The 72,089-nt window shown below is 44.5% G+C and overlaps 1 protein-coding gene across 5 annotated transcripts; it reads left to right on the top strand.

The window, feature by feature from the left end:
* Positions 1 to 31,821: 31,821 nt before the first annotated feature.
* Positions 31,822 to 64,995, top strand: APCDD1 (APC down-regulated 1). 5 transcript variants are annotated; one of them, XM_072734872.1, is made up of 5 exons: positions 31,822 to 32,275; positions 46,086 to 46,269; positions 49,143 to 49,674; positions 61,107 to 61,428; positions 62,895 to 64,995. In XM_072734872.1, exons 2-5 carry the CDS (start codon positions 46,190 to 46,192, stop codon positions 63,344 to 63,346), a joined length of 1,386 nt encoding a protein of 461 aa, XP_072590973.1. In that variant the 5' UTR covers positions 31,822 to 32,275; positions 46,086 to 46,189; the 3' UTR covers positions 63,347 to 64,995. The 5 variants fall into 5 exon arrangements, with proteins under 5 accessions (XP_072590973.1, XP_072590971.1, XP_072590972.1 ...); XM_072734870.1 differs by lacking the exon at positions 31,822 to 32,275 and adding an exon at positions 33,190 to 33,387; XM_072734871.1 differs by lacking the exon at positions 31,822 to 32,275 and adding an exon at positions 33,737 to 34,001.
* The last annotated feature ends 7,094 nt before the right edge of the window (positions 64,996 to 72,089 follow it).

Genomic DNA, 72,089 nt, shown 5'->3' with positions numbered 1-72,089 from the left:
GTGGCTACTTTTTCTCAAATTAAGAGCTATGACGTTAGCCAGGAATGGTGATCTGAACAATAAAGAACACGGAGAGGTGGTGCCTGGAGCCCACGAAGCACATTCATTCACAGACAATAATCCAGCAAATTATTATTCTCTCCATTATTCTCAATCATTATTGATAAATCACTATACCTCTTATGGACCCATGAATTTTGTAATACATATTTATTTTTTTTAATATTTTATTTATTTATTCATGGGGGTGGGGCAGAGACATAGGCAGAGGAAGAAGCAGGCTCCCTGTGGGATGCCTGAAGCCGATGAAGTGGAACTCCACCCCAGTCACACCCTGAGCCAAAGGTAGACGCTCAATCAGTGATCCACCCAGGTGCTCCTGTAATACATATTTAAATAAAGTTGTACAAATAGGGACCTCATGAAAAATGTTGGCCCAGAGCCCTTCAAACCCTGAAACCAGCCCTAGTGAAAAGGGTGGCTGTCCGATCTTGGCCTTGATCTTATATTTAATCCTTTGCCTTGGTGGCCTCCTTCAAATCGTGTCCATAGTGCCCGCATGGTGCTAGACCTAGAGGCAGTCCTCAATAAATATGTTCTGGAAAAAAAGAGAGTTGGTAACACTGGTTATGCCCCCAGTGTTTCATTTCTGACTTTTGCAAAAGCAGGGTATGATAGGGAATTGCCCTAAACAGTGAAATAATAAAAGTACTTTCAGACAGTGAATGTGAAGGTCAGATTATAGGCAGACTCCAGATAGAAGTTCAGTTTCAGATAAAAGTAAGGTTCTCAGCATAGAGCCTCTCAGAGAGGCCACCACGAGGCAGAGGGCGTGGGGGCCGGGTGTGGGCAGTGGGACACGGGAGCTCTGTCTTTGACCTCTGCCGGGTGGCCGACTCTACTACAGATTAGCAAACATGCAGGAAACCACAGGGGCAGCCACTTCGGCTAAGAAGGGTCACGCTCTCAAATGGTAAACCCACAAATGAACGTACAAGTTCAGAATTCATAAGTGTTCCAGAAAGACAGCACAGTTTAAAAGCAGTATGCATTTCATTATGAAGCAAGTTTACTGATTTGTTTCAGTTTTATGCCACTGGAAGGATATATCTTGGCGGGATTTCCATGTCCAGATCACTCCCTCATGCTGCTTTTGAGTTTTTCCTTCCTTAGTTATGACCTCTATCAGAACCCTTGACACCGAGCTGAGATGTTCTCCAACATGCTGCAAATGCCAAGCCAAGGCACTTAATCAAACAATTGCACTTGAAATTTCTGATCTCTTTTGTTTTTGAAATTTGGGTTAGAAGTGAGGTTTGAGGGCAAAGTATTCTTTTTAAGTAGGGGCCTAACCAGCACCAACTTAAATTGCTGAAATGGCTGTTCTGCCTAAAAATCTGCATTTATAAACATGTGTGGTAGGTAACAAAAACACAACTAGACCTACTGTCACATTCCTCCTTACAGCCCAACTGTATTTCTGATGATCCCGTCTCCCTTCATCTCCCCTCATCTCAAATCCTGGGGAACACTTAGCTTCTCAGAATTAAAGGATTGAATATCTCCTGTTAGACACAGTTTCTTCCCAACTTAGGAAAATGGTGATGCAGACTATTGCCTTTACCAGACTGGGAAATGGCAGCAAAAGCATCCCCAGTGTTTGTCAGCCCCAGTGCCCACAGCCACCTTGAGCCCTGCTCATTGAGGCCACAAATATTCACTGTGCCTGGCCCCATAAGCAGGCACCATTCTGGGTGTCTATGCTCACCATGATGGTTGTAATCGATATTCCTGCATCCCTGAGGGCTTCCTCTGCATTGACCAAGGAGGTGAGCATGAGCCTTTTTGTTGGATGAATTAATACATGCACGAAGGCTGCAATAAGCAATTCTCTGCTCCCTGGGGGACAGCCTCTTTGAACATGACCCAGTAGGTACACTCAGAACAGAGGTGGAGTGGGTGAAGAAGCCCCATGCATAAGGAAGAGCAAACTGCAGCAGCCTTGACTTTCAGAGATTCCTGGGGGTAGAGCTTACTCCTCTGACCCTGTCCTTACTCCTCCATGTGAGGCCACTAAGATACATGTTCCCAATTCTCTTCTTTGGTTTTCATAAGAGGCAGCAAAATGTCCTTTGAAGTAGGAGTGCCAGAGGGTTATTTTCCCCCCAAAGAAAGTCACCCACTGGTGTTGAAGAGTCGTGGTGATAACGAGGCAAGAGGCAGACATAGCAACACAAGTATCCCAAGTGAGTGGGACAAAAAGGGAGTAATTCTGGAGCCCAGTAATATTTCAGTTCTGCCTGGGAACTGTGGCTTTGTACAAGGTCAAGAATCACGGAATCTTGGAGCTGGAAGAGATTTTTAGATCATCTACTCCAACATTCAGGCAATCCAGGAATTTCTCTCTAAAATATCCCTGGCAAGATGTACAAAACCTTTGCAAGTATGAGGGATTTTCCAAATGAAGAGGTATCAAGGGCATGACCCTAAAGAGGCTTTACAAAACTAGTAGCTTCCCTCTGAGGGCACATGAGGTGTCACACAGCATGCTAAGTGTCTCACATACATATTCTGTTAGTCTTCATAACAATCTTGCTAGGGACAAACTCCAATGTCCCCATTTTGTTGATGAGGAAACTGGAGTTAGACATGCTCATTAACTTGCCCTTGGTCACACAACTGATAGCTGGCATAGCCAAGATTCAATAACAGGTCTGGTTGATATCAGAGCTAAACAGGTGACATAAACTGTCCTTTCTCTGTGGCTTCCTATGTCATTTAACAAAATGCCAACTTCCTCTTGAGGTCAAGTGGAGCCTTTAAAGGCTGAGAGAACAAAGATATATCTGTTTCCCAAATATGCTTCAAAATAGCAAGAAATTTGCCCAGAATGGGCTACTCAGAACTGTCTGCCATCCTACATATATGGTATCCCCTGGAACTATGACTTTTTTTGTCTAAGAAATACTCATAAGGTAACTCTTGAATAACTTGGTGTTGAGTTTTGCCGTCAACCTTTCTCCCTTCTTTTGAAAGTTGGGGCCAATGAACATCTCTAAATTTTCAGCACTTCTCATATGTTTTTGTAAGATATTGCTAGTAACATTACTAGTGATGATTTCAAAATCCTACCTTCAAGTCTTATATTTTGTGTCATTAGAATCATGAGGGAAGACAAGTTCCAGGGATGGATTTTCCTATCAGTCATTTAAGACTTTCCTAGTAGATTTTAAACCAACTTCCCATTGTGCCGATAAATAAGGGTAAAATCGCACTCATGAGTGGACCATTTCTTTTTAGTTAAGTATTTGAAAACATATTTTACTGAAAATTTTATTCAGGAAATGTGTTGTAAACCAACTTCATTTTGGGCAGCTTGGTTTAACGAGGACTTGAGTGGGACACTTACATTTAAGTGGAGACCATGGTAATGGAACCCACAGTTTCTGTTCGAGGGCACTCCCCTCATCCATACCAATTGGCTTCCCTCTTACCTGCAGGATTCTGCAGAGCAGAATGGTTGATATTTTGAAGATTACTAATAATCCTCAGGAATCCGAACTTCTTTACAATTTGTAGTATACATAGAACCTCAGCAAACATCAGATATAATTAATAGGGCCACCCAAACTAGCTCAGGTGATAAAAGCCCCATATGGTAAGTAGGAGGAGCCCAGGAGAATTTTAGGGCAGGGAGACTATTCTGTGTAATACTGTAATGGTAGATACATTTGTCCAAATCCATAGAGTGTACAACACAAAGAGAGAACCCTGATGTAAATCAGAGACTTTGGTTACTAATAATGTATCAATATCGGCCAATCAGTTGTAGCAAATGCAGCATACACCAGTGCAAGATATTAATAATGGGAAATTGGGGCACAGAGTGAGCAGGGATGTGGGAACTCTGTACTTCCCCTTAATTTTCCCTATAAACTTAAAACTGATTTTAGGGCCACCTGGGTGGCTAAGTTGGTTAAGTGTCTGCCTTTGGCTCAGGTCATGATCTCAGGGTCCTGGGATCAAGCCCCACAGCGGGCTCCTACTCTGCTTCTCCCTCTCGCTCTGCCCCTCTCCCTTCTTCTTCTCCTTCTCCTTCTCTTTCCTCTCTCTTTCTCTCTCTTACCTCACAAATAAATAAAATCTTTTCAATAAAAAAATCCAATTTTTTAAAGAAGTATTTTAATTAAGAAATCCTCCTTTTAGTATACAAGTCTGCTGCAACAAGGTAATAAGAAGAGAGAAGAGAGAAAGGGAGAAGAAAAAGAGAGAGGAGGGAGGAGGAAGGAAAGAAGCATTACATGACAAAGAGCCCAATCAGGAAAAACACATAACTTAAGAAATGGAAGAAATTTAAATATAACTTAAAGGAAAAGAAGAAATTCCTCAGGTGCTTTACACTATGGGAATTTTGAAAACATACTGTGAACAAATGACTAAAGAATGGCGATGATCTAACCAAAAAGAAAGAAAGAAAGGAAGAAAAAAAGAAAGCCAGCCAGCCAGCCAGAGAATCCAACAAGTCAGTAGAGAGGCAAATTGAATCGATCACGACACAAAAAAAATTGGCAGTAAGTATATGGCAATCTATAAAGAACTTCTTAAACTCAACACCAAAGAAACAAACATCCAATCATGAAATGGGCAAAAGACATGAAGAGAAATCTCACAGAGGAAGACATGGACATGGCCAACAAGCACATGAGGAAATGCTCTGCATCACTTGCCATCAGGGAAATACAGATCAAAACCACAATGAGATACCACCTCACACCAGTGAGAATGGGGAAAATTAACAAGGCAGGAAACCACAAATGTTGGAGAGGATGCGGAGAAAGGGAACCCTCCTGCACTGTTGGGAATGTGAACTGGTGCAGCCACTCTGGAAAACTGTGTGGAGGTTCCTCAAAGAGTTAAAAATAGACCTGCCCTACGACCCAGTAATTGAACTGCTGGGGATTTACCCCAAAGATTCAGATGCAATGAAACGCCGGGACACCTGCACCCCGATGTTTCTAGCAGCAATGTCCACAATAGCCAAACTGTGGAAGGAGCCTCAGTGTCCATCGAAAGATGAATGGATAAAGAAGCTGTGGTCTATGTATACAATGGAATATTCCTCAGCCATTAGAAACGACAAATACCCACCATTTGCTTCAACGTGGATGGAACTGGAGGGTATTATGCTGAGTGAAGTAAGTCAATCGGAGAAGGACAAACAGTGTATGTTCTCATTCATTTGGGGAATATAAATAATAGTGAAAGGGAATATAAAGGAAGGGAGAAGAAATGTGTGGGAAATATCAGGAAGGGAGACAGAACATAAAGACTTCTAACTCTGAGAAACGAACTAGAGGTGGTGGAAGGGGAGGAGGGCGGGGGATGGGGGTGAATGGGTGACGGGCACTGAGGGGGACACTTGACGGGATGAGCACTGGGTGTTTTTCTGTATGTTGGTAAATTGAACACCAATAAAAATTAATTTATTAAAAAAAAAATTGGCAGTAAGGTAAGTGCGGAGCAGAATTCCATTTACTGAGGCAGAGATTACCACTTCACAGACCAGCGGGACTGGACACCAGAACAGTGTGCACAGGAGGCGCTGGCTGTAAATCTGAATTCCACCTAAAAGTGAGGGTTTGGGGTTCTCTGCTAACCCAAAGCCATCAGAGAGGAGGCACACATTCATCTGCGGCTTGGGGCTGCCACTAGCACTCGACCCCCAAGGCGGCTTTGCACAAGTCAGAAGAAGGCAGGAGCAATAGAACAGTTGATGAATAAAGAGAGTGCCCCTCTGGCTGTACAAGTGAGAAAAAGGCAAGGGGCACCTGGCTGGCTCAGTGGGAAGAGCATGGCAACTCTTGATCTTGGGATTTGTGAGTTCAAGCCCCACGTTGGGGGTAGAGATTACTTAAAATTAAAACAAACAAACAAACAGCAACAAGAAAAAGGCAGTTGCCCTGGGCAGAAGGATTAGCGCAGAGGCCCTTCCTCCAACTGGCAGCACACCCTTGCTGAGGCCAGGGCTTAGTGTGCAGGCCAGATTTCAACCCCAGAAGGCTCCCTTAAAGATACCCTGGTGCTGGGCACAGTGCACAATTGTGCCTGCTGCTCTACTTGCATAAATTTACTCTGCAAGTGTACACCCGGTTCCTGCATCCTCACTCGGATTCCTGGTTGAGAAACAACAGCTCCGACCAATGCCTAGAGTTGTCTGATCCTGGAAACCCCGGTCCACCCGAGGAGGCAAAACCACTCCTCTTGGTTGTCTATGGAAATATATCAATACACGGGGCTTTGAAAAATATAAAGCATAGAGATGTAAAAATACAGAGAAAAGTAGAGACACAAAGTATTTCAAATTTATATGATTAGTTTTTGTGTGAAGTTTATAAAAAGAACACTTAGATTTGTGGATTAAACTTGAAGTAGAAATTAGATTTCAATATTTGCAATTAGATCAAATTTTCATATTAATCCAAATAACTCATGAATAATCCTTTCTGTATATAAAGTCAGTTCTTTAACATTAAAAAGAACTCCAGAAAACAATAGGCAAAATAGGATTTGGAAAAAATGCAGACTGAGGTTTATAGAATTGCAGAACTGAAAAAAATAAATTGTGCATGGAAATAATACCATTCCAGAACAAATAAATAGATTAAAAATAGCAAGAAACAAAATAGTTAAAGTCAGAAGTCAATTACTAACATAAAATAGCAGATTCAAATAAACAAAGTAAATGGAGAGGAAAAAGACAAATCGCAGTAAAGAGAATGTAATAGAGATAAAAGTTAGTATCTTACTGGAGGGTATTATGCTGAGTGAAATAGTCCATTGGAGCAGGACAAACATTATATGGTCTCATTCATTTGGGGAATATAAAAAATAATGAAAGGGAATAAAGGGGAAAGGAGAAAAAAATAAGTGGGAAATATCAGAAAGGGAGACAGAACATGAAAGACTCCTAACTCTGGGAAACGAACTAGGGGTGGTAGAAGGGGAGGTGGGCGGGGGGTGAGGGTGACTGGGTGGCGGGCACTGAGGTGGGCACTTGATGGGATGAGCACTGGGTGTTATTCTGTATGTTGACAAATTGAACACCAATAAAAATAAAATTATTTTTAAAATGTTAGTATCTTTAAAGGAAAAAGTCAGCAAATGAAAACTAAAGGTATTCAAAGCAAGAAATGAATTTTCCTGAAATGTAGGATCAAAGGAACCTCCTATTGATGTGGACACATTTTCCAGAAAATCGATACAAAAATTATGACTGTTGGGACGTCTGGGTGGCTCAGCAGTTGAGCGTCTGCCTTCGGCTCAGGTCATGATCCCAGGGTCCTAGGATCAAGTCCCACATTAGGCTCCCTGCATGGAGCCTGCTTCTCCCTCTGCCTGTGTCTCTGCCTCTCTCTCTGTGTCTCTCATGAATAAGTAAATAAAATCTTTTTAAAAAGAATTATGACTGTTGAGACTTATCCTGGTTGTTATTAATCTTCCATGCAAAAATCAAGAATTCTTCAGTCATCCAAATAGAGAAGCTTCTAGAGAATATCTGGCCGGCCTCAGAGTTGTCCACAACAACATTCATAGCCAAATTACATTGGAGCAATCTTATAAGGGAAAGAAGGCATGATCCGGGAATGTTACACCCAAACAAGATGTCATTCAAGTACAAAAAGTCCCAAACATGAAAGAACTCAAGAAATACAGCACCCTGGAGTCCTTCTCAAAAAACTATGTATTGATGAAACCAAGGGAAAAATGGACAAACCAAGGTCCAATGTTTAATGCCAGAAAATAGTGAAGCAATGTTTACAAGATTCTAAAGGAAAGTGATCCAGGAATATGATATCCGGCCAAGTTTTCCTTTCAAGCATTTAAGAATGAAATCCAGCCAATTAAGTGATAAATCAAAGTAAAGAAACAAGGAATAGAATAACCACAGTAAGAGAACTGATGGTAAGGACTCGTTTACAAAGAGAACTATGGTTACAAAATGAAATATCAATGTTAAAAAATTTAAACTCATATAGGATCTAAGAGAGGAGAAGAAGAAGAAAAGTACACAAATACCCTACTTTTCTCAAGAGAGTATCTATCCCATCTAAAAGTGGGATACTTTAAAACAGCCAATGCCTCCTGCCATTTATAGTTTCTTGGTCTTTTTCATCAATCATAGAAGGATCTCTTCAGGAAAGACTCTTTCATGTAGAAAAAATTTGATCCGAATTCCTGAAATCCCTTTTTTTTACATATGTTTCTGCTTCATTTAAGAAAGATGATTTTTATTTTTTTTAAATAGAATGTACACCATGATCTCATGTTTATAAGACAATGTTGTGAGCCTATGTTTTTATTTGTATATGTTCCTAGAAAGACCATTGGAAATTTGCTCACATAATGCTAATAATACTTAATTCTTTTTGAAGAGATTCAGGATATTTTTCCATTTCTTTTTTTTTTTTTTTAAGATTTTATTTATTTATTCATGAGAGACACAGAGAGAGAGAGGCACAGACACAGGCAGAGGGAGAAGCAGGCGCCATGCAGGGAGCTCTACGTGGGACTCTGTCTGGGGTCTCCAGGATCATACCCCGGCCAAAGGTGGCGCTAAACCACTGAGCAACCGGGGCTGCCCATTTTTTTCCATTTCTTTAGGTTTTTCTACATTGCTTAGACTTTTATATCAACTGTGAACCATTTTCATAAGAAATATAAAGAAGTCATTTTTAGAGGAAAATAAATTGGCCTCTGGGGGTGAAAAATTAGCAAATCTGGAGGGAGAGGGCTGTGTACACCAATACCCAGTTTAAAAGGAGCTCCTGCAGGCACAGAATCAACCTTACAGACAAGTAGAGAAGACACTTGCCTATATTGTGTGATTTAAAGGACACAAAAGACACCAGCCCATCAAAAATTATCATCCCTTTGAATTGTCAATTATGGTTACATCCACATGAATTCATTTACCAAATTTCCTATCAGCCGGCTGGTAGGTGAAAGACAAAGATCCAAAGCAATGATAAATATATGCTGGAAGCCTGGACTGAGCTAGGAAAAGCAATAGCCAAAGTCAGCAGCAGATGCCTGGGGGAATGAAGATGCAAGAAAACAGAGCTGGTGGACAAAAGAGAAACTGGCCATAGAACAGGTGTTTGTAAAGCATAGACTCCGAAGGCTGAATATGTCAGAAACAGAGTCAGTTTGAGAACCAAAATCAATGAGGAACTAAGGGACAGATAGGATGGAAGAATAAATCTGAGATGGGGACACTATGAGTAATTTCCTTTGGGCTAGAGTTGTTTGCCAGACCCTTCTTTGGGAGGTCTCTGGCTCACATTATAGGCTCAAGTTGCCGAGTAGGGACCCCAAGGAGTGCAGTCATAAGGCTCAAATATTAGGCATAGTCTGAATTGGCTGACCAGGGCAGGGTCCCACAGAAGCCTCGGAACAGCAGGGGACATTGGAGTCTCCACTGCAAGTGGGGCACAGTGTAGCCTGAAAAAGAGGGGTGTTTATAGAGAAGGACGATATGTAGTCAAGCCCCAAAGAGCAACCTCATAGTCTCCAGGCTTTCCCCTATCTCCAGCTAGCCTTGGCCCTGTTGAAACCATAGGACATGTCCCTCGAAATAAACCAAAACATAAATGCCTAAGAGCTACTAGAAAAAGTCTGTTTAGGTAGCAAGCACTCGTCTCCTTTCGATCAGGGGAAGGGATATATCCGTGCTGGTCACTCTGTACACACAGCCGTTTCCAAGACCTTCACCTGTTTCTGGATTTCAAACTGGTTAACCCTAGCCAAAGGCAAAAAGCCTGCCTGGCCCCTGTTTGCACAGCAGTGGTATAGAAATGGCCCTGAGCTCCTATTAAGCTAGCTGACTCACTCTGAAACTCAGGATTTATTTCCAATTAGCAGGGATGTTAAGTAGAAGGTGCTCCTCAGGCAGCCTTAAAACACTCCCACTGTGTCAACATGGTTCACAAAGGTTGTGTTTGAAAGCATTATTACCCAGTGGGCCAAAATGGAGAAGGGATTAATTCGGAGCAATAGAAATTCATTTAAAAACCAATATTAGTCACTTGAGTGTACACCCAAAAGCTGACAAAGCCTGAGTCTGCATGCTGCCCCACTGATGTGAAACTTGGAACAAAGAGGAGAAGAAACCAGCACGCACAGGGTCACATTAGGAGTAAAAAAGCCATAAATGATGTATGATAAATGATGTTCCCTGAAGGGGCAAGACACCTCCCCTAAATGAAATCGAGGAGCAGAGAGTATTCTGGGCACAGCTGCTGAAACAGCTCCTTACTTCCTCCCCGGCCTGGTACTCCACGAAGAAGGGGCGCTGTGGCCCCCGACAGCGACAGCGAGGAGGACGTCCAAGTCACTGCCTAAATGCTCCTAGTGTGGGATCCCTGGGTGACTCAGCGGTTTGGTGCCTGCCTTGGGCCCAGGGCGTGATCCTGGGGTCCCAGGTTCGAGTCCCACATCAGGCTCCCTGCATGGAGCCTGCTTCTCCCTCTGCCTGTGTCTCTGCCTCTCTCTCACACTGTGTGTGTGTTGCTCATGAATAAATAAATAAAATCTTAAAAAAAAATACTCCTAGTGAACAGTGAGGTGGAGTAGCGTGGTAGCAAATTCATCCTGGGGCGCTGGAGGGGGGTGCGGGTGGTAACTCAGTTCTAGCTCTTTCCCAGGTGCACATGGTAGCAGGGGCCACTCATTTAAGCGTTCACAGTCTCCCATCCCAGCCTGTGAAGTGATGCTCTCAGCTCCCAGCCACATACCTGGGAGCCACCCTCCCATCTTCAGTGCCTGGAAGCCAGGGAGCAGTCCATTGAGCCTGCCTGCTGGCATACTTGGCGTCTTTCCCCTTTACCCATCACAACTCACACATCTTGCCTCAGGTCCTGCCAACTCTCACTGGATCCCCAAATTCACCACAGTAGCTCCCCCCCCCCCGTTTGCCTTCCATTTCTCCCTCTTTTAATCGAGACCATCCACCTGACTTTCGAACTGATTTTCCTAAAACGTGAACCTTTTTAAAATTCTCTGCTGAAGGTCCTTTTATGGCTGCCGTGGCTTCCCGGTTGGACTTAAAATCCTGTGACTTGGCTCCAGGGAAGATTGGGGTGTGAATTATGCCCACCTGTCTGGCTTCATCCCCTGCGGTTCCCAGGCAAACAACTGTCTAGGTTCACCCAGGTGTGTCCTGGTTTTTAGTCCTGCATCCTGGGACCCTCTCAGTCACTAGACAACCAGAAGGATTAGTGTCCTGACTGGGGCCCTTCTCTATAACCCTAAGGGCTATTTATAGCTCCTCAGAGGCCCCCTCTGGGGGCCTTCACCCTTGGTATTTTATAAGCCTAGAATGATCCTCTCTTTCTCCTACAAAACCCAGCCAAGCCCTTCATCATGTGGGACAGTATCTCTCAAAGGGTGGTGCCCTAACCAGCAGGTTTGGAATCCCTCGTGAACATGTCAGAAATGCATACCCTTGGGCTCCACCCAGGCCTACATAGAGAATCAGAAACTCTGGGGCGGAGCCTGGCAATCTGTGTTATAACAAGCCTCTGGCGGGATTCTAATGCTCCCTGAAGTATAAGAACCACTATTCCAGTATAAGAACCACCTTCCCTGAGTGAGGGCCTGTCCCCAAGCAGCCTTGCCAACTACCCGGCTCTGTATTACCAGGAGGCCAGTTCATATTTCTATCACTGAACTTAGACACTAAATTGCAATTATCTACTTCCCCAGTTTGACTACAAGGTCTTTGAAGGTAGCCTTGCCACTTTCTGTTGCTTTCCAGGTAGTATCAGTCTGTTTATAAATTTGGGGCAGTTTTATTAACTCTTTTATGAAGGGAACAGACTTACTAAATTATATTAAGTTCCCTAAGTCGAACCATGTTATAGAGAAGCATGAAATCCTAGGAGAAAGAATGTCAGAGAATGACAAAGAAGCAGGTGTTTGCATGCTGCCTGGAAGCATCTGTATGAGTACATTTTGCCCTAACTCTCATTAAAAGCCACAGTTCTTGGCTACCCTCATTTAATTGTAATGATAGACTTTCTTTTCCTGCTCAAAGGATTATCACTACTTTTCAAAATATCTTATTCCTTGAGCTCTAAGGCTGCACACTAAATTTTTAGGCTTTAAAAAAAAACCTCTAGGGGACTAAAAATTGATTTTAAATATTTCACAGCCTCTGAGTTTGCACCGTCTTTGTGCTATGAAGAACCCACACTTTTGGTCTCAATTAAAAACACTGCCACATGTCTGCTATTAATAATGAGTGCAATTTACTTCTGTTGAAATTAAAAGCCTTCAATTCTCTTTGAAAAGCCTAAATGCAATTCACATGGTTTACAGACATGTTTCAAAGCTTTCTTCCCCTTTATAGTTCTTTTCTTCTTTTTGTTTTTTTTTTTATAGACTTAATCTTCCAAGTTTATGATTGCCATTTGGTGTCTGAAGATACAGATCTAAACACACACATAAGCATATGCGTGTGTGCGTTTACATTGATACTGATATTTGTATGTTGTGGTCAAACAAATAGTCTGCCTTCTGAGGCAACTTGTTATTTGTTCATGTGAATATAATTTAACTGATTTTTTCCCTAGCGCTTTTACTTGACATTTTAAGAGTCAGTGAAACTATGAAAAAAAAAAAAAAAAAAAGAAAGAAAAGAAAAGAAGAAAGAAAAAAAAACTTTCAATGAAGAGACATAATTGTTTTCAGCAAACCACATGTGACATTTCAGATGTATGTTTCATATGGTATTGTCTTGAAGTAGTATACATTAGGGGAGATTTTTTTTTTAAGTAAATCATTAGAAGAAAACTTAAAACAACTAATTAACATTCATCAAATACATAAGACGAAGAGATGCAATTTGGACCACATCAAATGTCCAAATCTTAATGGTCCAGTTTCATACACTGAACATTAGAAAAACAGATTCTGATTCAAAAGGATTATTCCCTCCCCCAAACAAGTGCATATGTTCCAGACTTACTGGTATGGGTTAGGGAGACACATCTGGAAGCAATCGGGGTAAGACTTCCCCAATACTCAATAGGAAGCAAATCCTATGCCAGGGCCCTGGATTTCTGAAGGACTAGGAAAATTTAGGGTCAAAATTAAGTGGAAAGCTTTTAAGGCAATAATATGAAAAGTTCATTTAAAAAGTATCTTAAAGCCATAATAGCAATGCTTGAGATTTTGTTTGACATTTGTTCAGCTTGACCCCTGTTCATTGATATTTGTTGAAAGAGCTTATCTGTCCCATTTTGCTGAACAGATACAAAATAAACTCATATGCAATCATGTAATTACCCACAATATAGCTCATACAGAAAATGTTCTATATCGATGATTGCTCAAATGAGCATTTTGGGGTTTGTTGTCCCTCCCCACCGATAGTTTGATTGATTGGTTAGTTGATTGATTGATCTTCCAAGATTTTCTTTAAATCGAAGCTAGTTAATATGTAGTGTAGTACTAGTTTCAGGTCAAATGAGCATTTTGACTTACTCGTTTATTTGCTCATTGTTGAAACAGTGGTTGGTTTATTATATAGATGCTTGATAGATTGGATATTTCAGCAATTGTTCAATCACTATTGTTAATCCCTAACAGATATTCTCTTGGACTATATATTGCCTTTTTTTCTTTTTCTTTTTTCTTTTTAATTATTATTATTTTTTAATAAATTTATTTTTTATTGGTGTTCAATTTGCCAACATATAGAATAACACCCAGTGCTCATCCCATCAAGTGCCCTCCTCAGTGCCCGTCACCCAGTCACCCCCACCTCCCACCCACCTCCCTTTCCACCACCCCTAGTTCGTTTCCCAGAGTTAGGAGTCTCTCAAGTTCTGTCTCCCTTTCTGATATTTCCCACTCATTTTTTTCTCCTTTCCCCTTTATTCCCTTTCACTATTTTTTATATTCCCCAAATGAATGAGACCATATAATGTTTGTCCTTCTCCGACTGACTTATTTCACTCAGCAGTTCCATCCACGTCGAAGCAAATGGTGGGTATTTGTCGTTTCTAATGGCTGAGGAATATTCCATTGTATACATATACATATACTACATCTTCTTTATCCATTCATCTTTCGATGGACACCGAGGCTCCTTCCACAGTTTGGCTATTGTGGACATTGCTGCTATAAACATTGGGGTGCAGGTGTCCCGGCATTTCACTGTATCTGTATCTTTGGGGTAAATCCTCAGCAGTGCAATTGCTGGGTTGTAGGGCAGATCTATTTTTAACTCTTAAGAACTCTTATAGAACCTTAAAGAATCTTATAGAATCTTAAATCTTAAGATTCTTATAGAATCTTAAAAATAAGAACCACTCTTATTTTTAACTCTTTTTAACTCTTATAGAACCTCCACACAGTTTTCCAGAGTGGCTGCACCAGTTCACATTCCCACCAACAGTGCAAGAGGGTTCCCCTTTCTCCACTTCCTCTCCAACATTATATATTGCCTTTTTAACTTAGCTTTGTCTGTAGGAGGTGAACAGACCAGGTATTTTGGGTTTATCCAGTTTGGCTATACTTGGAGATATGATATGAAAAGAGCATATAGATATATATAGAAGTGGGTGGTGACTAATGAGAAACTAGTTGGAAGTGACAATGCATTGATGGATCAAAAGTAAGCAGGCAAATAGACCAAAAACCCAAATGCTGCTTTTACTAGCTCCATAGAATTCTGTAATTAAAATCAAGTAAAATGCTAATCCTGAATAGCTAAATTACCATAAGTAGATTTCACTGAACCTGCAGAATATATAAAACTTTGTGATGAACTTAATGTGGCATAAACATTCCCCATACTTCCACTTTAGAGCATATTATTTATAAGAACCCTTTTTTAAAAAAAACAGCTCTGATATTTAGTAAACCATAATCTAAAATGTATGGAAGGTAGAAGCTGAAAATAAGTGTTTTAAAGATAAATAGAAATTAAATAGGCTAAAATTCTTCTTATTGTATGCAATTGGTCAATTATATGTGTATTATAGCTTGTAATCTACTAGCAGTTATTTTGACCCTCACTTGTTTGAACAATGTTTAAAAATATTTAATAGCCAACATACTTATAAATAGTTCGACATGTAAAATTATATGCATTTTCTCGAGTTAATACTCTAAACTTTGTCCTTAACTTTATTTAAGACACAAAATTAGCAGACTTCAGTAAACCCCCTGAGGTTTTGAATTTAGCTTTACACGGTACATGCCTATAATGGACGGGGAGAAAACTATCTTCCATTTGGCTTTTCCCTATAGAAAGGGATCCAATTTCTGCCAGTTTTAGAAAACATCTAAAGCTGAGGTCTTTAAACTTTTTTTGATCTTACACCCCTATCAGGAAAAAAAAAAAAAAAAAGGCATCACTCTACTACATCCTTGAAAGAACATACATAAAAACGATTTTTTAACAGGATGAAATAAGGTTAAACTAAATAGCATCTTAAAACCATTATTAATGGTGTTAATATCTTTTTGCTCTATGATTGTGGGGTTTTTTTGACCATGCTTTTTTGAAAAATCTTTGAAAATCTTGCTTTAATACTTTATGATAAAGACAGCTATATGGTTATCTTCATCTTGGCTATAATAGCCCTGGCGGCTGAAGAAGGCAATACTCAAAGTTACATGGCTCCAAATGGGAGAAACTTTGTATCAGTTGGGAGTTCTAAATCACGACTTTCATTTTTCAATCCTGTCCACCAATTTTATCAAGGTTCCACTGAAATTGGCTAAAAAATTTCCACTTTATGTCAATCAAGACTTTGAACTATTCTGTTTCTCTGCAAACTAATCAGAAAGTTTTGCACTTTAATGTTTGGGCATTTAATTGGACAGTTTAGAAACTTTTCTTTCCAAGTGTTTTAGAGGTAGAGATATGAGGGTGCTAATACTATTTTAGCAACAAATCATATAGTGATGGAAACAATTGCAAGGATATATTTCCAATATTTGAGGGTAGAATAATCTCTTTTGAAAACCAGTTTCTCCTTCATTTATTATTTTTTAAAGTCACCTCTGCTTTAAGGGTAATAAGTAACTGCTGATTACTTATTTTTGAGTCTCCCTTTTTCAAGGGATTACTTCCCTCACCCGCTCTCCCCACCTGCTCCCCTCCCCGCTGCCAAAAAAAACTCTGCTAGGCAGCTTTCCACTGACATGGATTTATGGTTAAAGAAAAGGTCTGAGTTTCTGAAGCCCACTGTCCCTTACTAATAAGAAAGATACTGCTTATTTTATAATAGATAACTCTCCAGGGACGCCTGGGTGGCTCAGTGGTTGAGCGTCTGCCTTGGGCTCAGGGCGGGATCCTGGGATCTGGGATTGGGATCGAGTTCCACATCGGGCTCCCTCCAGGGAGCCTGCTTCTCCCTCTGCCTCTGTCTCTGCTTCTCTCTCTGGGTCTCTCGTGAATAAATAAATAAAATCTTAAAAAAAAAAAATAGATAACTCTCCTAAGAACATTCCCATAAGACTAACAATAAACCTCAGGGTTGTATCCAGGATGTGTTAACTCACAATATCGTTACAGAGCTTTATGAACAATTACCATCTGAAGTTCTTAGTTTGTGAAAAATCAAAGGAAATTGAAGATTCCTAGGATGTGAACAGCTGCGCTGCACTGGGCTGCAGCCAGCACCTGTGAGGGTCCTGCCAAGGCTCTGTGTTTGAGACCTGAGACCCCTCACCACACAGACCAAATGAGGGTTAAAGGTCAGCCTCTGTATAAAACGTTAGGAAACCTTAATCTTCTTTCTTATTTTAAACACAAGAGTAAAAGTAAGTTAGAAATGCTGCTATCTAAAAAAATTTTTTTTAAAAAAGGAAAAAAAAAAAAAGAAAGAAATGCTGCTATCTTCTTTCTGTCCCCTGATGAGGCAGGAAGTACATACGGCCCACTTTGGAAATCACTATCTTGTGGCTTTCCCAATCGTGCTTGTATATTCCATTCTCCCATCTACAATCTAGGGTCTGGAATGGCAAAGGTATAACCATGTTGTATGATGGTAAATCAACCCCTGCCAGTTATATCTGGAGAAAGCTGATGTTGGTAACTCTTTCCTCTCCACCTAAGGGACCTGGGAGTAGGGAAAACGTTGGTGATCTTTCATGGCTTTTCCTGGCTCTGCTGGAGTAGGAGTAAAAGTTCCCTGAGCACCCAGTAGGGGCATGGGGAGCTTCTTCAGCTCTCATCAGTACGCAGGATTGAGACTTAATCCATGCTGGAGCCATGTGACAAGGCATAAGCTGCTCTGAGCTGACCTGCTTGCAACCCGGGTGCTCTCCGCCTGCATGGGAGTGTAGCCAGTGATGGGCTGAGGATTTTGAGCCTCCCCTGATTTCCCCTCTCAAAATCCAGTGATGTCGTCTTCCATATTCACATTCCCACACATTGCTTTCTATTCCCACTGTGTTTTCCATCATTTAACCCCCTAGATATCTTCTGCAAGGAGACTCACCAACCAGTTCCCACTTTCTGAGCTTCAGGGAAAACTGAGACCATCACAGATGGGTGGGCTGAAACATCCAGAACCCAGCCACGGTCCAGTCCTCAAACATCATTTCACAGTTCCCAGGTGCTAGATGGACTTGATCCCCACTGCAGAGTTAGGTGGCCCCTAGGGGGGCAGTAGTGCAGACAACCTGAATAAGAGTGACTTCAAGGGGCACCAAGGATGCCAATTCAACTCACCCACTCCAGATTTGAGGCTGGAGCTCATGGTGTAGGTGGAGCCAGCAGGCGAAGTCAGTCTCTGCTTCAGAGGGGTAGGGCAGCAGTTCTAGTGGCCATTCTCAGGGTCCAGTGGCAGTGGTAACCACAGGGCAATCTTCATGGTCTGGACCAGCGACAGTAGTGGCTGTGTCTTTACCAGCCCAGCTCTGTGCTTTCTGTTTAAATGAACTAAAGTTGATCTGTGTTGCTTTAGAGCCAAGAACCCTAGCTTGTTCAATTAGTGATTCAAACAGATTTCAAGGAAAATGTGAAGAGTTGCCATGGACTCTCAGACTGGCTGCTGGCACGAGCTAGCACCATTAGGAACTCATCTACTCATCTTATCTCAAAGGCTGCTCAGCTCTAAAGACTCATTTATTGACATTCACAAGGTGCCAGGCACGGTGCACAGAGCTTTTTGTGTCATCTCAGCTAATCCTCAGACGATGCTATGAGATCCACAATGCCATCATTACCATTTTGCAAACGAGACAGTAGCGTTTTCAAGAGATTGAACAATGTGCCAAAGCCCCACAGCTATAGTAAAGATTCAAAGCCAGGCGCATCACACACCAAAGTCCACACATTTGCCTCTAGTCCTGCATGTCTCCTTCCCCCTGGACACACAATTATTTACCACCATACAGACCAGCAACACGTTTCTGACCCCAACTGAACCTCACAACTTGATCTATCTTGTGGCTAATTTTAAAACTGCGAGCAGTTTTCAACCTTGACTATTCAGACCTTTGCCACCAAAATGCAGGTTTGAGAAACAGCCGTTAACTTGCCTAGTTGGTCACTGTAGATATGGCCATGACTTTTGGTGTCACTGAAAAAAAAATTAAATGACGGAAGAGAAACCTGTCTCCCACCATGCAGTGATCTGTGGTACTCTCTGCTGGGATAGATGACTCCCTTTGGAGAGAACTGCCTCAGGGCCAGATATTCCATCAATAAATAAAGTGGTTGAGTGATCTTATCTGATCCGTGTTGGAGACATTAGGAGACATTATCAGAATTTTTCCTAAGCATCTAATCTACAGCCTTCCTGCCTTGTCTGAGCCAGTCCCAACCACGTTGATACTACCTAACTGAACATCTCTTTTATCGTCTGTTTTGAGCTGAGCAATGCCATCACTGAAGTTGGGACAATAGAAAATATGCACACTGACTGCTCATTCATTGCAGATATAAGCCCCAGTCATGCCTCCCCATGTACTGGTCCTGCCGAGCAGATGGTTTAGTTTACTTTTATAAAGCAGTGTTGTCTAATCTAGTGACACCATCTACACTTCATACGCTTCGTAAAAGGAGTTGGTTCTCTTCACTATGGTTTTAATATTTTCCCTCTTTGTGTGAATGTTAGTGCCAAAATGCTCACAGGAGATTGTCAACTGGCTGGCATGTTAACTTCATCCGGTTCTGTTTTGTTTTTCTCCAGTTTATTCATACCGCCATGTGTATTCTGTGAATGTATTAGGCGGGAGCCCCAACCCTCGCACCCACACAAAGCTTAATTGTTTAGCAGCTGCCTGAAGATAGCTTCATTGTGTAGTAAGATACAATGTCATTTAATATGATTATTATTTTTCTTTGTGTGTGTAATTTCAGGCTAGCTTTTAGCCATGCTGTACATTCAATGGATTATAAGTAAACGGAACCCCAAAAAGCAAAGGGGTTCAAGCTAAACAACTCCATTTCTCCGTTGTAACAACTTCTGTTTCCACTTGAAATTACCTGAATAAATTGAAGATGCTATATCTTCAAATTCCTAGAAGCTGTTCTACTTTGAAAGAAGAAAAAACAAAACAAAAGGGAAATCTTAAAAAAAACATGGACAGCCCACCTCCCAGTGGGAAACAACAACAATAATGACCACACTCTACTTTGCATTTCCTATCTCATAAAGAATCACGAGGCTTAGTGCAATCCAGAGAAATGTTTTTTGTTTTGTTTTGTTTTACTGGTTTTTTCTGTCTTCTTATTTCTATTTATTTTAACCGCAAAGAGCTTTGCAACCAAAAAGAATAGAAATTGTAAAAAGTTATTTTGAAGCTCTGATATGAAAATGTCTCTGCTTTTATCCTCAAAAGGGCAAACTGCTTTCCAAATGAAAGAAATGATAGTAACTTGTTTGTTAGAGTCTGTTGTTTATTTATCCACTTAAGCCAGGTACACTCATTTTCATAATGAGTTTTAAATAAGTTTGTTATAGCTGATGTTTATCATACTGAGTCCCACATGTAAAAATAGACTCTTATTTTCCTTAGCTAATACTGAAATAGATTGATTTTTTTTTTTTTTTTTTTTTTTTTTGGTTTCAGGCCAGGCAAACCCCAGATTACATCACCACTTTCAGGGTCTTTGACCCATCTTGCCATCCACCAGGAGCCTGCAAAGTCCATCCTGACACAAAGTGCTTCTTCCAGGGGTTATTTGCCCATTTCTTAAAATGCTCTCAGACAACAAGAAAGACCATCAGTGTATTCAATGATGGGACCATGGACCTGCTCTTGAAATGCACCAGCTTCCCATCCATTAGAGGAGACCTCATGTGTGACGCCACTGGCCAGAGAGAACAGGAGCTGAGAATCTCAATCCCAGCTTGCCCATGATGGAGAAACTGACACTGGGAAATGTACAATACGGCAATCTGACCAAAGCATGGAGTGAAAACCAGGCGGAGCTTTAGGCTAGGCCGAGGTATGTCAATACTTTATAGAAAATAGTGACTAGCCAAGCAATAGTAAAGGGGAGGAGAGGAGAGAACCATCTCGCATGTAAAAAGCAAATGTTTTTTTTTCATTGTGGAAATGATCCCACAAATCTAATTAAATATGGGGGCACCTGGGTGGCTCAGTTGTTTAAGTTTCTGCCTTCAACTCAGGTCCTGATCCCAGAGTCCTGCGATAGAGCCCTGCTTTGGGCTCCTTGCTCAGAGGGGAGTCTCCTTCACCCTCTGCCACTCCCCCTGTGTGCTCTCTCTCTCTCTCCCTCTCCCTCTCTCTCTTCCCCTCTTTCTCCCCCTCTCTCAAATAAATAAAGTCTTAAAAAAACAAATCTAACTAAATATGTATGGCAACTATCTATAGCCATGTCTTCTCTTCCTCTCTGCTTTCACGTGGGAAAGAGAAGGGTTTTGCAACCCAATTAATGGTTCAGGCAATCTAGATACTGAAGTTATATTACATAAAGTGGAAAACAGTACAGAACTAGATAGCATTTACAAGTTAGAACAGAACCAGAAGACAACACTCCTGTGGTGTCACCGAATTCTCCACCCCCAGCTAGAAATAATACATAAAACAACCTGAGCCATCATGTAAATGAAAGAGAAATCTGGCATCCCCTGGAGTTCAAAACAAACACAGCAAAGCCAAGTCTCCACCACTCCCTCACTCACACCCCCACAAGGGAGTGAGCAGCCTCTTAAATACAAGCACAGAGGCTCATGGGCAATATGAGTGCTTTGAGGAAGTGGGATGTTCTGGGATCTGGTGGTTACTCAAAATGGTGCTTGGATAACTCTCTACTTCCAACTGAGAGGCTCTGGGGTCGAGGTGGTAACTCAAGATAGTACTTGGATGGCCCACTGTACTTCCAAGTGAGAGGCTCTGGGGTCAGGGTAGTTACTCAAGATAGTACTTGGATATCCTTCTACTTCCAACAGAGATGCTCTGGGGTCAGGGTGGTCACTCAAGATAGTGCTTGGCTAGCCCTCTACTTCCTACTGATTTCTAAAATTCCACCTCTCCGGTTTCATCCTGGGTTAGGGTTTTATATGCAATTTGAATGCTGACACTTCAGACTGATTACTTTTTTGCATTTTAGTACGAATGGGTTTATGAGATCAATTCTTGTTTTGTTAGGGAATAAAGGCAGAGGACATAAGAGCACTCTGGTATCTTTGGGGAGGATGGGGCAAAGGAAAGAAGGAAGACGAGTCAGATGAGTGCTGAACATGACCCAGAGCTGCACCAGGGAGAAGGGGATCTTTTTGAAACTCCTTCATCTAATCCTGATGCTCTTCTGTGTTTTTCTGGTGAAAATCGTGGTGCATCTATGTAGACAGTGTCTGAAATACAGTGGATGCTAAGTAAGTGTTTAGTGAATGAATGCTTGATTTAAAGTAGACACAGAAGGGCCTTAGGCTGTTCAAGCAATAGTTATAATAGGAAGCCCAGAATGTGGTACGCCTTGGTGCCTAGGGGAACATCAGTGAGGCTCATCTGAGGACCAGGCACCTTTACATAATTCACATGCCTCACCTACCCACCAGCACCAAGAATTGGTGAGCAGTCATAGCCATAGTTATTTCACTATTATGACCATTTCCCAGATGAGAAGCCTAAGACTTGATTTGCATAAGGGCTTACAGATGATAGAGTCAGAACTGAAATCTCATCTGCCGGGACCCAAAGCCCACCTTCCACATACTCTGCTGCCTCTGTTGTTGTGGAAAAGGTGGAAATATGCCATCACATGTATCAGTATGGTTCTTTCCACTCTTATCACATGTGTTTGGAAGGGGCTTAGATATAATGTAGTGGATCTTCATGGGAAATTCTAGGAAACCAATGGTTTTCAAATCTGGAGTGTACCTGCCAGCAGTGATTCCCACACATGTGCAGCTACACTTATAACTCCAGGACTTTAATTTTCAAAAGTATTCTCAAAGCCACATATATTTGCACGTGTATACTAGTGTGTGCATATGTGTATGTGTACGTGTGACATGCATGTGTGTTGTTGTACGCATGTGAAAAGAGGGAGGCGAGAACAGAGAGGACAAATGCCTTGTGCCTTCGGGTACCATGCGGGGCTAGCCTCTGCCCTCACCTCTCACAAAGCGAGTGTTCACCAGCACATGAGGGAATCTTGGGGCACTAGCATGGGCTGGTGGACAGTGGCATGGATCTTCTTCAGGGGCACTCTTCGCCTTCCCTCTGTCCTGTGCTGCAGCAGCCCCTTGTTTCCACACACCATTTCCCCTGGGTGTGCTTCTGTTCCTTGCTGCCCTGCGGACAGGCAGGGTGTCACCCTGTCTCCCAGGGAAAGGCGCATACCTGTTCAACTTCATCTGCACCTCTTTGGTGAGGCTCTCCCTGACTATCCCCTGCCCTGCTTCTTCTCTGCATCACTAGTTTGGCCTTCTGGTCTTGTTGATCCCAGTAGAGCACTGCAGTCAGGAACATAGGATCTAAACTTAAAAATGCTTGCATCTGAATCCCCGTGCATCCTCTTTCTAGCCTTGGAGCCTTGGTACTCAGTTTCTTTGAGGTAGGATGGGGATGATAGCTCACTGCTCACCAGTGAGAAGAACTGGATGAGTTAATTCACGTAATGCTGGAGCACAGCATTGAGAGGAATGTGAAGGGCAAGGGACGGAGATTGTTTTCGCAGACCTTCATCTGATGTAACCTGAAATCTCACTACCATTCTTCTCCGCCAGGGACGCTGGGAAATGCAGGACCTCAACTGGTCAAATTTCCACCCCAAATGCAAGGATACACTAAATCCAAAGGCTAGGATGGGTGTTGGACAGGGTATCAGCCACTGTCCCACTGGGTTATGTACTTTCCGTACCTCAAATGCATGCCCTTGCCATGTATGTCCTGGTTGCGAAGTTAGAGATGATGAATAAGAAGTGTCATTGCCTCATGACAAAAGTAATATCCTTTGGAGACCGTATGTCTTAAGATCAAGTTCACAAGCTATGCTTTCAGTACCTTCTGAACAGTACATAGTAGCATGGTGCTGGGAAATCAACAATGATTATTTAGAGTTTCCCCTGGCTCCATTTTCTCCTTCCAGCAAAGCCCAGTAGATATAAAAATCTCAGTCCTGGGAGGGGCCTAAAAGAGCCTTAACTGGCAGGAGCAGAGTTGAAAATAAACATCCCGACCCACCTCCTTATGATATCCCAGATTCCCTGTGGTCTCACGTTGCCCTGAGTCAGATTATCAATAGAACATGTGCAGGAGAAGTTATGATTCTCAACACACTCTTCATGCTGGCTGTGAGCTTGCAGAGGCAGGATTCTGTTCAACTCACATTTATATTTCTAGCCCCTAGCTGGATGTGTAGAACATGGTATTCATCCTCTTAATCATTCAGCAAAAACTTATTTAATGCATGTTGTGCCATGCCTGTCCTGGATGCTGGCCTGAGGCCCTGCCTTCCCACAGTCATCAAGTCAAGTGGATTGGCATCACTTGATGAGGTCCGGGCTGCTGCCCGGGCTGTGGTCTGAGGTCCAGGAAGTCTTCCAGGAGGAAGTGACATCTGAATTAAGATCTGAGGGCTGTGTGAGAGGACAAATAAGACTCGATGCTCAGTAACTGTTTGCTGAACAAAGAGAAAAAGGTTTTTAATGTTTTCCTTTCTTTGTGTTTGGCTCTCTGTATATGTCAGCTTTATTCTAAGATTTTTCAGTTAATGTTTCTTGTCCTGTTCTTCTTTATTGTTAGATTGTTCCTGTTCTTTGGCTTATTGGATAGAGCTGCTATATGTTTTCAAATAATTTTGTTATAATAGGATGTTAGTGACCGCTGGTCAGAGACATGCTTAACCACCAACTTACCTCTTTGGGCTGAGGAATTTATTATCCAAGGTGAGGGTTTTGAGGGCTTTTTGTTATTTTTTTAAATTTTTAATTTTAATTCCAGCATAGTCAAAATACAATGTTACATGAGTTTCAGGTGTACAATATAGTGATGCAGCACTTCCATACATCACCCAGTACTCATTAGAATGAATGCACTCCTTAGTCCCTGTCACCCATTCAACCCATCCCGCCACCCACGGCCCGCCTCTGGTAACCACCAGTTTGTTCTCTATAGTTAAGAGTATGTTTTTTGGTTTGCATCTTTTTTCCCCCTTTTGTTCATTTGCTTTGTTATTTAAATTCCATATATGCCTGCAATTATTTGGTATTTGTCATTCTCTGATTTAGCTTAGTATTATATCTGTAGTTCCATCCATGTTGTTGCAAATGGCAAGAGTTCATTCTTCTTGATGACTGAGTATATATATGTATATAAATACATGTCCATTAATTTATTGATGGGCACTTGAAGATGAAGATTTTTAAAGTGTTGAGCCAGACAACTGCATTTGTAGACTCGTCCCCTGGCAGTCATTGTAATAATGACTGCTGTCTGTGAATTGCTTTAGAGCTCTTATGCTCCAGCACCCACCTCCTACAGCCAGACTCAGCTCTGCACAAATGCTTGGGCTCCATAGAAAGGTCCTATCTCTAGAGCAGAGCAGTGGATGTGTGTGTGTGTGCGAGGGGGGAATGGAGTGTCTTCTGTGCAAAACTGTGTATAGGGGAGTAGATTAAGATTTTAAACCTGAAGTTACTAAATTCAAGAATAATGTGTGGGGTCAGCTTCTTCAAATGGCCTTCTAACAAGCTGTTCCGACTCTAAAAAGCATCAGGTCTCAGAAAGTCTGTCTGCCACAGTGGCTTCCATGGGCTTGATGGCAACCTGGCACCATGCTAAATTCAGGGTGGGCCGGGAAAGCCTTAGCCTCTCCTCTGGGAAGCATGGAGTCAACCCCTGCTCCTTCCTCTACCTGTCAGTCCTTAGAGAGCTACCACGTCTTGGCATACTTGCCAGTTATGCAACAGCAAAGAAAATTTGTACTTCATTCTGCATTAAAATATTAGAAAATATTAAAATATTAAAATATTAGAATATTAATATTAGTTGGAGAATCTAGGAAAGTATGTCAGAATCGGTATCAAAATGTAGATTCTATTTTTCCTCCTTTATCCATCTCTCCCCAGGCCTGCTTTGCAACATGAATGAATTTTTCAGGACTGGTTTTCCCCAGTGGCTCATCTCATTGAATCACAATGGCCATCCTGCACAGAAGAGCACAAAGTCAACAGCAACAACAACAACATAAGTACCACAGATAAAATTCAAATCACTTAGTTTACAATGCTAAAACTTACATGATTAGAAAACAGGAGCTTTTTGTGAAGTAGAAATTATTTGGATCTTGGATAGAAGAACCTAATTGTGGCTCCGGAAGCAACAAAGGCAGAATCGATGCAGTGAAGGAGAGAATTAATGATGCAGAATATATATTTAAGAGGAAATCCAAAGTATAATTAATTTAACAAACATAATGCCTCATAAGGTCATGCTCTCCAAGTTTTGGAGAATTATGAGACAGAAAATACACATCTGAATCACCAGGTGGAAGTGCAGGATGCTCTGAAATGAGATGGGAGACCCAGAATCTGGTCCCAGCTCTGGATCTGGACCCCAGCTTGTGTGACCCTGGGACTCAGTCCTTCTGTGGCCACGCTCTGGCTAAACTCAAGGCTCCTCACCACCCATCACAGGCAAACTCCATCTCTCCAAATGCGAGCGTACCAATTTGGCATTTCTACCATCTGCTTTATGGTCAGTTGTTTCACTTTGACTTTTAGAGTTACTCAACCCTTCTCCCATCCCATCACAAAAGGAGTGAGTTCTGGCCTCAAGCCTAACTTATGCCTTGACCACCTGCTTAACTCTACCTGCAGACACCGTGGGTGCCATGCAGTCATCCTAGAGGTGCTGTCCTGCCCCATGGCTAGATGGCATCCCCACTGGTGTAGGGTCAACCAAAAAGTCCATGTTAGACTTTTACAACCAGAGACTCCTTCCTAAGCACACTGTTTTGTTCTGGATGAACTTACTACCTGCTGGCCTCTTGTTGTATGAGGTTGGTTAGTGTACATGACTCAGTTTCTTGTCTCCTTGTCTATTTTCCAGCATGATTTGCTAGCATACTGGCTGCTTTTCATTTGACTCAATGGATCCATTACAGTACAATATTAGGTCCTGTCTAATTAATTGAGAGGTTGTGAATAAGTACTAATTTAGGCACCAGTCTAAAGCTTATGAAAAATATGGAGATAAAATGTGAGAAAATAAACTATATACCCTTAAAGTTTTCCTAGATTAATATGATTATTTTTAACCAAACTCTGATACTTTTTGAGTGCTGTATCTATTTATAAAAGATTCTCTCAGCTGCCTGCCTAAGGATAGAGGATAGAGCAAGGACACCAAGTTCTGTATAAAAAACAAAATGGTAAGGGCCTAAGTTAGGGCCTGCTATGTCCTGATACAATTAAAGTAATATTGTCAGTCCATGGAGATAGAAGATTGTGAAGTGTTCTGTGTCATGAAATCTTAGCACAGACATCATAGTCCTCTCTGAAGCTCAAGTTGGCATTTCTAAATCAGAACAGCCGTCGGCAGTCTTCTGGCCATTGCAAAACAGCACAAAGATCCAAAGAGACCATGTATTTGGAAGTCTTTTGAGAAGACTTCTAACAAAATGTTACACAAATGCGGAGGCTAGGCATCACTCTGGACCTGGTGATGTTGCAGTGGGTGGCCCGGATGACTGTTTTGTTTAAACTCAACACTGCTTTAGAGACCTGTTCTTTATGGAGATGAAATCAGATTACATGTAGTCATGCCTACACAGCTCATCACTCTGCATATACACAACCAAAAGCACAGTAAACACAGATGTGTAGTTCTGATAGGGCTGGCCACGTCCTAATACTGAGGAGCTCAGAGACTCACAGCAGCGGGCAGCACTTTTGTGACCATCTGCTCAACCCTCTCATTTTATAGACTTCAACCATTCATTCTAGAAATTGGACTGTTCAGATATTTTATGTGTAAAACAGTAAAACTGCAGCACCAACCACCTAGATGACAGTTGCAAGAAATGTCCAAATAGCCTCTATGGTGTTGCTTTTTTAGCTTGAATGTCTCCAAACACATCTAACGCAAAGTTGTGTTTGTTGTTTCCATCCGAGAGGTAAAAGGCACTTATTTTTGGTGGTGTGGCCTTAGAGATGAAAGTACACCTTCTTTGGAAGTTAGGAGATTCTATCCCTGGAAAGTCGTATGACTTTTAGGCAAACCTTGATCTGTTTGGCCTCAGCTTTCCCATCTGTGAAGAGAAGCTAGTAATCGCTAAAGTATCTATATCAAAGATAAACAATTTGGATGTGATATTATGATGATATAATCAGATGGTAGATTGTCACACCAGATGGTCAGCTGAAGTAAAACACGTTTGGTTTCATGCAATCAAAACATATCAAGTGAGTTAAAGAAGTGAAGTTATTAGCAATGTTTTCTCTGTGATTAATTATAATAGAACGACTCTTACTTTATTCTTCTAGAACTGTTATTCAAACTTTTCTCATTATTGGCCTACAAGGAGCCTTTTAGACATTTAGTCCTAATTGTCCCCTTACCCCCATTAAATTATAAGTAATGTCGATATACAGTACTGTGCCCCTTTGGAGAGTTGTTGTGGGTTTTTTTTTTTCCACACCCTCTCCCACCAAAACTCAATTTTTCCCCTCTTGGGGGTGTCTTCACCACCATTGAAACTGTATGGTCTAGTCTGAGATCAATATTGTCAGCGAGTCATTTTTTAGGGTGTGCTTACACAGTGCTTGACTACATGCAGGGCATATGCTACTCTTGCCCCCATTTCAAAGCCATGTTAAGTAACTTGGCCAAGGTCCTCTAGCTGAAAGATCTGAGCCTGGTGAGTCTGGCTCCTTAGCGAGTGTGCCACACTGCCTCTCCTTTGACAAACATGTTTGAGCGTTGCTATGTGTGCCCTAACAACACAGGGCATGCTCGGATTGAATACTAGCGTTTCTGTGTCTTCCTGTTTCTGTAGTTGTGTGCCGCAGTGGCTTAGGGTGGTGTAGGCCTCATAAAGACTCTTTCTTGAGGGGCTGATCTTATCCTGCCTCATCTAACAGCCCAACAAATGCCCATTATGGAAAGACTTGTGAAGGGATTGGGGGGGAGGAGAGGCAAACATAATACCCAATTTTCTTCCTGCCCTCAAAGAGCCAAGTAATCTCGTTAAGCAGATAAAGCAGTTAGACAGGGCAACCAGCACTACAAGAAAGAATATTATAAGAGGCACATGAAAGTGTAGACAAAAATGTTACTGAGGTCCTTTATTGCCTCCTGTCCCCGTTGATCTCATATTTTCCTTCAGGGTTAAGGGTCCCAAGTCTTGTCATCCCAGCCCCCCAAACGGATTTGTGACATAGGGTGAATGGGTGGGTAAGCTGGGCCATCCTCATTCATATCTCTCCCTACTTCGGGATGGGTGTACATACATATCTATATTCAGCAGTGGTCACTGTGTGTCAGATGGATGAATGGATGAATGGATGAATGCTAAGTTCACATTTTAGTGCTTTCCTCTGATAACTGTCATGAGTATACAATGGCACATAACCTTTAATTTCTGAAGCTCAGAAGACCATGTCACTCAGAAACGCACCTAAACCCCACTTTATTTTCAAAATTGAGTTTTTCCTAAATAACATATTTTAAAAATGTAACTCAGATTTATATCCCTTTCTAAGGACACCTCAGGATAACTTAATTAGCTCTGCCTATGAGGAAGCTATAGAAGATTATTAAAATGTAATGTCTTTTTTAAAAATTTTATTAATTTACTCATGAGAGACACAGAGAGAGGCAGAGACATAGGCAAAGGGAGAAGCAGGCTCCATGCGGGGAACCCGGTGCAGGACTCGATCCAGGACCCTGGGATCACAGCCTGAGCCAAAAGCAAACACTTGACCACTAAGCCACCCAGGCATCCCTAAAATGTAATGTCTTAATCAACTACTGAAGTCCTCCTGGGGGCAAAAGACAGAAACCTTGACACAGGTGCCTTTTTAAAGGGGTTGAGTTGTGATAGACACCATTCCTGTCCCGAGGCTCTGATACTCAGAGGCATTTCCACGTGTCACAACCTGGTTACTGATGTCCAGCAAGTGTCAAAAAAAGTCTGTTCCTAGTGACACTTCCTATCCTCTGAAGACGCAGCAGTAGTAAAATGCTTTCAACCTTATTCATAGTTGAATACATTTCAGAATTCATGTTTTCATTCCTCTGAGCCTTCTTAAAACTATCATTTTTTTTTTCAAGGACTGAAAGACATGGAATCTCTAAATTTGCAATGACTTTCATGATTGTATACTTTCAATCAATTTTCCAAAGACTGATTAGGAAACCAAATTATAGCATAGGCTTTAAAGGACACTGGTCCCTGTCCCTCCCAGGGTAACCATGCAGGTGAGCTGCCCACTACTCTGCTCACTAATACTTGAGACACCCTCCTAAGAAAACCAAGCCAAGGTGATCACTCAAGCTATGTGGCCAGCCCAGTCCCTTCTAGAAAATATGCTCATGACTCAGTTACTGGGCAAAAGCAAAGGGCTGGTCCTAACTCCGAGACGGAGCCGGCTCTGAGTTAGGATCAGCAGTGTCCGTGGGAAAAGACCACTTGCCAAGCATGTGAGAGGTCCTGTGAGCTGGTGACTGAACAATCAGAGGAGTTCTGAGCGTGCCTCTGATTTGCCGTGTGGCTGGGAAGTCAGCCCCTTTGAGTTTCCTCTTCCCCATCAACATGCCAAAGGTTAGTCATGAGTAGCTCTGACTAGTGGAACATACTTGCTGAGGGTACCTTGTCCAGCCGCCCAGGGCCAAGGACTCCTGCCATTATCACCAGGGCCTAACTACACACGCTCCTGCTCCAAGCTTGGTCCTTGTAGGAGGCTTGGGCAAATTCCTTGTGCAGGTTGCAGGGGGTTAGGGGGGCAGCTACTGAGCTGGTGCTCACAGCCGCCTTATTGCCACCCCCTGAAAAGGTCCTCATCCCAATTCCAAGCAGATAGCCACGTACTATGTAATCACTCTAAGACAAATTCCCACTATTTTCATTATTCTCTCTCAAAAGTCCACACACTCTGGGCAAGAGTAAAAACTAGTACAGAGAGTGAACCCTACAGCCAGGACAAGGCAGAGGCAATGAGGGAATTTCTGGGAGTAGCAACTCTGGCTGGAAATTATGTTGAGGGTTGAGGGTCGAGCCTTTAAATTGATGACACTACATAAGGAAAGTAAACTGGCAAAACACATTTTATGCTGATGACATCATTCTGGCTATGTTTATAGCACACCAGTAAAACCAGTTGGAAAAACAAATATGGAATCAACTTGACTGTCAAAACAACACCAAATTATTGGCTGGCCTGCTAGTTTTCTTCTTTTTAAATAACTGAATCAAATAATTATTTAACTAAATATATTACCTAATTCTTCTGCTAACATGTGATGACCTTAACATTTTTCAATTACTATCAACTCAGTTGCTTATTTATGAATGCTCCATCCCTAGCATTCTCTCCTGTTGTTTCAAATATTCGCTGATAGACTAAAAAAGCACCAAATGACTAGAAGGCATAGAAAAGCTAAACACTGCCTAGTATGTGTTCCTGGTGACAAGGCTAATGTTCTGCTTTAAGCAGCCAAGTATGCTGTTTACATCATTTCCAACTGCCCAACATTTGTGAGGAAACCAAGTTCCCACTTTAAACACGACTGACCTTTGGGCAACATTCAAATGCAACAAATCATAATCTGCTACCCAAACCTCGTAAAAGGGACAAGCCAGAGACCAGGAACAAAGTGGGTCCAGAGAGATGCTGCAGAGCAAACCTAGCACAAAAGAATGCTCCTGCTCAATCTTCCCTTTCTCTCACACACAGTGAGAGTCTTTCATCTCTGAGATTTGCAAACATTGGCTCATAATCCTCACAACATCCTTGTGAGCCAGGCAGGTGGTACAAGTTATGATCCCTCATATTAAAGATGGAAAGATGATAATGATGGTGATAAAAATTGAAGCACATCAAACAGAATCAGCACCATCTCATCAAAAGACCCATGGCTTTCCCAGAAAAAAAAAAAAAAAAAGAAAGAAAGAAAAAAGAAAAAAAAATGGAACAGTTAGAAACTGTCAAATGTATTCTTGTCTATTTTTACTAAGTTTTACGCCTATGCTTAAGGTCCCACTAGTTTTGAAAGTCTAGAGCATAAGGAGTTGAATTGTTACATTGTTCAAAGGGGCAGAGAAGTCTCCTGGGAAATTAGGCATTCTTTTTAAGTGTTTTACTTCTGAAAAACACTAGCAGAGTCAAGAAATGTTCTCTTGATTCCATCTGGTCCCATGGCTGCTCCTTATGCCCCTGAGGAGGAGGTGACATTTAGCCCCCTGGGGGCTGGTGAACGGCCCAGGGAGGAGCTCTGCAGGGGAGAGGCCCCCGGAGAAGCCCGGCTGCCCCGGACGGGAACGTACCCGCGCCCGGGGGGACTGAGAGAGTGGACGCCTGCCCTGCCTTCGGGCCTTAAAAGCCACCGTCAAAGTGACCAGACCTGCACAGACCTGCTCTGGGCCACAGAACGCAAATAAAGTCAAGACTGGGGCTGGGAGAGCGGAGGAGCCCTAGACCGGGCCTGGCGCACTTTCCTGGGGCATGGACGGCGCGTGGCTCCCCGAGAGCTGTCGCTTGTCTCGACACGTCCTCGGCCTCCTGGAAGGAGAGGAGCGCGGCTCCCGCTGCCTCCGCCGCTGCCCTCACAGGTTGGGGCCTGTGACGCGGTCCTGGCTCGCGGGGAGCCCGGGCTCCGGCGTGTGGTTCCGACCGTCGCTTAGGGCGCGCCCTGCTCCCCGAGGGAGCCGCCGCAGCGTCCCCGCCGCGAGCAGGTTTCCAGGCCCCCTCCCCTCCGTCTGCCCCGGAGCCGTGTGTCCGGGTCCCCCTCTCTCCCGCGCCGGGACGCGCCCCCCGGCGCCGCTCACTCCGCCGCCGGGTCCCCGCCCCGCTGCGCCCCGCGCCCCGCGCCCCGCTGCGCCCCCTTCGGAACGGCTTCCACAAGCGGCGCCCCCGTCCCCGCGGAGGGAGGGAAAGGGGTCCGGGGCCCCGGGCGGAGGCCGCGAGGGCGAAGGGCACCGCTTTCCCGGCCGGCGGGGAGCGCGGAGGGGGGAGGGGGCAGGGGGGAGGGCGGGCGGGGGAGAGGGGCGCGGAGCCCGGGACGGGACCGGGGGATGCAGGCGGGACCGAGGAGGTTAAGAACCTGGAGGGGAGGGGAGGGGAGGGGAGGGGAGCTGGGGGCGAGCCGAGGCCGCAGGGCGCGGGAAGAGGAGGCGGGAGGAGGGGCGGGGCCGGGGCCGGGGCCGCAGGGGGACCCGGTAGGAGGCTGCGGAGGGAGGCGGGGGAGGCGGCGCCCCGCGCGCCCTTTCATGTGCCCGCGCCCCGGGCCCCCGCGTCCCCGCCCCGGCCCCGCCCCCGGCCCCGCCCCCGGCCCGCGGCCCGGCCGCCCCGCCGGCGGCGCTCGGGAAATATGAAGAGACGCTGCAGCTGCGGCGGCGGCGGCGGCGGCGGCAACGGCGGCGGCGGACTCGGCAGCTCGGAGCGGCGCGCGCGGCGGGGGCGGCGGCGGCGGCCGGGGCGGGACGCGGAGCGCCCGGGGGCGGCGAGGCCGGGAGGGCGGACAGGCCGGGCCGGGAGCGCGCGCCCCGCAGCCCCCGCGCCGCGCCCCCGGGCATGGGGCGCGCCGTGGCCGCCTGACGCGGGGGCCTGGGCCGGCCGCCGGTGTCCCCCGGGCCGAGGCGTCCCTGGACGGCGGTGGAGATGTCCGGGCCGAGCCGCCTCCTGCTCGCGTACCTGTCCGCGGCCGCGGCCCTCCTGCTCCACGGTGAGTTCCCCGCGCCGCCGGCCGGGGCGTGCTCGCAGGGGTGCGGCGCCCCCGCACGCGCCCACGCACACGCACGCGCCCACGCACACGCCCGCACACACGCCCGCGCCCACGCACGCGCCCACGCACACCCCTACATTTCGGCTCCGACACGCCGCGTCCAGGCCCGGGAAGGCCCCTACGGACGGCCGCGCTTTCCGAGCGCAGACGGTCCCAGGTGTCCGGGCGCGCGGGAGGGGCTGGTGCCGTGGCCCGGCCTGGTGCGCTGCGGGGCGAGCGGGGCGGGCGGAGGAGCAGCCCGCGAGGTGCCGGGCCCACGGGGGCTGGTGCTTGCCGGCCGGGGTGAGGGGCGCTCTCCCACGCGCTCTCCCACGCGCTCTCCCACGCGCACTGGGCGCCGTCGCGAGGAGCAGGGGCTCGGGGGCCAGGGGGTGGGTCATCCCGGGCCGGGCCGGACACCGGCCCCCTTGGTGCTCTCGCTGGACGGTTGTTTCTGGGCGCCGCGCGCCGCCTTTTCTCCGGGGCCCGCGAACCCTTAGCCAGAGGACGTCGGCGCTTTCAGGGAGCTCCAGGACTCGCCGTGGGAACCGCAAGGCCGATGTTGTGATGTTGTGGTAGGTCGGTGTCCGCCCTCGCTCCGGCGGCGGGACGCGCTGTGCCGGCTCGGAAGCCCCGAGCGAACTTTCCCGCGCGGTGGACACCTGCCGTCTGGGCAGAGCCGCTCCGCCGGAGCGTGGCTCTGCGCCCTCCACGCCACCAAACCTCCGGAAGCCCTGCGGGCCCGAGGGCCGGACGAGCACCCTCGAGGACGCCCCGTTTCTGAGCAGGACCCGCAGCGGGGTGGAGCTTCGGGATGCTTGGATGCTCGGTCAGGGCCGCGCGGTGATCCCCCACCCCCACCCCCACCCCACCAGCCCTACAACCTAGGAAGGCAGGAGCCATGAACCCCGCAGCTCTACCCGAGTGGCTCTTTTCTGGGGGGTCCTGCTCCAGGACAGACGTCTCCAGCCCTGTGGGCCCTGCTGAGGTGTCCGGTGGGGCCAGACCTGCCTGAATTGCCAGGGTGTGTACACGGAGCCCCAGTGATCCCAGACTTTAAAACTTAGGATGGAAGGCTTGCAGTTTGAGGGCCAAGGAGAGAAGGTATAATTATAGGGTTGCACTCCCAGGCCCATCTGCTTAGAATTACAGAGCAGTTTTAATCTTTGGCTGAAACATGAAACAAATCAGAGCCAATGAACAGATCAAACAGCAGCTGCCACATGCACCAGAAGAAAGAGGGTGAGAGAGATGAAACAGAGAAAATTGTCCCCTTAAAAAAAATCTGTTGTGATATCTGCGAACAAAAATGGCAGTAGGGTCAAATGACTTTAAAATGAGAAATGACTTGGAAGTTTGGCATAAGCAGGATCGTTTTCTGCGTGTTGGACTACAAAAGTGGTCCTCAGATGGGCAGCTTGGAGAAGCTTATTATGAACTTTTTCTCCCTCTTTTCAGAAGTGGGTGTTGTGATTATACTTCCTACCCTGCCCGCCAGGCCACGCTGGGATAGTGACTAATAGTTGGTAAGAAAAGGCCAGTATATCCTTGTGAGCATAGCTATCTGCATCTCCAAATTTGAGTCTGTGCTGGCCTGAACTTCTTGGGATGAGAGATTTACCCAGACCCTGTTGTGCTGGGAGGGAGGAAGGAAGGGGGCAGTATACCCCAAGGTAGGGGTGGGAGGCAGGCCCCATGCACAGGTGTATGTGCCTGTGTGGCGAAGAGAATATAAGATAAAAAAGGTGTTTGCAAATTTTAATTGAATGACATGGATACCCTGCAAAAAATTTATCCAGTTTCAAAGTGAATCTGCAATGGCAACATTATTAACACTGAAGTTGCTCAAAGACCAGTTTGGATCCTGCAGGGAGTGTTGGACTGGAGCACAAAAAATAAACAGATGGAATGGTTGTTCAGTGTATAAGTCCTTGAGATTTAAGAAAGGCTTGTCATAATTCATTAGGATAATGTAAAACACTAGGAAAGAATTGAGTATTCTCATGTTCCTCTTTTTCCTCCTGATATTCCCCAATTGAAGTAATTTTAACTCAGTGTTAATCATCTTAACCCAAGAGAATGGCTTGAGGACTGTGTTCTACTCTAGAGTTGGGGGGTTTACAAGCATGTAAAAATTCTGTAATGACAGACAAGCTTGATCATATATTTTAATGGTTATGAGTCTAAAAGAGAGTACCTGAAATCTTCTTAGAATGGCTTAATCCTGGTATCAGGATTTTTTTTTCCCTGATGCCGAGGCATCTTGTATTGCCAAACATAGGATATTATTTGTCTATTTATGGTAGCAATTACCAGGCAACAACACACTTTCTGGGGTTAGGAATGTATTTGTGACAAATTTTAATAAATGTAGTTTTGGACATCATTTATAGATTGTTGCACTAGCAAGCCACATTAATAAGACTAAAAAGTGCACAAGGCCTTCATGAAGAGTCTTTGTAAGGATGCTATAGAAACTATGATATTTGGTCTCCAGCCTTTGCTGTTTGTTGGTTACTTTCATTTCAACTCACTGCAAGTCATAAATCACCCCTATGTCCTGCTGGTGAGTAAATTAGGCTCTGGCTGGATTTGAACCTGTTGTTTGTTTTTGCTGTTTTTCAAAACTGTAAATGTAGAGCAAGACTCAAGTTCAAAATTTAATGGCATAAAAGTATACGTGTCAATTTTACTTTCGTCTCCTTCAACTTCTGAAAACAATTGCATTTCTTAATCCAAATAAAACCTATTGAATGTCACAGAGGTATGCAGCTGGAAGATGTCCATTATCACTGTTTTCTTTGCTTAGATGAAAAGCCACAAAAATCATTCGGCTCCAGAAACACAGATTAGCATGAGGTATTCCAGAATAAGTGGTGCTTTAATGCTCAGCAAAGTGCTGACCTTCTTTGCTAATGGAAACATTTAAGTTTTGGAACTGATGCTGGGGGAGATGTTCTACTCCTCCCCCCACCCCCCCACCCCCGCCAGTGCAGTTTACTTGTGTAGAACTCGTTGACTTTTCTGAAAGGAGAAGGTACTTTTGAGCTATTCCTTTTCATTCAAGCATTTCTAGCAAAACGTTAAAAAAAAAAAAAAAAACTGTAGATTTCCAAATGAGAGCTTACCCAACAAAATCAGAGGAAACACTTAAATAGGGTAAATTACGAATCTTTGAAATACTGTTGTACTGAAGACAGTTTTTGTAACCAAGTAAACAACATGTTTCCCCGTACCCTTTCCCCCTTGGTCATAAAGTGAAATCTTGAAAAGAAATATGACTCATTGGTACATAAGCAGGGAGCAAGGGTCTTAGATGTTAAATATTCTCTTGCGAAATCAATTGACTTGCTTCAAACATGTGGCTGGGCAGATCTATAAGAGTCACGTTCACTCTTTTTCTCCCCAAATGAGAAAAGAACTAAACCTTAAGTGGATGATATGACTGTGTAATTACATACTGTTTAGGGACACTCTGATGGCAACTATACTCAAAGTGAAGCATGAGACATTTAAGACTAGAAGCACAAAAAGATAGGTTAGTGATTTTATACATCTGCTGAAAGCTCACTAGCAGGACATGCCTTCAACGGACGCTGGTGTATAGTGTTGAAGTGATGAAACTGCCATCATTGTCCATGCACATCTTCTCACATGTGTCAAGATGTCATGCGTACAGGTCCTTGTTTGGTTCTAATTTGGGAATAGAATTATTCTGGAAAGTCACGAGACAGGAATCGAGGCTCGAGAAATAATGTGGTGTCACCCTAAAATTATTAAGGGTATTCTGTTCCATAAGGGTTTTGCAGTTTTATTCATTCAGCAGGTACATTTATGAGGCCCTACTGTGTGCCAAGTACCACTGCATGCCAGGGACAGGAGCTGTGAGGAGGCGCATGCCCCCTCTCCTGCAGAGTCCCAGAGAATATCGAGGGGTGCAGAAGCTTGTTGCCGAGCCCCTGAGCTGGGAGGATGGCGTGCTCTGTGTGACTGCAGTACTTTCTCTGCTGAGAATCCCACCAACCCCACGCACACCATGCACACACACACCATGCATGCACGCACGTGCACACGACCATGCTAAAGAGCATGGCTGTGGCCTCAGCAGTCAGCTACAGACGCAACATGCATATTGTATAGTTTGTGGCTCAACCCCACTGTCTAGCCTGGGGACCATGGCTTTAGAAAGAAAATGACATAGAAAATTACCTCATTTTCAGCTACGGTTGAATGGGGCCAAGAATTTGAAATCTTGACTTTATTGTATTTCTCATAAAGGGAAAAATATTTTTAGATAAAAAGGTTTGAAGAGTGGTGAAAGCAGCTCTTCTAGCTTTTACCTCAAAAAACAAATTGGAAATAAAAATAAGAGCTTCGTAGGCATAGCTGCCCACATGGTAGTAAAATCCAGTTTGTCTGCAATGCATACAAGTTATTATTCCAGCACATGGAAAGCTGTGCTGGAGTTTATCTAGCAGAATCCATGGTAAAGCATACATTTACAGTAATGACTGCTTATTTAATTGGGCAGGGCAATTTCATGGCTAAGTAATTACCTGCATTTAATCTAATCAGTCACATTTTATCTGTTTTGGGTTTTTACATATCATACCAGTTCTAACTTGAGAATACGTTCTCATTCTGATTATCCAAGTAATACATGTCACATTATTTAAAACAGAAGCCTGTGAAATGAGCAAGATCATTCAGGATCCCCTACCCAGAGACAACCATTGCTGATATTTTTACATTATGTTTATTTAGCCATTTTGGATTTTTTTTTAAAAGCATTGAACTACATATTATAGAGACTGACCTGATCAAAGATTCAGTCCCAAGAGTGCTTGAAAATTGTCTCTTCCCTCACTAATTTTCCATTTTATTACACATAAAATGGTTTGGAGCTTTTGGTTCTCAATCTTGATGGGCAGGTGAGAATATAGCTGGAATATAGCTAGATAATTCAAAAATTTTAAAACTTTTTTAAAAATGGTATATGCATGAGAGAGAACCTCACACGTAGTAGGCACTCAGCTAGTTGGTGAATGAGTGAATATTGACTTTCAAAAGGCAAGTAGTCACTGCTCTGTCTGCATATTCCCCCACCCTTCACTGTTCTGTTTCATCCCTCCCTGTCCTTGGGTTGGTTGCTTCCTGAAAACACGGTGGGTTGAGGAGTAAGCTTTGCTGCAGATGGCTGTAGCAGAGTAGTATATTCATTCCCTTTGACAACTAACTGTGCTAAGGACTGCTTTCTGAATGCACAGTCTGGTGAATTCAGTTGTGTCAACAGTCATCTGGTCACAGGGCTTTGTATTTAGGATGTAAATCTCTGTATAAATGGTCAACCCTATGCTTCCTTTCATTTCAGGGATTCTGGGTTTTGTTTTGTTTTTTATTGGTATCTTTGAGAGTTCTCAGTCTCTGAACAGTAGACTACTGCAATTATGATAGTGGTTAAGGTCACTGTGCAGTCATTTTGAACTTCTGTTACAGGATGTCTTATTCCCTGGGAGTTAATCACTCGCACGTGCACACACGCACACACATGCATACGCGTGAATAAACCATCCAGAGCTCTAGGATCTCATTTAGTTCTCTAGAAGTGGTAATCTAGAGAATTATACCCTAAACCCTTCAGGAATTAATTTTCATTTACAACAGGTAAATAATTTCCTTCCAAAGTCTACTATTTTCTGCCACACTTACTTGAAAGGAATACCCACTTGTCATAATTTTATCTGAGCCCAGGCTATGAGACCCCCAGTGTTGGAGACCATTTTATGGTAAAGTCATTTTCCCGATTCAGAACTCTGCTGGATACGGAACAGTGCTATGAAGAGCTTCCAGTTCAGTTGGTATCTTTTGACTGACAGCTTATATAACACTTCACATTAAAGAGTACTTCTATAAAAGAAAGAAGTGGTTCTAAAGAATGGTTCTCCATTTGTAACTTTCTACACCCAGGTAGTAACTGGCATTTGATAAATGAGATCACATATGTATAAAGTAGATTGTAAAGTGTTACACAAACTTTATTATTACTAGTATTATAATTTTTACTTTTATGCAGGTAAAAGGCATGTACGTAATTGGATGAACTACCAAAGCCACCTTGAGGACTAAATTTTCATTTACTTTCCTACTGTATAGTTGTTTTTTAAGACTTTGAGATCCTCTTTTCCTTGGATTCATTTATAGCAAAATCTTGATAAATGAGAACCCAATTTACTAGTCTTCTCAATTATAATATCTAGATCTATAATCTATAATATCCAAATCTATAATATCCAAAATATCTAGAATCCTCAGTTAACCAAATGTCGATGTTATTTGTGCCTATGCTCCCACACACAGCCTTCCTCATTCTGGATACAGGGACTCTATGCGGCCCCTATAGGTACCAGTGTTCCTGATAATGACCTTGAACCACTTTGAGAACCTGAACCATCAAAGAACGCCCATAAATGTCAACTGCATTCAACATACAATGGCAGAATTTTCAGCAATGAGCTATTGTGACTAGTCGACATGTCCAGTTAACATAGGTAGTCCAATTACTTGGAGGTTTTAAAAAGTGATTACATATAACAAGCAAATTTATTATGAATAATAGGGATACTCAGACAGCAACTATTCTAATAGTCACCACCCCTGAGTATTGCATTGCTAAGTACCAGGATGATGGATTTCCACAATTTAAGATTAAGATATATAAATATTTTGCACAAGTTTCTTTTCAGATGTAGTGCTAAATTAGTATAAGTTCTACTTTCCTTTCTCTCTCGCTTCCTCCCTCCCTCTTTCCTTTCTTTGGCTATAACTTCCTGTATACCTTCTCCACAACATTCAGAAGATGGTCAGGACAGAAAACTCAGAGGCTATAAGAGAGATTTACTGCTATTTGTTCAGATTGTTCCCATCTCATCTCTTCCTCATTTATTCAGGCAAAAATGATATACTGAACCATCATCATAGAAGCTTCAAGATGGATCTTCCTGTATCCCATCTGCTTCCCATGCCTCCAAAAATGGGAAAATCGGTCTTCCCCAAAAGGAATTCTATTGTGCTGTTACATTGCTTAAAATCTTTTAGGGATTCCCTGGGTGGCTCAGCGGTTTAGCGCCTGCCTTCAGCCCAGGGTGTGATCCTGGAGTCCCGGGATCGAATCTCACATAGGGCTCCCTGCATGGAGCCTGCTTCTCCCTCTGCCTGTGTCTCTGCCTCTCTCTCTCTCTCTCTCTCTCTCTCTCTCTCTCTATCTCTCATAAATAAAATCTTAAAAAAAAAAATCTTTTTTTTTTTTTTAAAGATTTTATTTATTTATTCTTGAGAGATAGAAGGAGAGACAGAGCCAGAGACACAGGCAGAGGGAGAAGCAGGCTCCATGCACTGGGAGCCCGACGTGGGATTCGATCCCGGGTCTCCAGGATCGCGCCCTGGGCCAAAGGCAGGCGCCAAACCGCTGCGCCACCCAGGGATCCCTTAAAAAAAAAAATCTTTTGCTAGTTTCTCTTTGCCTTTCCAGTGAAATGCACTCAGTATGATTCATGGCACTCCTGATTGTGGTCCTGCCTCTCTTCTTCTGTTCCTCTGTTGTGAACCACCCTATGATCCCTCCTCCCTGAGCCCAGCCCCAGTTCCTCCTATATGAACCCTTCCTGTCCACCTGTTTATGTTGGATATGCTGTATACTCTGCCTAAACCACTTCCATTCAGTGTTCCAGGCATGGTTGGCCTTCCATGAATCCTTGTAGGATAAATTCAGAGCCTGCTCTTTCTGTCCTATCAGTCCCTCTACAAACCCACTTGGGATCTGGTGTCCAGCCCATTGGATACTCCCTCAGGGCATAATGTTTGTAGCTTCCATACTTAGACTAGATCCTTGTCCTTCAGAACTTTTCTGATGGTTTGAATGAGTTGCTAGTTTCAGGCCCAAATTGGAGTTGATGTACTCTGAGTGGCACAGTGAACACAGAGGTCCCTGGGTTGACCAGAAGTCTAAGGCTGTTCTCCCTGGAGGGCACAGGATGGCTAATCCTGAGACATAAGTCTTAGGGATAAGGAAAGCTGTTCAACTTGCCCCTTCTTGCAGCTAGACCTGATGCTTCAAATGACCTTTTAATTCTAAGCCATTTAATAGAAGTAGCACTCATGAGAAGGTCAACTGGAGCTTCCACACAAGACAAGCCAAGTAAATATTGGAGACTACTGTTGGCGGTTGACTGCAGACCTGAGACAGTTTGTCCGACCGTACAGCAGTTCCTGCTTTCACATGACCCATTTAATTTTGCTACCTAAGAGTAAGGTGGTGGGTACTTCAAAGGGCAAAGATAGAAAGAGAACAATCCTATTTTTTCTACCCTAAAAATATAGTAGCAGCCTCGTGTGCAAACCATAACTCACTGTATGCTGAGGAGCCATGCTTACTATAGAGTTCTTCTCCACCTGGCTGCTCATGCTGCTGATCTTCTGCACTGAGCCTTATCAGGTCTCTAATTTTTGCTTATTGTCTGATAAGAGTGATGGCCAAGTGGAGATTTGTCTCTAGAAACCCAAGTGATGTAATGATCTTTTGCCTCTTTCTAAATGATTGCCATATTGGTGGTTCTGATTGTGGGATTTTATTTCTTCCACCCCTGGTTAAAAAGCATCACTATGGGCTCCCTTCCTCTGTGAATGGCTTTCTGAATGACCCATGCAGATTCTGACCACCACTCCCTCTTCCTCTGCCTTTGAACTCCCAGCTTCCTTCCCAGAAACCTCCTTCATCATCTCCACCCTTGTTCTTTGACATCCAGGCCAATGAATCCTTGCGAGCCTCAAGGTCAGAAAAACTTATCTTCATTCTTCTTCATGCTTCCAGCTCCTAAAATATACAAAGTAAGAGTGAATAGGTATTTGTTAAACTGAGTAGAACTTGTCAACAACCACAGAGCCTGGTGCTTTGGGTTCCACCCTCTTCTGTATCAGGATCTCCAGTTAACTGTTGGGGAGCCCTGTATCTTTCTTTACTCTGAGCACTCTGTCCTGCTCAGAGCTCAGAGAGAGCCTGGCTCGAGAGAGCCTGGCTCTGGACAACTTTCCCATTATTTTAACTTGCTGTTAGGAAGGATTTTCTGAAGGCAGTCTAAAAGCCTGATCATTATTTAAAATAATAACACGTTTAATGAGAACTGTGTGTCTGTGCTAACGAAGACAGGCTCAGTGAATCCTGAGACCAACCCTAAGAGATAGGTAATGTTATCCCCTCTTTGCAAATGAGTAGATGGAAGCTTGAAGAGGTTGAGTCATTTGCTTAAGATCACCATGCTAATGGTGTGTTTCATCAATTGGAAGATACAGCTTTTTTCCTATTTTAAGATCTCTGCATTGGATGTGCATTTTAGGGTTGATGGGGGTCCCAGCCCCGGTGAGCTTCCCTGATACAGTCTTAGCCTGTGTGAACCTGGCCACAACAGCTCCTACAGTCATCACGTCACTTCTTTTATGTTTCTCCTTGTTACTCCATGTCGATGGATTAGTTGCAAATAGGTCTGTTTTGAAAATAGAGTAAATGTTTGAGCCACGCGTGCTTGGTTATTTTCTCCATTACCCACTTATAAATTACACTCTTCAGAATCAGTGTGGCCTTGTAACAGAGCAGTGGAGTGTTAATTTGACATCAGTGAGGAAAATGTTTATCACTGGAACAATAAACTGCGATTCCATATTTTCTCACATAGCAACAATCAGTTACATAGAAAGGATGATACCCATAGAAAGATGTGGCTCCTGGGGGGCTCAGTAGGTTAAGCATCTGTCTTCCGCTCAGGTCATGATTCCAGAGTCCTGGAATCTAGCCCCACATGGGGCTCCCTGCTCAAGCGGGGAGTCCGCTTCTCCCTCTTCCTTATGCCCTCCCCCCTCACCTCACTCCGGCTCTCTCTCTATATAAATATATACGATCTTAAAAAAAAAAAAAAAAGATGAGGCCGTGTTTGTTTGCTATTGAGATACAGGCAAAACAAACACTTGTCACAGGTGAAGCATTGCAACTGAAGGCAAGAAACATTGTCAAATCTCCTTGAACAGATAAAAGCAAGAGAGAGCAGTAGGGCATTGCTGTGCAGGATTCAGTGGTATCTCAGGACTGTTGTTCAAGCATGGTGTCATCGTTGAACTGCGAGTGTTTTTGTCACTGGTACTAAAATAATGATGCATCTTAACAATCCTTGAAGTCTTGGATTCGATGAAATCCTTTAAGTGGCAGATCCAGTTTCAGACTCAGGCAGCCTAGCTCCAGAGCCTTGCCTATATCCACTATCCTTCCAGCTTTTATTATCTTTACGGGAAAGCAGTTCCAGGGTGTAAAGGAGTTTACAAATCAATTTTCAGAACATAGCTTGATTGATAGTGAGATAATGGTCCTTTACCACCTGTTAGTGTCACATTTAAAGCAGAATCTTCCCCAACCCCCAGCGCTTCATAAGTTGAATTAAAATCTATCTTGTTAGCCACATTGTAATTGGTCACACAGTCATTGACCTATTAGACGGCAAGCTGTGATATCTTTCATTGCTTGATCCCCTAACTGAGGATTCAGGAACTGCCTCCCATCATCAAGATAATTACAACTCTTGGGATTGGTGGAGGTACAGTCCATAGTACCCCCTCTCCCTTCTCTAGTTCAGAGCCAACTGAGAGATCCAGAGTCCTCAGACAAATGGGGATGAAAACATGAGAACTGTGATAACTACTCAATCAGAAGACACAGTATAGACAGATGTCCACGGTGGGGTTGCTAATAGTTCACCCCTGAATTTTTCAGACTTTCCACCTGGCCTAGTGCCACAGCCAAACAACTAATGGGTCAGGGCCCTTACTACATGGCAGGGGTAGGCACTGATCCAAATCCATGTGCAGTTGGCCCTTGAGCAACATAGTTTAAACTGTGTGAGTCTACTTATTTAAATGTGGATTTTTTTTTTTTATAAAGACAGCACAGTACTGTAAGTGTATTTATTTTTCCTTATAATTTTCTTGATAACATTTTCTTTATCCTAGCTTACTTTATTGTGAGAATACAATATATAACACATATAACACATTGTTCAAGGGCGAACTATATTTTGAAAAGAGGCCAGTTTGGCAGAGAGAACTCAATGGCATAGTCATGCACGCCTGTTTCCAACTTGCACACAGCTTCACTGGGGAAGGTTGAATGAGGGATGGGGAGAGAATACCTAGAAATGTCACTCTTCCTCCATGGAAGCAGGGGCCACTGGAAGGAAGGGCCTCACTGAACCACTGTGAGCACCACCACCACCAGATGTGGATTTTGGAGATTTAACATTTCTCTCATTTTTGCTGGGGTCCAAAGCACCTGGCTGGGCTAAACAGGGTTGGTGGTGAGGTTGCATTTCATGTGAATGATCCCTCATAAGTCCTGGCTTCTCTATGAAGTTAATTAGGTGTTGATTACAAAATATTTAACTACCTCTTCATAGGTAGCATTCTGATGGGTGTATTTTATTAATTCTGTGTATATTTTTATTTTATTTTTTGTATGTCTAGTGTTTTTTGGTTTTGAGCTTTCTTTTTGTTTTGGGGTTTGTTTTGGGGTTTTTGTTTTGTTTTGTTTTTACTAACACAGTACAGATTATTTAATAGGTCCACAATAGAGGTGTGTTGATGTGATAATTACTTCAGGAGTGAATCTTCAAGAAAACAGTAGGCTTTCAGATTACAACTCCATTTGTTGGTGTTATGCTTTATTCTGAACACGGGCTGGTGGTTATTTTGCATGTTTAAGTATCTGTCGACCTAAACTGCTTATACTGAAGATGAAGTTATTCCTGATATTCCTTTATCTGTGGAAAATAAAAATAGGCTTCTTGTAGTTATTCTTTTTTTTTCTTTCTTGTAGTTCTTAATTGAGAACCCTATATTAGCAATGACTTTGTGGGTGTGAGAGGCTGGAGTGGGAAAGGGATTGGGGGAATGTGTCCCACACATACCCCGCTGGAGGGGGGCGGTCTGTGACTTGCACACACACACCCCCCCCCCCCATGGGCAGCCCTGTAGAGGGTGGCCATCCAGCGATGAAGAGAACCAGAAGATGCGTGGCTTGGTAGGAGCAGATGTCAGTTAGTCCTCCAAGTTGTTCCTGAGCCTCCTCCATTCCCTCAGAATTCCCCTTCCACCGAGGCTGGTCCCCGTGCTCCCCCCCACCCCCAGATGTGCCACTGCATGAGCCCATCCTTCCTGCTGACTCCTTTCTTACACCTCCCTTGGGTGACTTTGGAACAATGTTCATTTGTCTCTTCGTAACATTCATCAGTCTGCACTGTAAGCTCTCCCCTGGATGCGCCACCTGATTTTCCATTTCACAGATGCGGGGATTGGAGCTCAGGCTTTGCCAGGAGATAGCCAAGAGATCTCCCGAGAGACAAGTTGTCTCTGTGGGTCTCGGCTTTCTACCCTGGGAAGTGGTCTCCCGGGACACGGGATGTGTCCCTTTGAGATGTGAACTACTGGAGAGCAGAGACAGTGATACACCCATGGGGTAGGAGTGCATTTCCCATTTGTGGTGATTCCTTGCCAAGGAGGCAGCCCCTCAGCCCCACTCCTGTCTGCCCCGAGCTCTCCTTTCAGCGAACTTCCCGCTTTTCTTCCAGGGCTGGGAGAGGGTTCAGCCCTCCTTCATCCAGACAGCAGATCCCATCCCAGGTCCTTAGAGAAAAGCGCCTGGCGGGCTTTCAAGGAATCACAGTGCCATCACATGCTCAAACATCTCCACAATGGTGCAAGGATCACCGTGCAGATGCCACCAGCTATTGAGGGCCACTGGGTGTCCACCGGGTAAGAGGGCCGGGACCAGACCTGGGCCGGGTGGGAGGGGAAGGCAGGGGAAGGCCTTCCTTGAGGCTCCTCGGATGCTCAGAGACTGTATCCTCTCTGCAATGGTCCGGGTGTTATCTAAGTTCTAACTAAATGCCGAGCAACACTTTGAAACTCTGGTTGGGAAAGAAACCGAGCTAAAGACTGTAGAAATGTTAGCTAAAGCAAAGATGCCTACCACTGTTAACCACAGGCGGGGAGTGAATGGGTCCTTGTTTACCGAAGTCTGCTGGACCACTGGTGTATAAAAAGAAGCCATTAGCAAGTGAAATTAGGAGTCTGTGTTTCACCAACCCTGAAACATAACTTGCAAGCTTCTGAGGATCTGAATATTCTAGCCATATTCTGGTAATTTAATATATGGCTTCAGGGTTCTAAGAGTAAGTGAAAAGGTACTCAAGCTACCTCTACTAGCAAGGGCATAGTTCTTGGACTCATTTTCAGGCTACAGAGCTGAGATTTATCCCAGTTTGAGCTCTGGCTTATCTTCCAATAGAGCTTTTAAAAATAGCCTAGAGGCAAACCTGTGATTTTTTTTTTCCCCTACCCATTAAACTGTTGAGATTTAACAAGGCTCACTCTGGGATCTGATCACTTCTCCAGGTACCTTGGGAAGGGATCAAATGCACACAGAAAAGAGAAGAGAAAGGAATTTTTATAAGATGTTGAAGACCCAGAGGTTTTTTTTTTTTTTTCTAAAGATGTGGTTTCGTAAAATAACCGTGTGATAAATATTTACACAATCTTAATATGATGTACTTTTAATTAATTTATCATTTTATTCAAACAAATATTTATTGAGTGTACAAATATTTACGGTGTGCCTAGCACTGTTCTAGATTTTGTGTATATAGCAGTGAACAAAACAAGACATGGTCCCTGTCTTCAGGAATTTTACAAATAAACATACAAAGAAGTACTATGAAGAGGGGAAAAAAACAACAGGTGCTCAAGGAGAATACCAGGGCCTTATTTTAGGATGAGGGTGGGGTCCTTACCAAAGGAAAGGACACTTGAACTGGGATGCCCTTAGCTGTGCGAAGACCCAGGGAAGAACTTTCCATCTGGAAGAACTGGGAAAGACTGGGTTGGAGAAACAACTGATCCAGAGCCCTTGTAGTCAGGGTATAGTAAACCCAGGTGTAGTGATCTGGGAGGGGCAGCTCCAGATGAGGCTGTTGGGGTGGGGAGGGTCAGCTCCAGGGCAGGTCTGGCCAGATTGGAGTTAGATCTGAGAGAACTAGAAAGTCATCGAAGAGTTTGCAGCAAGGACAATGCTTAAGACATGAGTCAGCTTTTGCACAAGGCACTCTGGCTGCTGTGCAGCAAACAGGTGGTAGAAAAAGGGAGAATGACCAATTAAAAGATGGTTACAACATGTGCATCTAGAGGTGATGAGGCCTAGGCGAGGGGGGTGGCCGGCCCAGTGGAGTGTGTGAGGACTTGAGATATGTTGAGTCCTGAGGCCAAGCAGCACACTTACAGTGCCCTTATAAACAGACCACAATGACCACTCACGCTGGACGAGGCCTTCTTCAGAAGGGGAGGACCTCTGTGGCTCCTCTGACAGACCACAGGGCCCAGGGTTCCCCTGAGTGCCTTCTGTGCATGTGCCCTCATTGGACTTCCACTGACAGCCTTTCCCAGAGGTGCCCTCTTGGAGTAATGTTTACCTTGTACCAGTGTGTTAAGGGAAAAATGGAAATGTCAGTGATTTTGAGAGTAATAGGCCTTTGGGATTTCAGCTCCACTGCTTCATTTAGCAATGCTGAGTCTGCTCAAATCATATTGTCAATAATAGATAGTAAATATTATATATGTGGCACATGTGTATATTATATATTCTATTGAGTTCTGATATTATATAGTTATATATTTATCACAGACTCAAGCAGAGTTATAAGGCCAAACCTGATGGATGTAAGTCATGATATAACTGAGATTAGCATCTAGTGGAGAGTTACAGAGGTCGGATTCATTGGCCGATGTGTTGAAGAAACCCTCTGGCGTTTCCCTGGTGCTAGCTGTGCTGCACAGCTAGGAACTGGCCATGGGTAGGGCAGTGATCAATTCCTGTCAACCATTTGTGCCCTGTAGATCTAGTCCAAGTATCTCTGGCCTACGAATCTAGCATTTATCTAAAGCCACAGCAAAAAAACATTTTGTTGTCATTTTGTCAGTCAGCATAAACAAAAGGAGCCCTTACTTCTGTTACGTTAGCTTTGCTTTCACTAATGGACTCTTTTTCCCAGTAGAGGGAAAATTAATTTTCAGTAGATGGGAGGGTGAATTTCTAATTGCCCCTAAGTGACTTCTCCCCAGACTAGATTCCATTTCAGGATGACAGACATCCAGCACCTGTCTGCTCTAGACAAGGTCCATAGAAGAGAAGTGTTCAGGAAATCATCTAGTCTTGGACTAGCCTAAGGAGACTTCCTTCATAGGCCAGCACTACTCTCTTCTCTCTTCCCACTGGAAAGAGAGACGCTTACTTCCCTGGAGTTAGGCCCCCAGGTGGAAGTGAGAAGGGCAGGTTTGGGCTCCCTTAGCTTGTTCATACAATGAATAAGGACTGTGGTGTAGAGAGACTAGGAACACAGCCCGGAGCCAGACTGTCTGGTTTCTCCTAGGTGCTTATGCGGCCCGGGGCACCTTCCCTAATCCCTCATGCCTCGGTTTCTCCAGCTGTAAAATGGAACCATGGAGTTTGCAGCGAGGATTCAATAAGTGATAGGCACAAGAGCGGCAGCTCAGAGTGAACATTTGTTGCTATGGCCATAATTTCTTGACACTGCCACGAATCTCTTCCTATGCCTTCTCCTTTCCTCCTTCAGCTGTGAGGTGAGGTCAGGCCCAGAGTTCATCACGCGGTCCTACAGATTTTACCATAATAACACCTTCAAGGCCTACCAGTTCTATTATGGTGGCAACCGGTGCACGAGCCCCACCTACACGCTGGTCATCCGGGGCAAGGTCCGCCTGCGCCAGGCCTCCTGGATCATCCGCGGGGGCACGGAGGCTGACTACCAGCTGCACAACGTGCAGGTGGTCTGCCACACGGAGGCCGTGGCCGAGAGGCTGAGCCAGCGGGTGAACCGCACGTGCCCGGGGTTCGTGCCCGCTGGGGGCCCGTGGCTGCAGGACGTGCCCTATGACCTGTGGCGGGCAGAGAACGGTTGTGAGTGCACGAAGGCCGTGAACTTCGCCATGCACGAGCTGCAGCTCATCCGCGTGGAGAAGCAGTACCTGCAGCACAACCTGGACCGCCTGGTGGAGGAGCTCTTCCTTGGGGACATCCACACCGACGCCTCGCAGAGGATGTTCTACCGGCCGTCCAGTTACCAGCCGCCCCTGCAGAATGCCAAGGTAGCCCGCAGCTCTCTACTCAGGGCCCAAGTAAGATGAGTGACCCAAGGGGAGGTTCATGGGTGCGGTCAAAGGGACCCAGGAAGCCCCATGCATCAAGGTGCAGAGGTGGGGGCTGCCCAGGGAGGGACCTGACAGCGGGGTGGGGGTGGGGGCTCTGGTTTTCCTAATGACCTACGTTGTGGCCTTGGGCGGTGGTTCCAGAAGGTTCCTAAGGCTCTTCTCAGCTCTAACTCTCCACCAACATCACCTTTGATCTCAGAGGAAATTACAAAGGAAATTTGGAGATGTCATAGCCACACGTGAAAGGGATGTCACAATAGCAATGATCCCAGCCTTGGAGGAGGTGGAGAGGTGCCTGAGGGGAAGGGGGTGCTGCTGTAGACTGCGGGGGCTTGTGGTCTCCCACCCGCACTGCTGCTTTCAGAGTTCACAAGGACCCCCTGAGGCAGGTATTGCCTCCTTCGCAGGCAGAAAGGGGAGGTAGCTGAAACTCTGGGGGTTTTCTTTTGTCCCAGGTCATGCACTTGGTGATGTTCTTTTTTTTTTTTTTTTTAATTTTTATTCATTTATTCATAGAGATGCAGAGAGAGAGGGAGAGAGGCAGGGACACAGGCAGAGGGAGAAGCAGGCTCCATGCAGAGAGCCTGACGTGGGACTCGATCCAGGGTCTCCAGGATCATGCCCTGGGCTGCAGGCAGACTAAACCGCTGCACCACCGGGGCTGCCCCACTTGGTGATGTTCTGAACTGGAACTTGAACCCAGACCTCTTTCTCCAGACCCCACATTCATTCCATTCAACTAAGTGAAATGTAAAGTCACTGTGATCACAAGGGAGGATGGAGAGGGGCAGGAAACAATTAAAACCTTATAATGTTCCTTTTTTTGAATGATAGTCCAGTAATTATATTTGGAATTCACAAAGCATTTCCTTCCCATGGGCTCAGAATCCGTGTCAGCCTGTAACATGATCTTCCACCACAGAAGTTGGGGAAGCTCCAGGTAGGGAGGGGTGTGCGGGGAGGGGTGGAAGGAGATTTCTCCAGTAACCGCCCCCCATCAGATTGGCTTCTGTGGACTCCTCTCTAGAACAATAACTCTCTAAATGAGGGGCCCCATTTGACTTTTGTTTGATAGTTTATTCATTTTTTTAATATATTGCTTTTCTTAGTCCTTTGAGCTTCTTATGACTGGTAGAGATATCCCAGAGTACTTCCCCTGCCAAGGACCACTTGGTGTTATCTTCTGTTTATCTGTGCTGTTGTGAGCTCCTGTAATGAAAGTCGCCTTTATTATAATTGTGGGAAATCTGCTGAGGAAGCCCACTTGGCGGGCGCTGCTTCCTCTAGATGCGCCTCACCAGGGACTGTCCCCATGTGTGAGGTGAAGCCAGACAGTCCAGGGCCCCAGATCCAGCCCCTCCCTGGGCTCACAGCATGTCCCCAAGCACAGAACAGGGAGCCAGGCCTACTGGGTCTAGCTGTGAGGTTTCAGAGGCCCTGAGGAGCAAGAGGTAAGTTAGGGCAGTGAAGCAGAAGGTGGCCTTTCTTGCCAGGCCTCCTCAGGATGGGTGAGGAGCGGAGTTGAAGCTCTGCAGGCCCTGTGCATCACACCAAGCCATCAAGAGCACAAGGTGCCATACGTGGCACCTAGGCAAGGGTGGCTTATGAGACGACGGCTAGGAATCATGGGCTCCCCATCCCTTCACGGGACCCTTCCGGGTGGAAGCATCATCCACAGTCGGTGCTGATCAACACGGCTGAACAGCACTTCTCTTGAAATCTCTGGTGTGAGGGAGCAGCCAGGTAAGGGAGCTTTTCTTCTGAACATTTGGCTTCCTCTGAGTACAGTCTAGCCAACTTTTAAATTATCTCTGGGAATGGGGGGTAAAAATGTCATGAATAAAAACAGCCCACAGATAATCCAGAAACATTTGGTAAGCCAAGAGCACCAGCCAGGTCCCACCCTGAACCCTTACGAAGCTATGCTAAGCATGGTGCCTGCTGGCTCTCCAGCAGAGACACTAATAGGCAGCAAACAGCCCAGAGGCAGGAGCAGGGAGGCGGGGAACTGGGTGAGGAGGAGGAAGTTTGAGGGAGGAGGCAGGTGCAGTCCTGGAGCTGCCTGGGCTGGTGTCTGGTCGCTGTCCCCTCCTTCAGCTGGTCCTTTGCCCACACACAGGTTCCGATTCCTTTTCGTCAACTACACACACCCATGGAGGCTGCTTTTAGTCCTGAATCGAAAGAAAGGATTAACCATGCACTTTATTTTTTTTACCTCTATTCCCTCACTCTGAATTTGCCCTTGTATTTCTTGTGGCATGGCTCATCAGGAGGCCAGATAGGTGAAATCAGTATTCCTAGGACCTGTAGCTCTGGAAGATTCCTACTCCCTCCCCAGGCTGTAGGAGGGATTTCTTATTTTGTCAGTGGACTCACTGAACAGAGCCTTCTGTTGAGAGAGCAAAGGCACACACTTGTGGTTCCTGGAGGAGAAATGTCTTGACCATGAGTTATTACCATTGGCATGAGGACTGAGGATGACAGTTGTAAGGCTGACCTTAGAATTTTTATAAACAAAAAAGTGGGAGACTGTTTGTTTGTTTGTTTGTTTTTTAACACTGTCTAGATAAATTGGCGAGAATATAGACTTTGAAGATGGTAGTCAGTCCTGGAATTCACTTCTCCTGTGGCCATCAGCTGCAGGTGATGGTGGTGTCATCTGCTTCTGAAACCTAATCTTCCTTCAATAAAGTGATAAGACTATAAGACTATAAGACTCAGTTGCATTAGTGTGCAGAATGCTGCCTGCCATCTGGGTAGGGCCCTTCACCAAAGCCCCCTTCTCCCCACACCTGAAGTAGGTAGCCCTTCTGGGCGGGTGTCTCCTAGAGGGATGACAATGACAATCACATCTACTGGGGCCTCAAAGTGTTTGATGATTCATCATCATGAATCATTGCCTCCCGTTTTCTCCTCCCTCCCCTGCCACGGCAATTGTGAGGACATTTACCCAGATACTTAAGAGGTAGACCCTCTAAGCCCTAGGCCTGATGCCCTGATTTAAGAAATTTTAAGGGTGGAAAGAACCTTGGGCATTCTGTTAAGTACAAAAAAAAAAAGAAAAAGATATAGAATAGCATGACCAGCATGATACTACTGTGTGAAACTAATAATGAAAGAAGTATAAGATGAACTTACAAAGGAGGCCGTATTTCCAGAAGGGTCCAGGAGAAATGTAGCAACTGCCTCTGAGAAAGGGAACATTTTGGTGATGGTTGGACCAAGACTCATCGCCCTATACATCTTTGTACCTTTTGTGCCACGATCTTACATTTATCTGAACAGTCACTATGCAAAATTAGAATAAATTTCGGAAGTGAGGACTCTGAGGCTCAGAGGAGGGCTGTGGCTACAGCTGAGATGGTGGCAGGGCTGAGAGAAGGACCCAGGCAGGCGTCCAGGGCTGGTGTGTGCTGTCCACCATTGCGACTGCCAGCCTGCATGGCCATGGGCGTCCTTCGAAGGCCAGTGAGGTCTGCATGGCTCTGGGAGCTGAAAGGGCCCGTTCTTCTCTTGTTGTCCCTGGCATGGTCAGCCTGGCTCGCAGTGTGCCACCGATTCCTCAGGAAGTGTTTAGATCCTTCCCCAGGACAGTTATGAGAAGGAATAAACGGACTTGGCCAGTGGTGCCCTTCCAGACTCAGGGCAGGCACAACCCTGGGTGCTCCCTGGCCACTGGCTGGTGGCAGGTCACCTCACCCGCCGGGAAGGGGAAGGAGGAGGGCTGGGAAGCATCCGGAGAGACCACACTCCCCCCACCCCGCCTCTTTGAACTCTTTGCCTCCCTTAATTGCCAGTCCATAGAGACCTGGCTGAAAATTAGTTTAAATGCTAAATTGAGTTTGAAACCACTAGTCTCAGCCCCTCTGGAAATGGGACACCATGTAAAAATAGAAACTTTAAATCAACTTGTTTTTCTAAGCTTTATACAGCTTCGCTGTGAGGTTCAGAGTCCTTTGGCAAATGTGCTGCGTTTGAAGAGAATCAGGTGTGCCGGGAGGATTTTTTCAGGATGAAATTGGCTAGTCTTCAGTACAAAAAAAAAAAAAAAAATCAAGACCACATAAAATAACCCTGAAAGAAGATGCTTTCCCTGAATTGAATTTAACATCAGGGCAGCCGTCACCCTCTGCTTAGATTTTCGTGCAGTTGAAGGGTTAGCAAACCAAATTCTTTCAGTGGTAGAATCAAATAGTAATTAAAAGCAAATGATCGCCCCGGTTGTTGGAAATGCCAGAGCCTCAGGATCAGACTTGTAAGCAAATGGAATTGATCTTTCTCCAAAATCCTGCACTGATTTAGCCACAGGGCCATAAATCAAAGGGGTTGTCTAAAACCAGACACTTTCCCCAAGCCATGTATCTCAAATATTGTACCCCTGCACATTCATAGCACATCAGAGGGAGACAGGCACCCAAATGCTTTTTTAAAAAGTAGCTGAGCACTGAAAATGAAGAAGGTGATACTCATGTGCTTTCTCTCTTGAATTCTGTAGAAATGTCTAGATTGCCAACCGGCCTTTGTTTATGAGGGAGCTTGCCTTCCTGAGCCTTTTCAGAGTCCGTGAGACTTTCTGGTATCTGTGACAGCCGAGAGACTGTGGGCCAGGTGGCCACGGGCAGCGCACTTTTCAGCCCAGGCCCAGGAGATGGCTCTGCCACAGACGAGCCCCTCCTCAGGCATGAGTGTGGTAGGGCTCCCAGTGGCTGGGTCAGTGGGTGTCAAAGGAGCCCTGGAAGGTGGGTTGTGGAAGAATTGGCCTTCCTTCTCTTCCTGCCACTGGCGGGAAAGGAGAGGGAATCCTGGAGGTGACAGGAGGTGATAGAGGACTGGGGAGTTCAAGGAGTCATCACTTAAAAAGCCCATCTTACACTGAGGATGAGTCCTAAAGAAAAGTGTGGCCCTGCTGGCCGGGGCTGGGTGTTTACTGCAGAGCAGCAAACGTTGCCCATTGTATGAGAAGACGGAGCTGACGATTGGGGTTGGATGATGGGGTCTTGATGCTGAAAGGATTGCCGGTGTGGACCTTTTATTGGGGCCAGAGTATGAAGTGTCAGGCAATTGCTGCACCACGCACCTGCTGGCACGTACTTTTATTGCAGAAACAGTTCATTATACTCCTTGACTCTGGAGTATTTCAGCAGATAAACAGACATGCAAGGTTGATTTATTTAAGGAGTTTGCAGACCAGGAAATACTTGTTGTCAGGGACAGTGTAAGTGGTAAACAGTTGATCCCTTAAAAGGCAAGAGAGCCCAGAGGACAGAGTGAGAGCCTGGGCATGCCAGAAATCAACCATTCAGAAAGTCTGTAGTAAGCCCGCAGTGTGTAGGGGCGTCTGCTCAGCGCTGCAGGGAGAGTGGAGGAGGGGGATGGGCCAGACCTGATGGGGGCTTTGGATTTCTAGCAGATTTAGTGTGATTATTAAATCGAATCTACTTTAGCTATTGAAATGAATTTAGATTGATAGAAGTGGAAGAAACAAGTCAAAATGTCAATCAGAAATTTTGTTCTGAAACCATCCTTGAAGTCATTTATTTTAAAGAACTGGCTTCTGAGGGCCCTTTCTGTCTGGCTGTTGAGTGTGCACATTGCGTGTGTGTGTGTGTGTGTGTGTGTGTGTGTATGCGAGGGGGAGGCAAACTTATCTTTGGTGTGCTTTTCTAATGTTTTATAAACCAGAAAGGTCTTTGTGAGCTAACCTTTAGGTTCAAAACTTCTTAGAAAGCCTTTTTCTAGAAAATGAAGAGCTGCTCCCAGGGACCCCCATCCCCCAAGCGCCTCCTCCACTTCTTAACTCCAGGACAGTGTTGAATTGACCATTGTCTCACTAAGTGGTCAGGGGGGTCAGGGGACAAATGCAAAGCCTGAGGAGTCGGCAGCCTAGCTTTCTTGTGTCCTTCCATCATCCGTTCATCCCTCATGGTTCCTGCCAGCTACCTCCAGCCCCTAAAGCTACTGTTTGGGAGACACAGCATGTGTGACCGTGGCTAGTCCACTTACTGCTTCCTGAAAGTGGAATCATCATGACTCATTGAGGTGGTCAAAATGAGCCCAAGTACATCAAGTCCTGGGACCCCAGATCTGAAAAGCACCCCGAGAGGCCCCTTCCACAAGGCAGTCAGCTCTCATCATTTGTGATGAATGCTAGCCTACTCTATTCATTTTGGTAAATAGCCAGTGACAGCATCCTAGCAATTAGTCTGCCACAGGTGAGACTTTTTCATATCTGTTGCGCTCCCCCAGGGTCATGGGAAGTAGGAAAAAGGGAGAGACGTCTGGTCTTGGCCTCCAAGAACTTGACAAAGTTCTTCTCCAGTGGAATGGAGAGGCCCCAGGAAGGCTGTATGTGTAGGAATACCTACAATAGAAATTGAATCAAATGCATGGAGAATTGTGGTTATGGAAAAAAAAAGTATTCAGCTTCAGTCATTGGCAGGTTTCTTCCTAAGAAACATGAATGTGTTTTTTATCCCATGGAAGAAAACTGTGAAAGGAAGTTTCCATCATCTGTTCCCATTTCTCCTCCTTGGGCAAAACTTTTAGCCCAAGAAATGTTTTATTCATCCTGCTTCTCTAGTTGATCTGTTCACAGCAAGATGATATCAAGTAATTTCTTCCATTCTGGGAAGACACTGGAAACAAGTGGATACTGTCACCAAATGTTGTTGACGAACCAACTCTCCAGAAATAAATGTTGGCTGGGACCGGGAGAAAGCCTGGAGAATCCCTATCAGTCATCGGTCAGAGAAAACCTGTTCCAGGGACCAGAGTCTTTGATAGGGAGACATCTGTTCTTTGCAGGACGTCAGCCTAAGGGGTAACCAGGGGATAGCACTCAGCAAAGCCCCAAGAATAAATTATGTTCCAAACTCTACTTTTGGCTTGTAGAATCCTCTGGGCCATGTTATTCTACCTCTCTGTGCCATGGTGGCCTCATCTGTAAAGTGTGCCCATGGTCTCTTTGAGAGATCATAAGCTAAGGGGATGATTTACTTGACCTTCCTCAGACTCAAATGTCCCATACATGCAGGCTGTGGTTAGCTGATGTGCAGGAATCAGAATGCACAGTGGGCAAAACCCCACTCTGCCTAGAACATTGCACACTTATGAGGTTGAAGGCCGATTTTTCATTTTTAGAATAGGTTTGATTGTCTTCTTCTAGGAAATGAATTCCATAGGGATCTTTTTTCTCTCCTCCTCCTTCAGAGCTAAAACATTTTATAGTTGGTGTAAAGAGTTGCAACAAGAAAACACATTCTGGTCCCTCTGCTTTAACCTTCAGATCTTCTGTGGACCCTCACTTTAAAGTAGTTCTTTCTACGATTCAGGGAAGGGAGTGATTTGAAACCCCAATGGTAGAGCCTACAAAAGGACAGCTTCTCAGAGGAGAAAATGGATCGGAGCTGGGGACCAAGAATCATAAAGCACCTGATATTTCAGAGTACACATCGCTTTTCATGTCAAAAAGCTCTTCCCATTTATTTGTTTTGAAAAGCTGCTATTCAAGAAATGCATCCCGAAGAAGAAAAATTTTAGAGCCAATACAGAGTATAGGCCTTAATTTCTGCTTCCACATAATTGTCGCTATGGGTCTTGCGGGTTTTATTCAAGCCAAGGATGATAGGAATAAAGAGCACAAATTAGACTTTTAAAAAATCTGTCTGTACAACAGAAAGGTTTCCCCCTTATCTAACTATGGCTAAACTTTCCCCTTGATGACGTTATTCACAGAGAGGCCAAAAATCCCACCCTTGTTTATGACATCTTGGTTTCTTAATGCCTGCTTGAGAGTTGTTATAAAAAGTTACTAGTCCATTCAACAACAAAAACAACCCTATTAAAAAAATGGTGAAAGGACTTGAGTAGACCTGTCTCCAGAGAAGATATACAAAGAGCCCATAAGCATATGTAAAGATGCTCAGTATCACTAATCCTTAGGGAAATGCAAATCAGAACCACAGTAGGACACTGCACTATACCCATCAGATTGGCTATTATCAAAAAGAGAAAAAAAAAAAACCTGTTGATGAGGATGTGGAGAGATTGGAACCCTGTGCACCATGGGTGGGAATGTAAAGTGTGCAGCTGCTGTGGAAAAACGGTATGGTGATTCCTCTAAAAGTTAAACATAGAATTATGGTATGATCGGGAAATTTAGCTTCTGAGGGTATGCCCAAAATAATGGAAAGTCAGGTCTTAAATAGATTGTACACCTGTGCTCATGGCATCATTATTCACAGTAGCCAAAAACTGGAGTGTTCATCAGCTGATGAATGGATAAACAAAATGTGGTGCATTCATACATTGAAATACTATTCAGCCTTAAAATGAAATTCTGACACAAGCTACAATGTGAATAAACCTTGAGGACATTATGCTAAGTGAAATAAGCCTGTCACAAAAAGGACAAATTCTGTATGCTTTCACTTCTATGAGGTGCCTTGAGTAGACAAGCCCATAGAGACAGAAAGTAGAGTAGTGGTTGCCAAGGGCTGCGATTAAAAGAATGAGGGGTTGGTGTTTATTGAATACAGAGTTTCAATGTGGAAAGATGAAAAAGTTCTAGTAATGGATGGTAGTAATGGTTGCACAAGAGTATGAATGTGCTTAGTGCCACTGAACTGCGCACTTAAAATGGTTAAGATGGTAAGTTTTACATTATGTACATATGTATTTACATTATGTATTTTACCACAATAAAATAAGTAGGAATTTGGTAAGACCAATACCCAAGGGCCAAGTTCCTCTCACTCTGTCCCTCATTTCTCACAGACCCAAATGATGGACGGCAAGCCTTCCTTGCCTGTGGCCTACTTTTCTCCACTGATAAACGGAAATGCTTCCGCCAGGTCCCCATCTCAAGGCTCAGGCCTCTATGCCATTGATCTTAAAAGCACCACATGAACTCCAGATGCTACCATGGCATGTCTCCGGAGCAGCCTGGGCCTGCAGGCTGTGCCTACCTCTCGTCACCAAGCTGGTTCCTGTTCTGATGGAAGAGCACTTGATCCCTGATATTATGCTGGAGCAGTCTTGTGAGAGCTAAGACCCCTATTCTCCTACCCACCTCCACCCCATCCAAGAAGCTTTCTGGGAGGTTCTTGACTTGATGTTGGTATTTGAGCAGACAAATCTTGTCAGGGAATGAGACTCCTACCTAAGAATGGCCAGCAATGAAGTGGCCACATACGATATTTTTAAAATTCCCAAATTATAGATCGCAAAGCAGTTTGTGGGGAATGAGACTCTGTGGCAGCCCACTTGATCTTATCATCTACAAACCACAAACAAAGCTGAACAAAGGAAGCCTTCTCTCCCCTAGTTCCAACTCTAGACTCATCTGATGAGCACAGCAACAAGTTAGCAAGCCTGGTGTTCTCTTTGGAGGAGATTGTAGAGGGAATGTAGAGGCATGGCGACTGAAAAGCTCTTTCCTGCTCTGCTACCCTCGGAGATCTCCCAGCCCCTAACCAAACAACCGTAGGTCACACTGAGCCACTGCTAGACAAGAAAAGGCATTGGAAATCTGGGTTTCTGACTCCAGGAAGCATATACATAGGCTCCTGGGAGTTCCTGTCAGTGCCCACTCTCAGGCCTGAGGCCATACCAGTGAGCTGCTGCACACCATGGCCCCCATGGTTAGGGGAGCCCCCGGCCAGTGTCCACGAGCTGCCCTCCTGACTGTGGGCTACAACTGTTACCCTCCCTCCACAGCACTGATCAGATTTGCCTTGTGCTTCTGTTAGCCCAGTTGGCTTTAGCCAAGCTGGTGTGGGAGGAGAATACCAGAAAGGTCATCCCCCAATCCAGGGGCACGCAGCCCACGGCACGCAGGTGTCCCATGGCTTCGGTTGAACACCCAGCAATGGCAGATGCAACCCAGAACCCAGTTGTCTTGTCTTCCAGACTGTAGCGTTTTGAGAGGAGCCCCAAGCTCTCTGGACAAACAGCATTTACATGGCTGGCAGTGTCTGGCCACCTCTACTCTTGAAAGGCTTTCTCAGCCACAGCCCTAGACAGACGGCCCTTGTCCAGAGGCTGTGGTAGTGTTCTCAAGCAGGTGCACAACGAGGCGCCCCTGAAAGAGCTGCAGCTATGTTGCACTAATTAAATGGCTGAAAGCTAAAAAGCAGGAAGCAAATTAAGAGCCCATAGGCCTTCAAACCTCGAGGCGGGCAGACACAAATGGATGACAGGTGTGCAGGCTGGCTTCGCGGAGGCTCTGCTCTTGCCCTCTTGCCAGCCGCCTCCTTTGAAAGGACCCCTGCTTTACTACGCAACTCCCTTTGTCATTCCAGCAATTGGAATGCTGTCCTTTTTTTTCAGTTTTGTGTGTCTCATAATTGTTTTTAAAAGTGAAAAAAAAAAAACTAATTGTAAAATACACAGAAGCATTTTCATCCTAACCATTTTAGGCGCCCGGTGCAGTAGCGTTAAGCACATTCATGTTATTGGGCACCCATCTCCCCCATCCATCTGCAGAACTTTTTCATCTTCCTGAACTGAAGCTGTGTCCCCATTAAACACAAACTCTCCTTCCCCCCTCCCCCAGACCCTGGTAACTACCATTCTACTTTCTGTCTCTGAATTAGATCACTCTGGGTGCCTCATATAAGTGGGATCATACAGTATTTGTCCTTTGGTGTCTGGCTTATTTCACTGAGCATCGTGTCATCAAGGTTCATCTGTTGTAGCCTGGGTCAGAACTTTTCTTTTTTTCAAGATTGAATCATCTTTCACTGTATGGATGGACCACATCTTGTTTCTCCATTTGCCCGTCTATGTGATTGGGTTGTTAGCGTCACCGGGCCGCCTGAATAATACTGCGAGGAACGTGGGTGAACAGCTGTCTCTTCAAGACCCCGGTGTCAGTTCCTTTGCGCAGAAACCAGAGGGGGCACAGAAACTGCTGGATCGTGTAGGAGGTCTTTTCCTCAGCAACTGCACCATTTTACATTCCCACAAGCAGAGTACGAGGGTTCCAGCTTCCCCACATCCTTGTCCACACCGTTCTTTTCACATTTTTTTCATACTAGCCATCCCAATGGGTATGATGTGAAGCCAGGCTTGCCAAAGTCAAGTGTCTGGGACATATGATAGGATTCTAAAGAGAGTACACATCACAGCTGAAATACTTAGACACGTCCCTGATGTCAGTCGAACACATGTGTGCGCTTGTGAGCCCCTCCCTGCACACACAACACTCTCCCATCTGTGCCCGAGGGCTTGGCTCCAGGTGCCTCTTGGGTGCCCAGGTGACAAGCGATGTCGCCCAGTCCCACTGTGAGCCTGACTTGAAGGAAGCGTGCGTGCACTGCTCTGTCATGAAGACCAAGTTCTCTCGTGTGTTTGTTTCCTGTCTCTAGAACCATGACCATGCCTGCATAGCCTGCCGCATCATCCACAGGTCAGACGAGCACCGCCCGCCCCTCCTGCCCCCCAAGGCTGACCTGACCGTCGGCCTGCATGGCGAGTGGGTGAGCCAGCGCTGCGAGGTGCGGCCCGAAGTCCTCTTCCTCACGCGCCACTTCATCTTCCATGACAACAACAACACCTGGGAAGGGCACTACTACCACTACTCTGACCCCGTCTGCAAGCACCCCACCTTCACCATCTACGCTAAGGGCCGCTACAGCCGGGGCGTGCACTCCTCCAGGGTCATGGGAGGAACGGAGTTTGTGTTCAAAGGTAGGGCTCCCACCTCAGCAACCAGGGTAACAGCCCAGCGGGTGACAAACTTGAGCGGCTTGGGGACCTTTTTGTCGAGGCAGAGCCTGAAGGAAGGAAAGGGCTTTTATTTTTTTTTCCGGTAGAGATGTTGGGTGAGAGACTAGGGAATACTTTCTGCTTTTAGTTCATCATTTACACCGGCCTCTGAGGCTCCCCTCTGCTCAGAATGGGGCCGGCAGGGGTGGCTCAGCCTGTGGGCCAAGATGGGGGAACGCCCCCCTCCCCACTGTGCACGGTGTCACATGTGGCCACGGGGTGTGTTACTGCAGACGAAACCTCGCATCTGCATGTTCCTGTCGTGTGCACAGCTGGGGGCAATTTGGAGCTGCCCCTGGGATGACGTCACACGTACTTGCTGCATTCAGGGTGCTCTCTTGAGTGGGCAGTAAAGAGGAGATGGTAGTTACACGCCTTAGGGGCTCCGAAGGGTCCTTTCCAGCGCTGAGTTTGTCATGCGCTTGCAAGTTGTCATGCGCTTGGAGGTGGGAAGTTTGGGATTCGTAATGAGGATCAAAGTGACAAAGGTTAAGGGGTAGAAATTCACCAGGCTGTTACAAGTGAGGGAGGTCTTGTGGCCTCTTTTTTTCTAGAATTTCTTTTGAAGCTTATGCATCTTTAAGAGATGGTGTCAGTCACATCACAGACAAATAAAAGAGAGGTGGCGCAGAGACTGGGTGTGACCCCCTGATTCAGGCTATTTAACGTGAAATATTTCTGCTGACCCAGATAAGTCCTAGGGCATCTTAGCCCATGCTGCCCCCCCCACCCCCCCGCCTTAGCAAGGAAGATTTTTCTCCAGGGAGGATGGACCTTTGCTAGATGTGGCTAAGAGAACAACAGTCTCTGACTCCACCCTGGAGCTGTGGCGGCATACATAAAATACGGTCCCCTGGGCTCCTTCAAAAACAGCCCTCTATAAGTGCTGGGGTTTCTATTTAATTACTCATATTTTACTTGCCTGCAGCCTAATTTATTTTAGATACCTGATATATGGGCCAGTATTAATTTGCCAGACTGCTAAATAACTAGGAAAGGTATTCAACACCAAAGCTACTTAAAAACTTCAAAATGCTTTCATCAAAACAACATTCCAGTTTGTGTTGAATATTTCGTCAATCCCCTAGAGTCATTGTCACCAAAGACAGCTCCTTGGAGATACTCTGTGTGACAGCTTGATGTCACGTCAACATGCAGTCAGCTGCAGCATTTCTACGCCAAATGTGGTCTACCTGCAGTGTGTTTGGTGTCATGACCCTTCAGATCGACATGTTGAACTCTCTCCACTGGGGGATGCTTTTAGGCAAGCTGCGGCAGGGGGGTGGCTGGGCATGGTGGGGTTTAGAGCAGATGGCCAGCGCAGCTGGAGTGCTTTTTGCACCACACGCCACCCCTAGAGTCACCGACCTGTCATCTCTCCTTCGCAGTGAACCACATGAAGGTCACCCCCATGGATGCGGCCACAGCCTCGCTCCTCAACGTCTTTAACGGGAATGAGTGTGGAGCTGAGGGCTCCTGGCAGGTGGGCGTCCAGCAGGACGTGACACACACCAATGGCTGCGTGGCGCTGGGGATCAAACTACCTCACACGGAATACGAAATCTTCAAAATGGAGCAGGATGCCCGTGGCCGCTATCTGCTGTTCAATGGCCAGAGGCCCAGCGATGGGTCTAGTCCAGACAGGCCCGAGAAGAGAGCCACCTCCTACCAGATGCCCTTAGTGCAGTGTGCGTCCTCTGTGCCCAGAGCTGAGGACTTCTCCGAGAACTACCGGGGTCACCAGTATGGGAGCTGGGCGCCTGGAAGGAGCGCTTGTCCCCTGCTCCTTGCTGTACTCACCGGCCTTTTGACTCTACTGCACTGGAATGTCCTCAGATAGAAGTTTTTAAGAAGCTCTATTTTTCCAGACCAGGATTCCTTATAATTTACAGATTTACCAAAAGAAAGGACACTATTTCTTGTGATGCACTTGAATGCCCCAGAACTGAGGTCCTTTTCTGCTGCCTGGCCCCCTCCCTCTCAGCCTGAGTCCTGAGCAGTGCTGTTTGAAGTTTATGCTTTGAACTCTGTCCAGTGGGATCCCAGGCCTGGGTGCCTTCTCAAGGGTAATTGCACTTTAAGACCGCAGAGAGTGTCGAGCTAGTGTGTTTGGTAGAGGGGGCAGGGTGATAACGAAGTCCTCTTCTTTTCTTCCTCATAATTATTATTATATTTCTGAGTTAAACTTAGATGAGTATCAAGCTCCAGCTTTTCCTGCCACTGTATCGCGGTTGCTTCCTGTCCTCCCTTGAAACTGTTTTGCTACCTGGAATCCAATGCAGAGTTGGTTTGGGACTGCAATCAAGACACCTCTTATTAATAAAGAAAAGACTTGAGTGTAGATATGTATATAGGGAAAGACACAGGGTTTAGCTTAACCATCCTGACAGCCTTTATGCAAAAAAAAAAAAAGGGGGGAATCCAAGTTTTCAAATGTTGAGTGGAAAAACATCTGTAATTAAAGTTTTAACGTAATTTAAACTATCGTTGTTTTAACTTATGGGGAGAGGAGACTTGGTTATGTGCTGGTTTCTGGCTGGTTGCGGAATGCACGCTGCTTTACTGCTGCTCAGTTGACAAGGGTAGTCAAGCAAATATCAAAAGCAAGACAGGCAGACCCAGCAATGTACGGGGTGGTGACTGTGTCATGTGCCACCCGAATGATAAAAAGTGCCTGTTCATTCCACACTTTCCTCCCCGTGGAACCCTCATCCTCGCTCATGCTGTATCTGGCTGGGGTGAGTAGATGGAACCTCACCTAGCCATCTCTGCTACCCTCAAAGATGACTATTCAGAGACCATGCTTTGCTGTTCGGGGGCCGGGATGTTCAGAGAGCGTGCCATGGGGGCGTCCTCACCAGGCCTGCACTAGATACTCGATGTGTGTGCAACCCAGGCTTTGGGTAAAGCCCCCGTATCCTCGGATGTACCAGCTTGAGTTGGTTTCTGCTCTGCTGTTGTTGCCTTTGCTCTGTGACTGCAGAAGGTCTCAGGGTCACCTTCTAGAGTGCCTGTGAGCTTCTCTCTCTCTCAGACATTGGGAGGATGCATGAGGCATGTCTGCCCATTACTTTGGATTATTACAGATGGTGCTATCTGAACACCAAGTGCTGTTGCCAATAGAGACCGACGGAGGGAAATAGCAAGGCATCCAAAGCCTGGATGGAATCAGGAGTGAGCATGGAAACCGTGATCAAGGTCGAGAGTCATACTTGTATTTAAAAATTAACTTTATGAAATGCTGTAGCATTCAGTGTGGTGATAAGTTATAAGGATAGCATGGAGTACCAAAGCGCTTTATCTTTAGAATATATTTTAAGTTGTGGTGCATACTGAGGGGGTTTATTCAAATGAAAATACTAACTTAATGTCTGCCAAGTTTAATAAAGATGTCAAAAGTACTCCCACAGAATACATTTTACCTGTGGATCTATTTAATCAATACTAATGCTATCTTTAAAGGATATAATAAAATTATATGAAAAACTATGTTCACTGCTAAAGAATACCTCAGTGATTTGCCATAAAAGTGATAGATTTATAGCTATTGAATTCACAGGCACTCACCTAGACTTAGCTACTCACACTTTTAAAAAGTACACTACGTACACACACACACACACACACACACACGTATATCCAAATATGTAGATATTAACATGTATGTAATGTATGTGTTTATGTCTTAGAGATAACACGATATTCGTGGGGTCATAGCACTTCCTGATACACTATACATCACTACAGAGAATGGCTGGTATAATTTACTCACAAATCATCCACACCGATATATGCCTGTTGCTTGCTGTATCACCCACGTGTATCACATCTTGTCTTGGTTATGTCATGTTAATGCAAATAAGGGTCAGTAAGTTAATAGCAGATAGTTCCACTTGTGAAAACTGGGTTTGGTGAAAGAAGTACGTAAATAAAAGATGGTTCTTCTAGACTTCCCTGTCCTGGAACTAGACTTCCCTGGCCTGGAACTAGACTTCCTGTTTTCCTGGGTAGTAGGCTGATGATGGTCAGGGTCAGAAAGTTGTTCCTTGGGTGAACCTTGTAAAATCCAGGTGGACCCTGGACTCAGAAAGGAGTTTCCTGGAGCCCCCATCACTCAGTGTGGAATAAAGGTAATTTGTGCAGACATGACAAATCTGGTCATCTGCTTAGGTGCCCAGTGCCTGTGACATCCAGGTGATGTCCATCCTGCCATCCTGAACAGTCCATCAGGGGGTCCCGGTCCTGTGGCAGCCCACTAATGTAACTCTTAGCAGTGCCCGGTGCCCGGAATCCCTGCAAGAGGAGCTGAGGGTCAGGGCATCCTCCACAAGGCTTTACACACATCTTGTAAAAACGACTGGAACATAAGACCTGTGGTTCCTGGTTGAAGGGAAAGCTTTCACAATAATAGAAGAGCCATTCTCCATCCCACCAACTCTTTAAATATATCTTGAAAGCAAAGATTATGTTAAGTAGTCCACACACATATTGCAATATTATATTTTAAAATGGTAACCCCGCCATCCCTATAAGACTTAAATCAGGCACGTAGCAATGGAGTGCCAAAACCAACAGCATCTAACGAGGCATTTCTGGATACTGTCCTCAAAAGAAAATGCAGACCGTCCTGAGGGTATTGGGGGAGTAGGGATGGTGGGTGGAAATACACAGAGAGGAACCCACTCTGACACAATTTCTCTACTTGACACAGATTTTTCTGGCCTTCTCAAGACATCTAAGCTTTTGTGAATCCAAACATCTTTCATAAGAATATATCTGCGTGAAGAACAATAAAAGTAGCTTGGATAAATGTTTCTCACTGATCTAGATTCTTGACAAAATGTGTAAGCATTCTCAAGTAAGAGAATCATATGTCCTAAAATACTAGTTGAATTCTTTAAAGCCCTGTAATGATCCAAGAGTTTTGGGCTCACAGGGCAAACAAACCATCTCTGAGTGTCCGTGGGGCTCCTATGTTTTCACAACCCCATCTCCCTGGTGTTTCAGTAGGTAGAAGTAACACTATCATGAGAAAAAAAAAAACAAACTACTGGTTATGACTTCAACTTCAACGTTGGCTGAGGCCTGATGAAGTGGACGCTTGACACAACCACGTTTCTCCAGGGGGTACCCAACTGACGCCCAGTTGTACCCACAAGAGATGCCACACCGGGCAAACACACATCTCCTTTACTCAACTGCACAGCTCCCTGGGCGACAGGTTGTGGGATATGACCCGTGGCCTCCCGTGGTTTCCATGGATTCATTCTGGTCTCTTGGTTTCTGACATCTGCTATACCACCACCTCTATGACCCCTATGCCCTGTGGAACACCACCCGAGCAACTCCATGTCCCCTTGACTTAATCAATCCGGTATAGCTATTACGTTAGAATCCAGAGGCCAGAGGATTTGGGAGCAGAGAGAGCAGCACTTTGCAGCCCCGTGCCCCCAAGCCTTGTCACCTACTAGCTGCCTCTTCATCCTCCTGAGCTGGAGGGGCACCTGGCAGCTTTGCTCCTTAGGAACTGCTTCAGCCTTTCCCTTCCCCATGAAGTCTCTCCTTCTCGAGTGATACGAAAATCTGAGAAAGATCCTCAGCAGTTCAGGAATTGTACTTGCCAAGGACTTCAGGCACTGGAGGCTCAGACATTTTTCTGCAGCAGATGAGGCCAATACAGAGGACTATTGATAGGGCGTGACCTTCAGAAAATCAAGGTTATAATAAACAAGTGAGGGACGCCGTGTATTAAGAAAGCTCATTTGCAGAATGTCTTTCTGTTCCCTAAATAACACAGTCCACATTCTCACAGGCTGGGCCCTGGGTAATACGACTGCCCGGGAATCAGTTTGAAACATTAAGATACCTCATAGACTGAAAAATGGAAATATCTGTTGCATGTTGCAGTTTTATCCTCCAATTTATTTGGGAAATGGAGCTATGTTACATCTGAGTCCCAGCATCACTTACATGAAAGAATAATCAGCCTCATAGTATTCTCAACTCAGAGCAACTAATTAGAGCATTCAAAGAAAAAAAGGTTCCTGTAAAGAGTGTGTTGTCTTGAAGCAGAAGAGAGTATATTGCGTTGTATTAGAAACAAGCAGCTTGGCAGGGGAAACTCGCATTAGGCAAGAAGACAGTTCTCTTACTCCATTACTGCCTTGCGATCCCTGGAAATAAGACACCTTAGTAACACATAAGGCCACTTTGCCTTAAAAGCCCTTTGCATAAATTAAGCTTTTGAAATGAATTCTCTTCCCAATATCAGAGAGCACAGCAAGACAAGTACGATGGTCCTTTAAAAAGAAATAGCATTCTTTGTAGGGTTTCATGCCACTTATGTAGAAAGAGAGGCAGTCCGTATCCAATTCCAGCGGGCGTCCATATCCACCTCAACGCTGTTTCCACCCTTTGTCAGTGTGAAGATCCTTCTGGTTTTTAATTATATGTATATTTCATCAATGTGCAAATCTTCTTTCCTACTACATGTTCCAGATTAAATTTGACCAATTGGTAAAATCTTGAAATAAGGCTAGCAAATAGAGCATTAAATTCCTTGTAAACTTCAACTGGCTCCAGAGAAGACCAAAAAGGCATCACTAATTTCATGTTAATAAATGATAAAGGTGAAGCTCCCTGAGGTCAGGGATTAGGGAATCAAAGAGCTTTTATGGAGTCGTTCTTCTCACGCTCCAGAATTTCAGCCTGACTTCCCCCAGCCCCGCAGCCGTTTCTTGAATGCACACTGAATATGTGACATCATAACTGGTTCTTCACATTCATTAACTCGTTTCATCTTCACTACAACCTTGCATGGTTGTAGTGAATTCTTTACAGTTTTGAATTCTTGCTGAAAAATCTGGTTATGGTTTGCAGCGTGCTTGTCCTAACTCCCCACAAACAAGCCAGTTTTTCTTTGGGGACTTTATCACCCACCCTTCCAGAACATGTGGAGATACAGCAAAGCTGGTGAAACATATGTGAGTCCCGGATTTCAGGGGAGAGAGAGTGGAAACTAGGGCAGTGTCAGTCTCTGCTTTTAACTTTGAGAGTGGAACTTCCAATCATTACCCTCTGGATCAGGCTTGGGGAAGCTGAGGGAGCCTCCTTCCTCTCAGAAGGCTTCGGAAACCATCTGGACAGAACAGTGCATGCCCTCTTTGCATCAAGTGGGCATTTTCAACTTCCAGACATTGTCAGGCTTCAGTGACCCTCGGTTCCTCAGCCGGCCCAAGAGGACTCCATCCAGATCTTTCCTGGTCCAAGGTCTCCAGACCAGTGAGTGAAGGTGCCTTCATAATGGTCTTTGGCACACAGGAGCACACACTGGATATTTAAAGCTCAAGGGACAGACATTTGAGCAGCTTGGGTCAAGCTGGAGAGAGATGTAATGCACTCAGTGAAACTCCTTAGGAGAAGCACGTTGTGCAGTGTGAGACATCCTTTGGGTGGAAGTATGTGTACGAGTGTCTGCACTCTTTGGGGCTGAAGTGTGTTTTAGTGAATTTTTCAAGCAGGCTAGCTTTCATCTTGGCCCTGACTTAGCACATCGTCCCGGTAAGGCCATGTCTGCCTGTGGTCATTAGATATTGATCCCTCCCCACTTCACTCCACCAACCCCTGGCAACCTTGGATCTTTTTTTACTATCTCCATAGTTTTGCACCAGCATTTAGTGTTGTCTTTCCTAATAGGTGTGCAGTGGTATCTCATTTCCCTGATGACATATGATACAGAGCATCTTTTAATGTGCTTATTTTCCTTTCCAATCCATACATCTTCTTTGCTGAGGTGTCCCTTCAGGTCTCTACCCCATTTTAAAATTGGGCTGTTTTCTTATTGTTGGATTTTAAAGATTCTTTATATATTGTGAATAGCAGTTCTTTATCAGATGTTTATTTGGTAGATATTTTCTCCCAGTCTGCAGCTTGTCTTCTTATTGACATTGTATTTCACAAAGCAGAAGTTTTTAATTTAATGAGGTCCATCTTATTGTTTTCATGTATCATGTCTTTGATATTGTATCTAAAAAGTCTTTGCCATACCCAAGGTCATCTAGGGCTCTTTACTATGTTGTCTTTTAGGAGTTTTGTGTTTTACATTTAGGTCTACAATTCGTATTGAGTTAATTTTTGTAAAGGGTGAAAGGTCTGTGTCTAAATTAACTTTTCAGATGTGGGTGTCCACTTTTCCCCATAATTTGTTGATCCATTGTGTTGCCTTTGTTCTTTTGTCAAAGATCAGTTGAGTACAACAATGTGGGTCTATTTCTTTTCCATTGATCTATTTGTCTATTCTTTTGCCAATACTATACTGTTTTGATGACCGTAACTTTAAAGTAAATCTTAGAGTTCAGGGTTGTCAGCCCTCCAACTGTTCCTCTTCAATATTGTGTTGGTTATTCTGGGTCTTTTGTCCCTCTATATAAATTTAGAACCCGTTTGCCAATATCCACAAATTAACTTGCTGAGATGTTGATTGGGAATACATTGAACCTAAGATCAAGTTGAGAATAACTGAGTTCTTGAAAATATTGAGTCTTCCTATCCATGAATGTGGAATGTTTCTTCATTTATGTAGTTACCATATTTCTTTCATCAGAGGTTTGTAGTTTTCCTCATATAGATCTTGTACGTATTTTGTTTCATTTATAGCTAAGTATTAGTTTTTAGGGTGCTAATGTAAATGGTATTGTGGGGCAGCCCGGGTGGCTCAGAGGTTCGGCCGACTTTGGCCCAGGGTGTGATTCTGGAGACCCGGGATCGAGTCCTGCATCAGGCTCCCTGCATGGAGCCTGCTTCTCCCTCTGCCTGTGTCTCTGCCTCTCTCTCTCTCTCTGTGTGTGTGTGTGTCTCATGAGTATATAAATAAAATCTTTTTTTAAAAAATGGTATTGTGTTTTTAATTTTAAATTCCACTTGCTCATTGCTAGTATATAGGTAAGTGATTGACTTTTGTCCTGCAAATCTTGCTATAATCACCTATTAGTTCTGAAAGGTTTTTTTGTTGATTCTTTTAGATTTTCTACATAAATGATCATGGCAGCTGTGAACAGTTTTATTCTTCCTTCCTAATCTGTATACCTTTTGTTTCCTTTTCTTGCCTTTTTGCATTAGCTAGAACTTCTAGTATGATATTGAAAAGTGATGATGAGGGGGGATATGCTTGCCTTGTACGTGATTTTAGTGGGAACGCTTCCATTTCTTACCATTAGGTATGATGTTAGCTGTCAGTTTTTATAGATAGTCTTTATCAAGTTGGGGACTTAATTAAGTCCTCTATTCCTAGTTTAGTGAAAATCTTTATCATGAATGGTTGTTGGATTTTGTTAAATATTTTTACTGCACCTACACCTATTGATGTGCTCATTGTGATTTTTCTTTTTTACCCTATTGATATGATGATTTGTATTTATTGATTTTCAAATATTGAACCAGACTTGCGTACCTGAAATAAATTCCCCTTAGTCATTGTGCATAATTATTTTCATTATTCATTGTATAATCAGGATATATGTATATATATGTATATATGCATATATACATATATACATATGTATACTTGCTCTTGGGTAATAAGAGTTCCTTATATTTTTTTATTACTCCCTTATCATATACATAGTTTGCAAATATTTTCTCCAATTCCATAGTTTGCTTTTCACATTAGAATGAACTTAACTAAAAAAGTCAAAGGTTTGTACACTGAAAACTACAAAACATTGATGAAAGAAATTAAAGAAGACATAGATAAATGGAAACACATCCATGTTCATGAACTGGACAAATTCATGTTGTTGAAATGTCCATACTACCCAGAGAGATCTATAGATTCAATGTAATTCTTTCAAAATCTCAATGGCATTTTTTTGCAGAAATAGAAAAAATAATTCTAAAATTTATATGGAACCACAAAGGACTCTGAAGAACCAAAGCTATCTTAAGAAAGAAAAACAAAACTGGAGGCATCATACTCCCTGATTTCAAAATATATTACAAAGCTATAGTAATTAAACGGTATGGCATTGACATAAAGACATACATCAGTAGAACAAAATAGAGAGCCCAGAAATAAACTCACATTTATAAAGTCAATTGATCTTTGACAAGGGTATTAAGAATACATGGGAACAGTCTCTTCAACAAATGGTGTTGGGAAAACTGTATATCCACACCCAAAAGAATGAAATTGGATTCTGCATCATTAAAATCCAATCAAAATAAATTAGAAGCTTAAACTCCTGAAACTGTAAGATTTCTATGAAAAAAAAAAAACAAAAGTATAGCTTCACAGACATTGGTCTTGGCAATGATTTCTTGAATATGACTCCAAAAGCAAAGGCAACAAGAGGAAAAATAAACAAATGAGTATATATCAAACCAAAGCACTTCTGCACACCAAAATCAATAGAATAAAAAGGCAACCTATGGAATGGGAGAAAATATCATGTATCTGACAAGGGGTTAATACCCAAGAAATATGAGGTATAAGGAACCACTACAACTCAATAGCCAAACACAAAAGAAATAACTCAATTTTCAAAATGGATGAAGGACTTGAATAGGCATTTCTCCAAAAATAGTGT

Source organism: Vulpes vulpes, chromosome 13 (genome assembly GCF_048418805.1).
Source record: "Vulpes vulpes isolate BD-2025 chromosome 13, VulVul3, whole genome shotgun sequence".
In the NCBI taxonomy this organism is placed as follows: domain Eukaryota; kingdom Metazoa; phylum Chordata; class Mammalia; order Carnivora; family Canidae; genus Vulpes; species Vulpes vulpes.
This window is presented reverse-complemented; position numbering and strand designations above follow the sequence as displayed.

Bases quoted from the DNA above. Each gene is read 5' to 3' on its own strand.
- APCDD1 (XM_072734870.1), top strand. From the start codon at position 33,324: ATGTCCGGGCCGAGCCGCCTCCTGCTCGCGTACCTGTCCGCGGCCGCG. The intron at 46,270-49,142 runs GTAAGAGGGCCG...TTCCTCCTTCAG, and splicing joins GGCCACTGGGTGTCCACCGG to CTGTGAGGTGAGGTCAGGCC. The intron at 49,675-61,106 runs GTAGCCCGCAGC...TCCTGTCTCTAG, and splicing joins CGCCCCTGCAGAATGCCAAG to AACCATGACCATGCCTGCAT.